Source organism: Delphinus delphis, chromosome 3, assembly GCF_949987515.2.
Source record: "Delphinus delphis chromosome 3, mDelDel1.2, whole genome shotgun sequence".
In the NCBI taxonomy this organism is placed as follows: Eukaryota; Metazoa; Chordata; class Mammalia; order Artiodactyla; family Delphinidae; genus Delphinus; species Delphinus delphis.
In genome coordinates, this window is record NC_082685.1 from 37,380,906 (window position 1) to 37,441,853 (window position 60,948).

General features: G+C 42.1%; 1 protein-coding gene across 1 annotated transcript; it reads left to right on the forward strand.

Moving 5' to 3' along the window:
* The first annotated feature begins 49,656 nt into the window (after positions 1-49,656).
* Positions 49,657-59,041, forward strand: IL12B (interleukin 12B). Its single transcript, XM_060006826.1, has 6 exons — positions 49,657-49,744; positions 53,153-53,428; positions 53,993-54,110; positions 55,734-55,951; positions 57,413-57,570; positions 58,910-59,041. The coding sequence occupies exons 1-6, from the start codon at positions 49,657-49,659 to the stop codon at positions 59,039-59,041; spliced, it is 990 nt and encodes a 329-aa protein (XP_059862809.1).
* The last annotated feature ends 1,907 nt before the right edge of the window (positions 59,042-60,948 follow it).

The following is a 60,948-nucleotide window of genomic DNA, read 5'->3' on the forward strand; positions in this document are numbered from 1 at the left end:
GGAGTGCGTGCTTTCAATAGGGCAGGGAAGGCCTTTCTGAGGAAGTGGCATATAAGCTGAGATGAACTGTAGGAAGAACTGGCAGAAGAATGTTCTAGGCAGAAAAAGGAACATGTGGACAAAGGTGGGAAAGAGGCTGGTGTGTTCTATAATCCGTCAGAAGGCCTGGGAGATTGAGGCGGAGGGTGGATTTTATTCTAGATGCCCCTCACAAAGTGTCTTTGCAGACGTATATTTTCTCATTTCATCAAACAGCCTGGTCAGGCCAGTCGAGCAAGTGTTATCATCCATGTTTTACAGAACACTGTACATCGTTTCTGGGAACTTGGGGTCAGAGGTGGTCCCAAGACTTTGAACTTGTGTCAAGTGCTCTTTCTACTCAACCTCCCTGCTGAGGCCCCAGCTGGCCCTTCGCTGCCCCTATCGTCGCTTAACTATAATGTACCCCTGTCTCCCCAGCACCTCCTCCTCCTCTCACCTCAGAATTTACCTCTTCGGCTGCCTTAACACCTTAATTTCTAGGGGAATCGGATAAACACATCTGTTCTTATCTGCTAATGGGGAATAAAGCCCTGTAGAAACCTAGAGTGAACTTGTTTTTCTATCCCTGTGAAAACCTACGACAGTCTTCCTTTCTTCCAGTCATAAGATCAGCCTCCAGCTATTAGCATTCCCTTTCTGCCAAAGTGGCCATCATTATATGATTCATGGCCTGTTCCCAGAGGAGCCTGTCGGAGTTTGAGCCTTGGGCCTTTGGTTAACAGGTAGCAGCTGACAGACGCCAATAATCCAAGCATTGTTCAGATCAGCTAATTCCTTGTCTGTGAATGTGATCGCATCCACCCTCAGAAATCATCCCCAGGAGATGGGGCAGCAGGGCTGTGGGTTCCTCATCATGTCACACAAGCTGTCCAAGTCCCAAACACTGCCTTCCTCTCCACCTCAGCCTGTCCTGCTTCCTACCTTGACCTTGGGGCCCAGACGCACCAGACGTTTCTCACCATGAACTCTGAGCACACACCACGTGCTTTCACACCTGCGTGCCCCTCGCTCTGCTTGTGACACCCTCCCCACCTTCTTTACCGGCTCCCACCTTGGCCTGAATACAACCCAGATACTGCACCTTGCTGAGCCTTACACTCCCGTTCTCCGTGCTTCCAATCTTAATGAACAGCATTCTTTGAGTACCTGTCATACACCACACACTCTGTTAAGCTCGTTACACGGATCATCCCAATATGAGAGCATTTTAAAGAGGCAGATTCTCTCATCCTACTATTTTACCACTGAAGAAACTGAATCATAGTAACGCACTCACGGCTGAGCAGAAAGTGCTGCAGGTGGGATACAACCCAGGCAGACTGCGTTCAGGATCTGCATCATCACCATCTCCTGTGCTCACCATCACAACTAACACCTATTGGACACTTACAGTATACCTCCATAGCTCTAAGACATTGGCGTACACCTTCTCATTGAACTTTCATGAGTCCTATAAAATTTAGTCACTACAAGGTAGGTGTTATTATGTCCATTTTAAAGGTGAGAAAACTGAGGCCTAGAGTGTTTTCATTATTTAGCTAAACCACACATAGAGCAGAATGCATGGAATACACCACCACGCCCTGAAACTGCCCAGATTAGCTGAGGCTGCTAGCGATCTACCCAACACCCCTTCTCCTCCTCTTTTGTAATATCAAAGACTGTATTGTCAGAGATAACAATCCAATTTAAGAAAAAAAATAAGATAAACGAAACCTCTCCCAGACCCCTCTGCAGATAGGGTAGCTCAGGAAATGTAAGTCAATACCTTGGTGTGGGGCTTCCAGGAAATCATTCAAAGAGGGTATACTCTGCTATTATGTACCATTTGCATTTGGCCCTTTCTCCTTCTTCCTGTTTGAGACACGAAGACTGGATCTCCAACAGCCATCTTTTGACCATGAAGCAATCCTACGGGAAAAAAAAAAAAGGATCAGAAGAAAAGAAGGAACCTGGGATCATGGTGACACCACGTTGACAGAGCAACCAGACCAGCCTTGGGCCATCCAGCTCCAAATTTCACGGAATGTGGAAGAAACAAAAGACTTGTTTAAACCCTGTTGCTTTGATTCTCGGTGACTTGAAGCCAAATGCAATTCCTAACTCACTCACTTTGCTATGTGGCTGACCAACCATCCCACTGAGCTGTGTGGTCCTCAAGAGTGAACTCAAAGTACCGCTTGCCTCTGTACCGATGTCAGGAGCACAGCACCTGGGTCACTGTATTGACCTCGACCAACTCTGACTTTCTTGCCATGGAGGCAAAAGAGATGAAGTTAGGAAACAGACATTTCTGATTCCATAGCACAGAATGAAGGGAAGGTTGAAGGAAAGTGTGAAGAGAAGTTGGCTCCAGCATGTGAAGCACAGACACTGGGGAGAACTGACCCAGCCTCCAACCTGCTCAGGTGTGGGAGAGCAATGCCATCTGAGTGCCAGGCGCTCCACTTGCTCCTCTGCTTCAAGCAGTGATGGTGCCATTTCCATGCCTGGGAAACCCAGGGCCAGGAGCCAATTTAAACCTGGTAAGTGAAGTCAGGAGAGTACCTGAACCAGAGCTGGCTGTCAGCTTGTGCAAAATAGCCAGCCTCTCCAAGTACTGCAATTTGAGGAATTATCTTACATCTCCACCCTCTCCTCACCACACCTGAAATCCAACCACAAGACTGTTGATGCCAATGAGGTATAAGGCTTGCCATGCCAATGCCCCTAAGACAATGAGTGCACTGGCTGTTGGGAAAGTCAACCTCTGGGAACCTCAGTTTTCTCATCTGTACAGTGGAAATAATACTGCCTACCTCTGTTTCCATATGGGGAGTTGGTAAGAGGATCAAATATCATGATGAACAGGAAAGCCCTTTTGTAAACAGTAAAACATTATACAAACCCAAGATAGTGCACGTATTCATTTTTCTGGGGCCTCAGCTTCCACAATTATGGAAAATTCCTTCCAGATCCCTCATTCTCTATATATATTTTTTTAATAATTTTTTTATTTATTTATTTATGGCTGTGTTGGGTCTTCGTTTCTGTGCGAGGGCTTTCTCTAGTTGTGGCAAGCAGTGGCCACTCTTCATTGCGGTGCATGGGCCTCTCACTATCGCGGCCTCTCGTTGCGGAGCACAAGCTCCAGACGCGCAGGCTCAGTAATTGTGGCTCACGGGCCCAGTTGCTCCGTGGCATGTGGGATCTTCCCAGACCAGGGCTCGAACCCGTGTCCCCTGCATTGGCAGGCGGATTCTCAACCACTGCGCCACCAGGGAAGCCCCCTCATTCTATATTTATTACAACGTTTTCTACACTCAAGTGTATACAGCATAAAAAAGTTGTTGAGTGAGTAAATCCTAAGAGTTCTCATCACAAGGAGAAATTTTTATCCTTTACTCTTTTCTTCTTTTCTTTTTATTGTATCTGTATGAGAAGATAGATGTTAGCTGAACCTATTGTGGTAATCATTTCACAATCTATGTAAATCGAACTATCATGCTGTGCACCTTAAACTTACACAGTGCTGTATGCCAACTGTTTCTCAATAAAACTGGGGAAAAATGACTTTAACATTGTCATGGTTCCCCCACCCCTGCCACCTCCCACCCACTATGGGGCCACCACATAATACGGAAACCAGAGTCTTTTGTCCAATCATTAGGCTCTGGCCATTTTATTGATGCCATAATTGCAGGGAAACAAAGCTGGGTCACATGTCAGTTCCTGTCCAGCCCTGTGCTGGATGCTGTTCCCAGGGTGTAGTTGCAGGGATTCTGGGTATAGAAGTGTGAATTCCCACCATTTGTCAGTCCCCCAGGTCAACATCAGAAGGGAGGTGCTTTAATCCAATTATGGCATTAAGTCATGGGAAGAGTTGCCCATTAGCTAATTTGCCCACAGTAGTGATTAGCTAATCTGATTAGCTTATTACCACCACCCACTTCTACCAACAGAAAGCAGAGCCTGAAGAGAATAGAAAAAGGATATGCTAGTTTTGATGGGAGGCAAAAAAAATTAAACATTGGAACTCAAAATGACCTAAGAGATGATCTAGTCAGGATGCTGTAAACTGAAAAACTCTGGCTTTATTTATCCTGTTCACTGCTGTAATGGTGTGTTTTTCTCACACCTGAATGCCTTTATATGCACTTTTCATTATCACTCTCCTCTCCCTGTTATCCTTTTCCTGACTGCCACCCACAGCCATGTTATCTGCTTGGCCCATGGAGTGGCCCTGCCAGGGCTAGTGTCCAGCCTTTTGGTACCTATCCTGGTGCCCTTTGGTTAGGGCTAAGCATCTATAAGTATACAGGCACCTAAAGAAGAAGGGGATGGAAAAAGGAGTGGAAGAATTGGACAGACAATACAATCTCTCCAAATCTTAGAAACCTCTGAATATCTCTTATAAAATGGAGTTAATACTGCCTATCCTTAAAAAAATCTGATCAGAGAAGGCATGTGAATTGCCTGGGATACAGTATGTCCTCATTGAATGTTTCTTTCCTTTTCTTCCCAGAAGACTCAAGATGCTTTCCAACACTCTTGCCTTGTGACTCTACATCCCTTACCTAAAGAAGTAGGTAAGGAACACATGTGATTATGGTGCTTCAGAAGGGTGAACGGAGGCAGAGAATCAGGAAGTGATCTGCCCCTTATCACTCAAGGCAGGCACTTCCACTACAACTGTCACCCAGTTACCCAGCCAACTCCTAATAGCGGTAGGAGCTATGCCGCCAATGCTACCCATGACCTGGGTGCTGCATGGTGTCAATACTACTGCTTTTGGCCACTGATTCCACACAAGTGAACCAGCCAATGGCAGAGACCAGTAACAACAAACAAGCTAAGAGGTTTCTCACTAGTTTCTTTTCCCTGCTTTATTCTTTTGAAGAACAATGCCTATTCTTGTCTTTTGGGTTGTCCCCTGGGTCAGCTCACTGTCAGCCCATGGAGCCCAACCCAGCCAGTCATCTCAGCAACCTAGCTAAAACTTCAGTCAACAGGGGCAAAATGATTCTCTGACATCATGGAAAGCCACCACCAAGGGGCTGGGCACTGTCTGGCCTCATGAGCTGGGTGCCCAAAAGGACTGCCCAGCTCCAATTAGCTGGTCCACTGGTGAGACTCCTGTGCCCTGGGCCAGTCTCCTAATCTGTTTGTTCGTGACTATTAACCCGACTTTCAATGACACCATTAACTTGACTTTCAATGACTAAGTCAACCAGATCACAATAGAAACCAGGGGGGTCCAGCCCTGGCTGAAATCTTGGCATTTTGGTCACTAGTAAGCAGTGACCTTACAGCTGAACCCCACCTCCTCTTTCTCTCTCTCCTCGTGGTATTATCTTTCTTTGGATTTTCCATGGAGTTTCATTGCTTAGCAGCTGGCTCCCTGGGTTTTATCATCTTACACTAACTTCCTCTTTGTCTAAGTCCTACTCTCCCTGTGCCTCTGCCTCCCTCCACATTCCTCTTTCTTCCTCCTTCTCCTCCTCCCTGTCTCCTTTCTGTAAACATTCCTGGAAATGCTTGTGCTCCTGATGAGAACTGAAGAAATCTGTCGAAGAGAGAGAGCTAGGAGAATTTACTAGTTAAAAGCAGAAGCTCTGGGGACTTTCCTGGCAGTCCAGTGGTTAAGACTCCATGGTCCCACCACAGAGGACATGGGTTAGATCCCTGTTCAGAGAACTGGGATCCCACATGCCACGCTGCGTGGCAAAAAAAAAAAAAGCAGACTCTTTGGTATCAGCTTTGAGTTTGAAGCCAAGATTTGCCACTTAGCAACTGTGTAAGTTTGGCCATATGATCTAGCCACCCTGAACCTCAGTTTCCTCATCTTGACAACAGGTGTAACAATACTCATTTCATGGGGTCAAGGGTAACACTGTGTTATGTAAACTGTTTTGTTAGCAACTTGCCTAGCATATGGTATACTCTAAATAAAATTTAAATTAACACAGTCTTTGTTCTGTATTGTGGTTTAAGTCAATAAGGTTCCAGCTGGGTTCCTTGAAGGTCTGAGGCTCTAACACTTGCCAGGGATGGAGAGGTGTGTGGTGGATGGCAACAGGTTGAGCCCTACTTACTCTCCCACTTTCAAAACAGATCCTATTTTTTCTCTTTTTCATGTTGGGTCTCTGAAGAATATTCTGAAAAAAGGATTCCATTGCCGTGAGAAAAATTCTGGAACTGGCTTAAACTGATTTTCCACCTGTCCTTTTCCTAGTATTTTCCTCTTTGTGTTCATTCCAAAGACACTTAGAACCTCCTAAATCATTGTTCCACTCCCCGTTGCTTCCTTGAACTTGAACCTCCCTCTGTCCATGAAAAATTGTAACTGACATTTCTATTCTGTAAAGAAGATATCGAGGAGTTTAGCCCACCCAGCAGACTTTCTTGGGAGTTTGTTTCACAGGCCTATCTCATAGTGAAAGACAGTTATTAGGTGCTTGGTTTCATTTGAAAAAAGCTGATTGCCCATTTTCTTTACCATTTGAGAAATGTGGTTACACCCTGAATTTCACACGAGAGCCTGTAGTTGTGAATTAAATCTGAAAAAGTGCTCTCCATACTAGGCAATGTTGTTTCACTACCTTAAAAAAATTCTCTAAAAAAAAAAAAAAAACATGACCTTACTGAGAACAGCCCAGAAAGAAAAGTCACCTTTATGATCTGTAATTCCCTCCATGTTCCCCTGGAGGTAGAGGCCCGGGTAACCTGATGCTCACAAACGCATTCAGGCTTCCAGGAGGTTCTAGGCTTCTGGCACATAAGCTCAGAGGTCTCCTTCTCCCACCTTATCCGTTTTGCATGCCCCCATTTGCATCCCTTGCGTTTTGCCAAGAGAGGTAGGATGTTGCGGGTGCCTACAGAGGAAAGAATCCTACGTGGTTACTCGCCCCAGTGGTGAGCCCACGTGAAGATGCATGTGGTTGAGATGAACCACTCTAGGATTAATGTTCACTAAAGATCATGTGTACAGACAGCACTGTGTGAGGACCCAGGAAACCAAGAGGCACATTTGATTGAAAGTTCAATGGTAGCAAAGTTCATGACAATATCATATATCAGTGTAGTCCCAGGGCCTAACACACTGCTGACACATAACAGACACTCAAGAAAGAGCCACTGAATGATGAATGAATGAATGAATAAGAAAAAACAGCTTAGGAAAGAGCCATTCTCCCTTACCTCCCTTGCCTATTCCACAGTAGTTCACAGTGAGACTGATGGCCTCTCTGCTTCCCCTCCAATCCGTCTTTCCATGCTGCAGCAAGAGTGAGTCATCTGAAATATAAATAAAGTCTTGTAACTCCTGTGCTTCAAACCCTCCACCTAGGACTTAAAATATAACCAAAATCTTTGCCTTGGTCTACCAAGCCTGTGTGGTATGGTTCCTGGCTAGCTCAGTGACCTCATCTCCTTTCCTCCTATCCCCTTAATCTCTGAGCCACTCTGACCTATTGCCTGTTGCCTGGACAAACCAAGCTCAATCCTGCCTCAGGGCCTTTGTACTTGCTATTTCACTAGCCTGAAACACTCTTCCTCTAGATTTTTAAATGAAAAGGTATTTTCTTGTCATTCAAACCTCATGTCAAATGATACTCCTCAGAGTGGCCTTTCTTGAGCACTCAACCTAAAGTAGCCATCTGTTGGGGCTTCCCTGGTGGCGCAGTGGTTAAGAATCTGCCTGCCAATTCAGGGGACATGGGTTTGATCCCTGGTCCAGGAAGATCCCATGTGCCGCAGAGCAACTAAGCCCATGTGCCACAACTACTGAGCCTGCGCTCTAGAGCCCACAAGCCACAACTACTGAGCCCGTGTGCCACAACTACTGAAGCCCACTCGCCTAGAGCCCGTGCTCCACAACAAAGAATAGCCCCCGCTCACCACAGCTAGAGAAAGCCTGCGTGCAGCAACAAAGACCCAACGCAGAAAAAAATAAATAAATAAATATTTTTAAAATTTTAAAAATAAAAAATAAAGTAGCCACCTGTTCATTCTCTATCACATCACCATTTTCTTTTTCTTCGTAACAATAAGCACTTGGAAATAGTTTCACTCATTTCTTTGTTTTCACAATTATTGTCAGTCTTGTGCTCTAAAATGCAAGCTCCTTCTATTGTGTGCACCACTGATAACTCTCCAATGCCTGGAACAGAATTGCACCTGCAGGTCTTGATGGATATTTTGAATGAATTAATAAATGCAGCCTTGGCATCCTGAGGGTTCTGGGCAACACCAAGTGAATTCTCCCAGGGGGCCAATAATTCAGAAACAGAAGATAGATGCCTCCAATAGAAGGGCCAAGAAGGAAGAAATTTAAATGATAATAGCTAACATTTGTAGAGCACTTACTATATGTCAGATATTTTTCCAAACCCTCAATATTTATCTTTTATAATTCTCACAACCATCCTTGGAGGTAGGTCAAATTATTCCTATTTTATAGATAAGTAACTGGTACAAAGAGAGTAAAAAACATATCCTCTGACAAAGGTGGAAAATGGAAGATCAAAGAAGCAAACCAAGCTATGAACCACTATGCTACAATGCTTTTCTCAAACTGTCTTACTCAGAGCATACATGGGTAAACAGCCACCCTTGGGGAGAGACTGTAGGAGACAAGTAGAAATATGGAGCAAGTCATAACATCACTAATCATTAGAGAAATGCAAATCAAAACCACAGTGAGGTATCACTTCACACTGGTCAGAATAGCCATCACCAATATGTCTACAAATTTGATTATGCTGTAGAGGGTGTGGAGAAAAGGGAACCTTCCTACACTGTTGGGAATGTAAATTGGTGCAGCCACTATGGAAAACAGTATGGAGATTCCCCTTCCTGGGCATATATCCAGAAAAGATGAAACCTATAATTCTAAAAGATACATGCACCCCAATGTTCATAGCAGCATTATTTACAAATAGCCAAGATATGGAAACAACCTATGTGTCCATCAACAGATGAATGGATAAAGAAGATGTGGTATGTATACACAATGGAATACTACTTAGCCATTTAAAAGAATGAAATAATGCCATTTGCAGCAACATGGATGCACCTAGAGATTATCATACTAAGGGAAGTAAGTCAGAGAAAGCCAAATATCATATGCTATCACTTATATGCGGAATCTAAAAAAAAATGATACAAATGAACTTATTTATAAAACAGAAACAGACTCACGGACATAGAAAACAAACTTATGGTTACCAAAGGGGAAAAGCAGGGGAGGAATAAATTAGGAGCTTGGGATTAACAGATACACACCATTATATTAAAAATAGATAAACAATAAGATCCTACCATATAGCACAGGGAACTATATTGAATATCTTGTAATAATCTATAATGGAAGAGAATCTGAAAAAGAATGTACACATATATATGTGTGTGTGTGTGTGTGTGTGTGTGTATATATATATATATATATATATATATATATATATATAATTGAATCACTTGCTGTACACCAGAAACTAACACAACATTCTAAATCAACTATACTTCAATTCAAAAAAAAGAATTTGCAATGAAAAAGAAAGAAAAATGAAATATGGAGTAAGGCAGGTATTGATATCAAAGTAAACACAGATGTACCTCCAGGCTGGCAAAGTCTAAAGCCATGAGTAAACCTAATGAATGGTCTCATGTTGATAGAAAATGCTCTGGAGTCTGCCATTTAGCCCTTTGACCAAAAACATGCCTGGTAAAACTGCATGTCCACAGTTGTAGCAGTACCTGGGCAGTCTCTCTGCCACCACCCAGGCTTGTGTGGCCTATAGGCTGACAGCCTACAGACATGTTTTGCTTAATCCTCATGGTATGGCCTAAATAAACATTTTTAAAAATTATACCTGTGGCCAACCTTTAAAATCAGGATACTTCACATTTAAGTTCAGATTTCTGGCTTCCATCAAAACATCACAAGAACTGGTAACACTAATCTTGGTTTTGCACCTGGCACGGTCAGCCAGAACTGAGTCACAGCTGTCCTTCTGGAAAGGAGCATGTGCATCCAGTTCACCACGGTCCCCATCACTCCCTAGTTTGTCTTTAATACTGAGCCGTATATTTCTGCCTACGTGTATTCACTTAAATGAGCCGTGTATACTCTAAGCGTTTGAATTAATGATCCCTGGTGGGCATTTAACACCACACCCTGCACTGCTGGGACAGCTGTGACTGGCCTCCCAGCCTCCAGTCTTTACCGCTCCACAGACATGCTTCCCAGTGCCACAAGATCCCACATAACAGTTAGGGAAGGGATCAGCCACATAGCCATAATTCAAAACCAAGTTCATCCCTGGCACTGTGTTGCTGTCCTCCCCTCCCCACACTTTCCTCACCTTTAAAATGGGAGAATAATAACACCCACCTTGGATGGCCAAAAAGCGTTTTAAATACTAACAAATTCCATGGCACATAATGCCATTCTGGGCATCATTTTTTTTTTTTTTTTTTTTTTTGCAGTACACGGGCCTCTCACTGCTGTGGCCTCTCCCGTTGCAGAGCACAGGCTCTGCGGCCATGGCTCACGGGCCCAGGCGCTCCGTGGCATGTGGGATCTTCCCGGACCGGGGCACGAACCCATGTCCCCTGCATCGGCAGGCAGACTCTCAACCACTGTGCCACCAGGGAAGCCCGCATCATATATTATTTATCTCTGTCTCTATTGTTCTTTTACCCAGCACTTTATTGAAAATAATAAGAGACACAAAGAAGCAAGAAAAAAAAAATACCCTCCTGTCAAGAGATAAAATATGCAACAGAACCAGACCCAGAAATAACCTAGATGTTAGAAGCATCAGACAGGGACATTATAACTACTCTAATGAATATGTTAAAGGACTTAGCATTAAAAAGGTGGACGAGGGCTTCCCTGGTGGCGCAGTGGTTGAGAGTCTGCCTGCCGATGCAGGGGACATGGGTTCGTGCCCCCGTCCAGGAAGATCCCACATGCCGCGGAGCGGCTGGGCCCGTGAGCCATGGCCGCTGAGCCTGCATGTCCGGAGCCTGTGCTCTGCAACGGGAGAGGCCACAACAGTGAGAGGCCCGCGTACCACAAAAAATAAATAAATAAAATAAATAAAAAGGTGGACGAAATGTATGGATCATGGGGAATTTCAGCAAAGAGATGGAAGCTATTAAAAAAGTGTCAGATGGAAATGCTAAACATGAAAACACAACATCAGAGATGAAGAACTGCCCAGGCAGTCTTCTCAATAAATGGGACACAGCAGAAGAAAGGATAAGTGAATTTGAAGATAGAGGTTATTTTTACAAATATGAAAAGAGAAGAACAATCAGTGGGAAAACACCCAGGAGCTGTGAGACCATATCAAATTGCCCAACATAAATGAAACTGAGTGCCAGAAGAAGAGAGAGAATGGGGCAGATGAAGTATGTGAACACATCATGGCCAATAAGAGAAACAGACAAATCAACAATTATAGTTGGAGATTTCAACTTTTTTCTTGTCAATAACTGATAGAAAAATTAGACAAAAATTATTAAATATATAGATAACTTGAACAATACTATCAAGCAACTTGACCTAATGTATAGAATACTTCATCTCAGAGAATTTACTTTCTTTTCAAATGTTCATGAAATATTCAAAAGTAGACCATATTCTGGGGCATAAAACTAATCTCAATAAATTTAAAAGGATTAAAAATACAGAAAGGTATATTTTCTGATGACAATGGTGGTCAACTATAAATCAGCAACAGAATGACACCAAGAAAATTCTTAAATATGTGGGTAATAAACAGAACACTTCTAAATAATCTACAGGTCAAAGAGGAAATAACAAGGGAAATTAAACATATGTTTAAATTAAAATGATAAGAAATCTTAAAAATTTGTAGGATCCAGCTAAAGCAGTGTTTAAAGAGGAATTGATGGTATTAAATGCTCACACTAGAAAAGAAGAAAGGTCTAAAATCAATTATCTAAGTTTCCACCTTATGAAACTAAAAAATTAAGAGCAAATTAAACCCAAAGTAAATAAAAGGAAGGAGATAATAAAGATAAGAGCAGAAAACATTGAAATAGAAAACAGAAATTAGTAAGCAAAACAATGAAACCAAAAGCTGGTGCTTTGGAAAGATCAATAAAATTGGTAAACCTCTATATATACAGATCAAGAAAAAAGGACAGAGACCCAAATTACCAATGTTATGAATAAAAGAAGGACTGTCACAGCAGATCTATCAGATGTTAGGAAGGATAATGTTATTTCATGAACAACTTCCTGACAATAAATTTGATAACATAGATAAAATAAACAAATTCCTTACTAAGACTCATTCAAGAAGAAAGGGAAAACTTGGGTGGCCTTATATCTATTAAAGAGATTGTATTCGTAGTTAAAGTCCTTCCCACAAAGAAAAACTCCAGTTTTACTAGGGAATTCTACCTAACATTTAAAGAAGATACAGTATCAATTCTACATGAACTCTTTCAAAAAATAAAAGAGGAAAAAACACTTTCCAACTTGTTTTACCAGGTTGGCATTACCCTGACATTAACCACACAACCCAGCAATTCTATTCTGAGGAATTTACCCAAGGGAAATGAAAACATACGTCCTCCCAAAGATTTATACAGGAATGTTTATTGTATCTTTATTCCTAATAGCCCCAAACTGGAAAAAACACAAACGTCCATCAGTTGGTGAGTGGATAAACAAATTGTGGCATATAGTGGAATACTACTCAGCAATAAAAAGGAACAAACCAGTGATTCATTCAGAAACATGGATGAATCTCAAAAGCAATATTCTAAGTGAATAAAAAGACAGAAAAGACTACATACTGTATGATTCCATTTAAAAGACAGTCTAGAAAAGGCAAAAGTATAGGGACAGAAAACAGATAAGTGGTTTCTAGGGGCTGGGAATGGGGAGAGGGGGTTAACTACAAAGAGGCATGAAGAAACTTCTTGGGATGATAGAAATGTTCTATCTTTTGATTGTGATAGCAGTTACTCAGCTGTATATATTTGTCAAAGCTCATCAAACTGTACACTTTAAAAGAGTGATTTTTATCATATCTAAATTATACCTCAGCAAATTTTAAATCTCTTTAAGAATGTTACCATTAGGGGAGACTGGGTAAAAAAGTACACAGGATTTTTCTGTAGCATTTTGTACAGATGCATGTGAATCTACAACTATAGCAAAATAAAAATTTTTTAAATAATAAAAATTTTTAAATTATAAGAGACTTTAAAATCTCTTTAAGAGAAGGATGGAGCAGAAAACGTTACTTCTATTCATTAAAATAAGAAGAAAAATGTTTACACTATAAATCAGGGCTCAGAAAGAATGTAGATTACACCCCTAGGTAAAGAGTTCAAGGTAATTTACCCAAAGTCATATTCGTGTGAGAGAGGGTGATGGCTTCTCCCCCTGAGCTTGCTCAAGTTGCCATCAGAAAGCCACTGCCAGTTATGATTCAAAACGTTCCCGAAGATTAGAAGGAATCCTGCAATCCTCAACAACAAACTTCAGCTTGTGATCTTACCAAAAAAGCTCATGGTGACAGTCGTGCCAAGAATCAAAGTCAAACAGCAACCATTCCAAATCTCCCAGCCGTACTTTCCACCAGTAGAGAAGGCCAAGACAGGACAAGTGACCTTTGCCTAATGAGAGACTGGTGAGCCACAAAAATACTTCCCCAAAAGTCCACGGGGGCATGAAGTGCTAGAGCTGTCCACAGCAGTTGGTGAAGTTCCTCTTTTGGGTTCCACATCTGCCTGGCAGACTTCCTCCATTTGGTCTGGCAGACCAGGTTCCAATAACCACAGGTTGGCATCACTATGGACCAAGCAGGGGATGAGGCATTCTGGGAGGAAGCAAAGGGGCAAACGGTCAAGGAGGGTCTGAACTTTGGTTTGGGGACAAGGCCCTCCATGCAGTCCTCTAGAAGCTGGAACTTGACTTTCATCAGAGGACTTGAGGTTCATCCTGGCTTGGTTGTTGTGGGACCTTGTGAAAATTCTTTAACCTCAGAATTCTCAACACTGATCGTCATAATACTTCATAAGAGAGATATTAAGATGTAATGAGGTCATGGTTATTCAAATGTTGGATTTCTTTTTTTCCCTAAGCCAGTGTTTCCCAAGGTGTAGCACCAAGGGGGTACATCAGAAAATTTGGGGTTATAATAGACTTTTTCATTTTAATACTTATAAACTTAATTTAAAGGGTATTAGAAAACTAGAACTAGCCCATCTACCTTGCTAAGATGAAATTAAGTTTAAAATGGAATCCAAGGGACTTCCCTGGTGGCACAGTGGTTAAGAATCCGCCTGCCAATGCAGGGGACACGAGTTCCGGCCCTGGCCCGGGAAGGTCCCACATGCTGTGGAGCAACTAAGCCCGTGCGCCACAACCACTGAGCCTGCGCTCTAGAGCCCGCAAGCCACAACTACTGAGCCCACGTGCCACAACTACTGAAGCCCGTGCACCTAGAGCCCATGCTCCACAACAAGAGAAGCCACCGCAATGAGAAGCCCACGTACCTCAGCGAAGAGTAGCCCCCACTCACCGCAACTACAGAAAGCCCACGCACAGCCATGAAGACCCAACGCAGGCAAAATTAAATAAATAAATTTATAAAAATAAAAAAATAAAATAAAAATGGAATCCAAGTGAAACGTATGTTAGAAATATATTAGGTTAATAATTTTTTAAATGTAGATATAGCAGAAATTATAAAGATGATTAAAATTTGAGAAATAATACTGCCAGGGCTGTGAATCTCATCCTTGGGTCTCCTGGAAGGAGCACTCGAGGCCTTTTACATTATATAACACAGTACTCTCTTTGTAAGAAACCAGGGACACGTTGTTTTTGGTCACAGGATCAGATGCAGTTGTACTTCTCCCAAGGATTTGCTTTGGTTTATCTCATGAACATTGCAAACTGTGTAATCAATTAGGTTTCCCTGTTTGCACTGACAAGAAAGCTTAAAGCCTAAATTGGGGACCAGTTATCACATAATGTATGGGATTGTATCATATTCATTGTTTATGAGCCTCACTCCTAACTCTTATGGTCATTTATTTTTTCAGTTCTCTTCTACGTTTAACTTATTGTCTTCCTATATTTTCATATCCTTTAAACCACCTTAAATCTTATTTGAAATAAAAGAGGAGATAAATTGTTAAATGTCCTAAGTTCTTTTTCTTTTCTTTACTTAAAGATGGCATAAGCAAAGTTTGTCCTTAAACTCCAGGGATTGTTCTTTCTGCATCTCTTGGTGTCCCTAGGTTAATATAGATTCAAGCGTGCTTTGATAAGAGTGAGACAATCAGCATTCAGTTTCATTTTGAAATCAGCCCTTGTCAAAAGCCATCCTTGTCAGTATTACACCCCTGAGGTACAGAGAGTTATGACTGACTTCACACCTGGGTAACCCCATGGACCTTAAGTAAAATGGGAAATAGGTGCTGTGGTGGAATTGGGTTTCCTCCTTTTCCCTCAAAAGCCAAGCTTTTGCTGACAAAAAAACAAAAAACGAAAAACGCAAGCTAAAATGATACCAAATTCGGCGTCAGAGCACTCATAATACCCACAGCAATGGAAAGCTACTTTATTCATAGTTTATACACTGAGTTTCCTAAACTAGCAGACTTTTCCTGCCTGCATCTCCCTGTACCTACCAGTGTTTTCTCCAGTGTGAGAAATTTTGGATCAACTTCTCATATTTTTCAGTGTCTTCACTACATTATATTTTCTGAGCCTCATCTTCTTCTCTATGAAATAAAGATAATCTCTTATTCTACCTATTTCAACATGAAGTTACAATAAAACAAAATACAGTATTCGCCGGGACTCTCTTAGTTGCATGTGACAAAAATTCAACTCAGACTAGCTAAGGGCAAAAGATAGATGGGGGGTCGGGGGGTGGAGTGGGGGAGGAGATTATTTAGAAATTATTCATATGAAGATTGAATAACCACATCAGTGCTTAATGGTGGATCTCAGAGACCTCTGGAATCAGAAACTTAAATTCCACCAAGACCCTCTCTGTGTGTCTCATGTGTTTCATTCTGTAGGTCGACTTTATTCTTTCTTGAACTATATTCATAGCTTCCGTATCTCAAATCTCACAATACACAAACCCACAGAGGAACTGAGACTTACTTTCTCTAGTCCCAAATTCAAAAATCCTACAAATGGATCTAACTGGCTAATCTTGGGTCAGCTACCCACCACTGAACTCATCAACTATGGCTGTAAGTTTGGGTATTAGGACTGGCTCATATCAGATTAAGTGCCTATCTGTGAACCATTAAACATTATCTAGGACAAAGATCTTTAAAAAGATGAAGCTCCCACTCAAGTCACATTTTTTAAATTAGTGTAGAGAAAGAAGAGAAGAGACTATGGAGAAAGATAGACTGTTACAGGCAGAAAAAAAAATAAGAGAGAATTACTACAGAGTGTTTAGGAAATCAGGATTATGAGACAAACATATGGTTTTCAAGTCACCCAGGAATTCAAGACTCATATCAAGTGCCACCTACTCCAAGAAACCTCTCCTGATAATTACTGCCCATTATGAGACCCTTCCCTCACTGGCCTACCCATTATGTTTATGTGAAATATAACTTCCACTAATTATATTTAATTTCTCATTTGAGTATATACTACATTAAATTACCTTCTAGCACATTGACTATTTTAAATTTTGTCTTCTCTGCTTGATTATTCCCTGGTGATAGAAATTGGCTGTTTCTTGCTGATGCAGTCATAATGATTGGTGTTAACTTATTATTGCTCCCAGGAAATACATTTGCATTTTAACTGGGGTCTGCCACATGCAAAGTCTGAACCCAAAGGAGTAATTATAATGTTGGGAATGTTACACATACAACAGGACACCTTTGGCAGTCTAACTTAGGCCCAAATGCTGTCAAATCAAATATAACCACCACCATATTACTACATTTATCATCATCATGTTGTCATCATCAATTTTGGTTTGTTGATAAACTTAACGGCACTTATACATCCAGGGCGTACTATCTGGAAATGGGGAGGGGTGGGCAGCGCTGCATTATGGTTAAGATCATGGCCTCTGGGGCCAAGCAGACCTGAATTTGGTTTAAGTTCTGCCACTTAGTTGTGTGACTAAAGTCAAATTACTTCACACTGCTGAACATCGGTTCCTCACTATAAAGTGCGTACAACAATAGTACCTACCTCAAGGAGCTGTTTTCAGAATTATAATAAATGAGATAAGATGTCTAAAGCCCCTGGTACCTGGGAGTGTACCTGGTACATAGAAAGTGCTCAATAAATGGTAGCATTTAGTTAAAGTTCTAATTCAAATAATGTGTCCCATTCCCGCATAAACATATATATTCATCAAGATACACCACACACACACATACACACACACACAAAAGATATATGACACAACTTTTAGTTGGAGAATGCAATAATTGCATCTAAACTCTATGTGGAAGGGGCTACAGAATCACAATAGTATATTCAAGTATATTCCTACATAAACTCTAAAATCTTCTGCCAGGACATAGGACTGCAATTATCCTATAAAACTTTATTAAATTTATTAAAGTTGTTTAATTCAGACTTCCTACTAAGTCCCACACACAGACATATATAATAACACAACTATTCCTGCCCCCATCCCCTGGAGGGTAGCATGGACTCACAGCATACTTTATATGGACAAGAAACTAACCTTTTCTTGGTCACGCTACTGAAATTCTGAGGTGGTTTTTTTATTGTAGCATAACCTATCCTTACCTGACTAATGAAAGACTTCTTAATTTTTTCCCCAGTGTGCACTTAAAACTGCCCTTCCAGAACTTCCTCTCCCCATGCTTCAGATCTTTACTTGCTGCTTTCTCCATTGAAAAACACCTCTCCTATATCCCATGCCTTCAGGGACAATGAATTCTATGTGAATTCCTGCTGACTTGTTAAAGCTACAGAAGCATAAAAATGTTATCCTTTCCAAGAAACATACTTATAATTCAACTAGAGCCAAATGCAACAAAATGCCTTATCCCAAAGGAGTGAATTTTTAATAGCATGGAAGTCCAAAGAGAAAGAAATTTAAACATGTTAAGACATTTCTGACTATCATATTAAAAATGTCTCATTATAATTTTATACTTCATAAGGAACTTGTATATTCAGTATCTCAGGGCAACATTATTATCCCCATTATACAAATAAAGGAACTGGCGCTAAGAAAGTTTCATTTGATTGCTCAAGTTCACATGGCTGATAAATGATAGATTCAGAAATATTTAATCCAGATCTACTCCAAGCACAGAGTCCATTCAATCAATGAATAATTGTATATTATCTACTATATTCCAGACACTGTTCTAGACTTTGGCGATACAGCAATAAATAAAACAGAAAAAAAAAAATCTCGCATCTCAGAGAGCTTACATTCTAGAGAGGGGAGATGAGGAGAGCCAAACAAAACAAAACAAAAAAACAGATAATTTGGTGTCAGTTGGCAAAAGGCATAATGAAGAAAAATAAACAATGGTAAAGAGGACAGAGTATGCTAAAGGGTGCTATCTTATATAGGTAGTCACAGAAGGCCTTTATGAAAAGGTACATTTCAACAGAGACCCGAATGAAGGAAAGCAGCAAGCCAGGCATCTATTTGTAGTATAGGCTTTCCAGATATGGGTGGCAGCAAGTGCAAAGGCCCTGAGACAAGAGTGTATCTGATGTTTCCAAGGAACAGCAGGAGGGCCAATCTGGGATGAATACAGGAGTGAGTAAACAATAGGAGATGAAACCAATGAGGAAGTAGAAGGCAGATCACGGAGGGACAAGTGGGCCAATACAAGGATTCTGGCTTTCTCCTGAATGAAATAAGAAGCCTTTGGAATACTTTGAACATACGGGAGACTGGGCACTCTGATAGGAACTGGTGATGTAACAATAGATAACCAATAATAATTAATTAATTTGGGGGCACCAATTAAGATCAAGCTTATAGGGAAACTTACAATCTTAAGACCCTTATATTAAGAAAGAAGAAAGGTCTGTCATACAGAGTGAAGTAAGTCAGAAAGAAAAAGACAAATACCGTATGCTAACACATATACATGGAATTTAAGGGAAAAAAAAATGTCATGAAGTACCTAGAGGTAAGACAGGAATAAAGACACAGACCTACTGGAGAACGGACTTGAGGATATGGGGAGGGGGAAGGGTGAGCTGTGACAGGGCGAGAGAGAGGCATGGACATATATACACTAACAAACATAAGGTAGATAGCTAGTGGGAAGCAGCCGCATGGCACAGGGATATCGGCTCGGTGCTTTGTGACTGCTTGGAGGGGTGGGATAGGGAGGGTGGGAGGGAGGGAGACGCAAAAGGGAAGAGATATGGGAACATATGTATATGTATAACTGATTCACTTTGTTATAAAGCAGAAACTAACACACCATTGTAAAGCAATTATACCCCAATAAAGATGTTTAAAAAAAAAGAAAGACTGAAAAAAGTCAATGATCTATGCTTCCATCTCAAGAAGTTAGACATGAAATAACAAATTAAACCCAAAGAAAGTGTGGGAGGAAAAAAATGGTAAGAGTAGAAAGTAATTGAATAAAAAACTTATCCCTAGTGAGACAAATTGAGATCAAAGAGAAGACAAAAATAATCAATATCAGAAATGAAAAGGGCATCACTCTAGATATTTTAGACATTAAAAAGATCATAAGGGACAATATATTGAAACATATTTCTAAATTCCAAATTTTTGAATAATCAAATTCCTAAAAAAATATAAATTATCAGAACTGACACAAGAAGAAAGAGAAAATTAAAATAATACTATAACCATAAAATAAATTAATTACATAATTTAAAACCTTCCCAAAAGAAAACTGTAGGCCCAGATAGCATTACTGATGAGTTTTACCAAACATATAAAGAAGAAATCATGTCAGACTTTACAATAAATAAAATGGAACCCTCATCAACTGGTTTTGAGGCCACCATAGCCTTGACACTAAAAACTGAGGAGGGTATTCTGAGGAAGGAAAATTACAGACTAATCTTACCCATGAACACTGATACATCAAAGCCAGCAATATGTAAAGAACAATGTATCACAATCAAGTAGAGTTTATTCCAGGAATGTAAAGTTGAGTTGACATTTGTAAACCTATACATGTAATTTACCATATTAAAAGAGTAAGCAGAAAAATCATGATTATCTCAAGAAAGAAGGGAAAAATGTTGAGTACTTTGAAGAGGAGAAAAATGTTCATTCATCATATTTTTCATATGGGTAATGTCGCCTATGTCATTTCTAATTTTATTTATTTGAGTCCTCATTGTTTTTCTTGGTAAATCTAGCTAACAGTTTTATCTATTTTATCTTTTCAAAAACACAGCTCTTAGTTTCATTTATCTTTTCTATTGTCTTTTTAGTCTCTCACTTATTTCCACTCAGATCTTTGTTATTTCATTCCTTCTGCAAACTTTGGGCTTAGTTTGCTCTTCTTTTTCTAGTTTCTTAAGGTGTAAAGTAAGATTATTTCTTTGAGATCTTTCTTGTTACTTAATGTAGGTGTCTATCACTATATACCTCCATCTTAGAGCTTTAGCAAAAGCAACAAAAGAAGAAATAGATAAATTGAACTTTATCAAAATTTAAAACTTTTGTGCCTTGAAGGACAGCATCAAGAAAGTAAAAAGACATTCCCTGGTGGCGCAGTGGTTAAGAACTCGCCTGCCAATGCAGGGGACGCGGGTTCGAGCCCTGGTCCGGGAAGATCCCACATGCCGCGGAGCAACTAAGCCCGTGCGCCACAACTACTGAGCTTGTGCTCTAGAGCCCGCGAGCCACAACTACTGAAGCCTGTGCGCCTAGAGCCCATGCTCTGCAACAAGAGAAGCCCCCGCTCACCGCAACTAGAGAAAGCCTGTGTGTAGCAACAAAGACCCAAAGCAGCCAAAAATAAAATATAAATAAATAAGAAAGTAAAAAGACAACCCACAGAATGAGAAAAATATTCACAGATCACATACCTGATAAGGAATTAGTACCTAGAATACATAAAGAACACATATATCTACATAATAGAAAGACAAATAATCCAATTAACAAATGGGCAAAGGATCTGAATAGACATTTCTACAAGAAAGGTATTAAATGGCCAATAAACACATGAAAAGACACTCCATATCATTAGTCATGGGGAAATCCAAATCAAAACCACAATGAGATAACACATCACATCCACTAAAGATGGCCAGAATCAAAAAGTTGGGTAGGGGCTTCCCTGGTGGAGCAGTGGTTGAGAGTCCGCCTGCCGATGCAGGGGATGTGGGTTCGTGCCCCAGTCTGGGAAGATTCCACATGCCGCGGAGCGGCTGGGCCCGTGAGCCATGGCTGCTGAGCCTGCGCGTCCGGAGCCTGTGCTCCGCAATGGGAGAGGCCACAACAGTGAGAGGCCGCGTACCACAAAAAAAAAAAAAGTCGGGTGAACAACAAGTGTTGGTAAGACTGTAGAGAAATTGGAACCCTCATATACGGCTGACGGGGATGTAAAAGGGTATAGCCACTTTGGAAAACAGTCTGGCAGTTCCTCAAATGATCAAGCATCGAGTTACCATATGACCCAGCAATTGCAACCCTAGGTAACAACCCCAAGAGATATTAAAACATATGTCCACACAGAAACTTGCATACAAATGTCATAGCAGAATTATTCAAAGCAGCAAAAAGGTGGAAACAACCCAAATATCCATCAACAGACAAATGGATAAACCAAATGTGATGCAATCATACAATGGAATATTATTTGTGCATAAGAAGGAATGAAGCACTGACATATGCTATATATGGATGAAGCTTGTAAACAAAAGAAGAAAAGAAGCTAGTCACAAAACACCACATATTATATGTTTCCATTTGTATGAAATGTCCAGAATTGAAACCTATAGAAACAGAAAGTAGATGAGTGGTTGCATAGGGAAGCAACCAGGTTATTAGGAGCATAACAGCTAAAGAATATGGGGTTCATCTCAAGTTGATGAAAAGGTTCTAAACTTGACTATGGAAATGGCTGCACATACGTGAATGTACTAAAAATCATTTAATTGTACACTTTAAATGGGAGAATTGTATGGTATGTGAATTACAGTTCAATAGAGCTATGTCTTATAAAAGGAGAAAACGTTAGATTTCAAGGACTGAGTACAAAAAGGAATGTAAGGTATCTCATTAATTTTTTTTTTGGCTGTGTCGGGTCTTCGTTGCTGTGCACAGGCTTTCTCTAGTTGCGGCAAGAGGGGGTTACTCTTCGTTGCAGTGCACGGGCTTCTCATTGTGGTGGTTCCTCTTGTAGAGCACGGGCTCTAGGCGTGTGGGTTTCAGTAGTTGTGGCACACGGGCTCAGTAGTCGTGGCTCACGGGCTCTAGAGGGCAGGCTCAGTAGTTGTGGCCCACGGGCTTAGTTACTCTGCAGCACGTGGGATCTTCCCAGACCAGGGCTCGACCCCGTGTCCCCTGCATTGGCAAGTGGATTCTTAACCACTGTGCCACCAAGAAAGTCCCTCATTAATTAGTTTTAACATTGATTATATTTTGAGACGATAATGTTCCAAGTTGATAAAATATATTATTAAAATTAATTTCACTTGTTTCTTTTCACTTTTTTTAAACATGACTACTTGAAAATTCAAAATGACATATGTGACCCACATTATATTTCTATTGGATGGTGCTGTTTTAGAGATCTTACTTAAAAGACAAACTCTCTGAGCCTCAATTTCCTCATTCTTTATGAAGCAGTTATAATAGTACTGACCTCACAGGGCTGTGGCAGGGATTAAATGAGATAATGGTTTTAGAGAATTTAGCATGTGAACCTTAGCTCTTATTTTAAATGCTGGGTCTTTTTATCAAGGAAGCCCCTGGGTATTACCGCATACAGCCATCATATCAAAAACCTCTAGCAGAAACTTTGAATTTATTTTACTATCGTAAACTTATTTTTAGAACTAAAAGGGATCTTAGAAACTACCGCATCCAAGAATTGCCAATTGTTATCTTGCAGATTTATTGTTTAGACCACACCATGGTTTTTAGAAATTGGATCTGAATATCTTTATTGTGAGACTGTGCTCTCCACTTGGCCACAGGCCCAACCACTCCCAATTCCCTCGGCAGAGCCTTACCTTTGGGTCACCTCTTTGGTGCTGAAGGCATCTGAGTTTGGACTTCGTCTTCAACTGGTCCAAGCCCCTCACTTATCTGCTGAAGAAACGGCAGCCCATGGAGGAGGACACTCGGCGGGTAGGTGCAGAACCAGGACTATAATTCAGTCTGCAGAGAGCCAGGCCAGCACCTCCTCCATACACACCAACGTGTGGAAGATCCTGACTGAGGGGGCAGGAACACAAGATGTCCAGCTGTTGTTAGAACATGCAACCCTTGGAGGCCCTGGTGGGACTGTGAGTTGTTCTTTAGTTTATCACTGGAGCAAATCAATCATTACTGTAGGCTATGATAACTTTACTGGAAACCAGTGGGTCATTCTGGTGGGAAGAGAGAGAAGATGGTACCTGGAAATCAATACTTCCAAATAGCCTGGTCTAAGATGCCCCAAATCCAGCCCTCAGTAAATCTGCCAACTAGCCCTCCCTGCACCATTATTTCCTTCCTCACATTTGTTTAGCAAATCAACAAAACTTAACAAAGCTCAATCATTTGATTCCCAGAGTAAACCCACTGAGAAAAAGGTGACCTGGAATAATTATTTCCATTTTATTTTTGAGGAGACTGGACCGACAAGAGGTCAGAAATTGTAGCATGAAGCAAGGACCCAAAGATTTCCCAAAGTTCACTCCATGCATATTTTGTTTTTACCATATCCAAATGCCACCTGCACTATTCCATTTTGTGGGTTTTTTTTTTTAAATGGGCACTTACTAATTTTCTTAAGTCAATTGATACTGAGAAGAAATTTTACTTCATTACCTGAAATAGAAAACCATCACTTGCCAAAAATAGATTAATAAATACAATGTAAAATTCTAATCAGAAACCGTTGCCTGGAGAGTTTTTAAAAGTCCCAATGCCCAGGCCGTACCCCGGACCTATTAAAACAGAATTCCAGCGGAGGGAGGAGGAGAAGACCAGGCAAAAGTAATTTTTTTTTTTTTTTTTTTTTTGGCGGTACGCGGGCCTCTCACTGTTGTGGCCTCTCCCATTGCGGAGCACAGGTTCCGGACACTCAGGCTCAGCGGCCGTGGCTCACGGGCCCAGCCGCTCCGCGGCATGTGGGATCTTCCCGGACCGGGACACGAACCCATGTTCCCTGCATCGGCAGGCGTACTCTCAACCACTGCGCCACCAGGGAAGCCCCCAAAAGTAATTTTTAAAGCTCTTTTCAAGAAATAGCAGTGTGAGCCAAGGATGAGACCCTCTAGAATTGATACTTCTGCCTTCTAAAACCTCTGCACCTGAGGCCCACTCTCTGTTAAAGAGATCAACAAGTGGTGGAGAGGCATTAAAGACACATCTAGCCCCAAACTGAGACCTCCTCCTCGATGCCTTCAGAAAAACTATGAAATGGAAAAACGTTCTCATTTGTGAGTTGTAACTGTTTAATGGGTTGTTCCCTTACAGTCTAAAATTACCTCACATAGCACTTGCCCTTTGGAAAACACGGGACTGGTGGTCTGGTTTCTATTTCTGCGCACGTTCCACTCCCACTTCCCAGCCAAAGACTCCATCAAGGTAATTCTGGAGAACCCCTACTCACCTCTGTGTGTTCTCCAGGAGGGACTCCAAATGACTGCACTTACATCACACTTTCAGGCCCATCTTTCTATTTCAAAATGAATCCGTCCAGCAGTTCACATTAGAAAATCTTAAGGCAAAACCACATCTCTGTCTTCTTTCATTTCCTCCCAAGAAGCCCCTCATTTTCACCCAGGAATATCTGGCCCTGGAGATGGTTTAAGTCAGCTGTGCCCTTTTGGATCTTAAACGGAAGTATCAGCAGGAGAGATGGTGCAGAAAGTCACAAGACTTGCAGAGGGCCTCCTGCTATTCAGTTTCTTTTCCTCCCTTCATCTCTGAGCACACACAAGTACTCAATGACAGCCTGTCCTGATCAAGGGATGAGTCTAGAATGAAAGCTGGACTTTTGAGTGGAGACTCCTGATCTCCAAGACGTTTCCTCTTCTGGCCTGGGCAGCACCCCTAGAACTGGGTACCTGGCTGCACAGACTCAGGTTTGCAGAGCTGCCCCCAGAGGACAGCATGGCCTCAAGAGCAGGCAGCTTCGTTCACAGACAGAAAATTGAACAAAGCTCTGATCTCCCTCACTGCCTAAATTTAAAACTCAAATGCTGACACACTACCACCAGCTGAAACCTTCTCTCCTGTTTCCCTTAGAGCCTATGATCCAGCCTCCAGGTCTCCTCCCTGATTCTCTATCCCAAAGCTGCAAAGCTCCTGCTATGTCCGTAAGTCTAAAATGTCCTTCTGCTCCATCCCCACCTGGCCAAAGCCCACCCACCCTCAAGGCTGATTGCAAATGTCACCTCCTCCATGAAGCCTGAGATGACTTCTCCAGCCAAATAATAATAATAATAGAATTAATAATAATAATATTAATAGCTAGCATTTATCAAGCGCTTGCTATTGGCAGGCACTAAGCTAAGAGCTCACATGTTTGATCTTGACCAAATCATACACTAGACAGTATCTCATTATCCCTGCCCTGCCATTTTCTATCTCTGTGACATCTGTCAAGTTACTTTTTCTCTCTATGCCTCATTTTCCTCAGACATCAGTGGGGATTATAATGTATCTTCCTCATAAGGCTGTTGTAACAATAAAATAAATTAATGCACATAAAGCATGACACATGGTTTTTACTCAGTAAGTAGCATTAGTTCTTGTAAGAACATTACAAGAAGTAAATAATAATGCGTTAGTATTATCCGCATTTTACAGGTGAGGAAACCAAGGCACAGAGAGTTTAGGGTAAACAGCCCACGTTCAGTGAAGAGCAAGAATTTTACTTCTCTGTCTGGTCCTAAATTGGGCTTTGCTCATAGTGCTCAACTGTTCTTGTCAATTATTTGCATACCTGTCTGCTGTCATCTTTCCAGCTTCATTGTTTCACTTTTCCTCCTGTGGACACTAAACTCCAGGGTAGAACAAATGGGTGTCTCCTGGACACTGGGCCCCTGCATTTTCCTAGCCCTCCCCGACTGACCCTCTTCTCCTGTAACAGTACAGCCTCTCCTTCAAATCTACTGTGACTCCTCCTCCTTCATGTAATCTTGCCTTCAACCTCCCAAGTGGGCGTGGTCTCTCCACCCCTTCTGTTCCCCTAGCGGTTCATTTGGACTGTGAGCCTTCTCTCATCCTGTCCTGTTTAATAGACATCTGAGCCCTTGGCTTATTTCCACCGCTAAACTGTAAACTCCTTATGAAAAGGGATTAGGGACTTCCCTGGTGGTGCAGTGGTTAAGACTCCGTGATCCCAATGCAGGGGGCTGGCCAGGGTTTGATCCCTGGTCACGGAACTAGATCTCACGTGCATGCCACAACTAAGAGTTCACATGCCACAACTAAGGAGCCAGTTAGCCGCAACTAAGGAGCTCACCTGCCGCAACTAAGACCCAGCACAACCAAATAAATAAATTAAATAAATATTTTTTTAAAAAGAAAAAGAAAAGGGATTTACTTTCAACCAAACAATACACTAGGAATTCAATAAAAGTTTGATGGATGAAGGAATGGCTGAATAAATAAATAAATAAATGCACTTGTTTTCATGTTTCCTTGGAGAGGATCCCTAGCTTCCTGGATGTGTTTGGTACCTGCATTGCATAGAAAACACTTTTGTCCTGAGCATTTTGAAGGAGATAATTGTTCATTCATCGTATTTTTCATGTGGACCAAGGAGATATCAAGAGAAGTTGTATTCACTATGATTCCTAGTGTAGAATTCTGAGCTGTATTATACCTCGGCAAGTTTTATGCACCCTTTCCAGAGGTTACAATCAGTCAGTACAGTCAAATTCCACCCGTACACATGTTTGTTGTACTGATTACAATATTGTTTTTAAGACTGAATTGAGGTATAGCCACTTTGGAAGACAGTTTGACAGTTTCTCATAAAACTAAACATACTCTTGGGCTTCCCTGGTGGCGCAGTGGTTGAGAATCTGCCTGCCAATGCAGGGGACGCAGGTTCGAGCCCTGGTCTGGGAAGATCCCACATGCCGCGGAGCAACTAGGCCCGTGAGCCACAAGTACTGAGCCTGCGCGTCTGGAGCCTGTGCTCCGCAACAAGAGAGGCCACGATAGTGAGAGGCCCGCGCACCGTGATGAAGAGTGGCACCCGCTCGCCGCAACTGGAGAAAGCCCTCACACAGAAACAAAGACCCAACGCAGCCAAAAATAAAATATAAATAAATTAATTAATTTTTTTTAAAAAAAAAGAGTAGCTCCTGCTCTCCACAACTAGAGGAAGCCTGCACGCAGCGGCGAAGACCCAACGCAGCCAAAAATAAAATATAAATAAACATACTCTTACTATACAAGCCAGCAATCATGCTCCTTGGTATCTACCCAAAGGAGTTGAAAACTTATGTCCACACAAAAACCTGCACATGGTTTTTATAAAGTTTATAGCAGCTTTATTCATAGTTGCCAAAGATGTCTTTCAGTAGATTAATAGATAAACTATGGTATATCCAGACAATGGAATATTATTCAGCACTAAAAAGCAATGAACTATCAAATCATGAAAAGACACAAAGGAACTTTAAATGCATATTTACAAAGTGAAAGAAGCCAGCCTGAAAAGGCTACATACTGTATGATTTCAACTACATAACATTCTGGTAAAAGCAAAATTATGAAGACAGTAAAAAGATCAGTGGCTGCCAGGAGTTGAGGAGGGGAGGGATGAATAGGTAGAGTGCAGAGGATTTTTAGGACAGTGAAAACACTCCACATGATACCACAATGATGGATACATGTTATTACAGATTTGTCTAAACCGACAGAACATACAATGCCAAGAGTGAACTCTAATGTAAATTATGGGCTCTGAATGATAATGACATGTCAACGTAGGTTCATCAGTTTTAACAAAGGTACCACTCTGATGGGGATGCTGATAATGGGGGAAGCTGTGCATGTGTGGGGGGCAGGGGGTTTATGTGAAATCTCTGTACATTCCCCTCAATTTTGCTGTAAACCTTAAACTGATATTAAAAATGAAGTCTAAATTTTGAAAAATTGAATTTGAATGCATTTAGATGTGACATGACTGTCCTAGTATTCTGATGTCTCCAGGACCATCCAGAACCATATACACGGCATCCTTCACTTGTTTACTGTTTTTTTGTTTTGTTTTGTTTTTTTGCGGTACGCGGGCCTCTCACTGTTGTGGCCTCTCCTGTTGCGGAGCACAGGCTCCGGATGCGCAGGCTTAGCGGCCATGGCTCACAGGCCCAGCTGCTCCGTGGCATGTGGGATCTTCCCGGACCGGGGCACGAACCCATGTCCCCTGCATCGGCAGGCGGACTCTCAACCACTGCACCACCAGGGAAGCCCTGTTTACCTTTTCTACCTGGCTCCTAAAAGCCCTAGATTTTGTCATCCTGCAAGTTTAGGCTAATAAGGGGTCTTTACTTCAAGCCTTAACTCCAAAAAGTTCCAATAGAACAATGAGATCATCTCAACAAAGACAGAATACAATATTCAGGACTTCCCTGGTGGTCCAATGGTTAAGAATCGGTCCTGCAATGCAGGGGATGCCGGTTCGATCCCTGGTCTGGGAAATAAGATCCCACATGCCGCAGAGCAACTAAGCCTGCGCACTAAAACTACTGAGCCTGCGCACTCTGGAGCCCGTGTGCCACAACTAGAGAGGAGCCCACGCACCGCAACGAATGATCTTGCGTGGGGCAACTAAGACCCGGCTCAGACAAAAAATAAATAAATATTTTAAAATAAATAAATACAATAGTCAAGTGGATATTGAAGAAAATGAGATATGAGCATCTGGAACTGTAATCAAGGACTATCTTGGTGTGTTTGTTAGTTTTATGACCAAGTACCCTGAGAGCTCTTGCAACTTTCAGAAGTGCCTGAGTATTCACTGGGAAATATTTTTATAAGTTATTAATCAACAGCACCAATTCTGTGCTCAATATTGTTCTAAAGATTGAAGGACTTACAAGAGAAAGAGAAAATAGACTTCTTGACTCAAAGAACCTTATAATCTATTTATCTAGTCCTGGATGACAAGAGTCTCAAAAAAAAAAACAAAGAAAAAAAAAACAAGTACTGAATGTCTGTTGTAAGCCAGGTCCTGTTCATAGAGCATATGAATCCTCTTTGTTCAGTATCTCCTCCAATCTTCACAACAGCCCTTTGTGGTAGGTACTAGAAAAACCATCCCCATTGTAACATGAGGAAAGTACAGCACAGAAAGATCACGTACCCTTCCCAACGCCATATAAACAATAAATGGTAGTCGGTGTTTAAGCATCTGGGCTCTTAGAGACCATTACATTTAACTATGCCCTATATTCCACCTCAAAAGGTAGCACGAGCTTACTTTAAATGTAATATGTAGTGAGGAAAGGTGGCTCCAGTCCAGGTCATCCATGTTCGAAGGGATATATTGCTATTTTCCATCCCCACTCCCAGCCTCCAATAAAGCCATGCTTTTTTAATTTTGTTAACTGACCACTGGAACCACTCTCCATGTGGCAAACCGTGACAAGTCAGTGGATCCAGGAGGGAACCCAGATGACTACACCTTGCAAAGAGAACTTGGACCCTTCAATATGCCAACAAGTGCAAAATTTCCAAGGCTAGGGATTTCCCCCAGGGAAGTATCTCTCTCTCTCTCTGATCATCTACCAGATAGAAGGAGATGGCCTAAGCCAACCTAAGAGCGCTTCTTCATTCAGAGTGGATTTTCTCATGCCTAAAGTGTTGACCAATGAGGACACATTTCACCTCTGAGTGATACTGTGGATTCTCCAGCTGATTTCCTGGGTCCAGCCATCACAAGGATGATATAAGGTTATCTCCATGCAAACTGGTTTCATCAGTGTCTCAACCAGCCTGGAAAATTTGCATAAATGATGTCATGCAGAAAGAGAAAGTTAAACTGCCTTAAAGTCAACTGGTTCTACTGGCTACTGTTCATTCATTGAAACAACACAGTGCTTATACTGCATCAAGGTTCTGGAGCATTCCAAATACAGGTCTGCTCATCTGCTCACTAATCCTCACACTTTCTCTCAGTCACCAAGAATGGCATCCATCTAAAGAAACAGATGAGGGTTTCCCTGGTGGCGCAGTGGTTGAGAGTCCGCCTGCCGATGCAGGGGGCGCGGGCTTGTGCCCCGGTGGGAGGATCCCGCATGCCGCGGAGCGGCTGGGCCCGTGAGCCATGGCCGCTGAGCCTGCGCATCCGGAGCCTGTGCTCCGCAACTGGAGAGGCCGCAGCAGTGGGAGGCCCGCGTACCGGAAAAAAAAAAAAAAAAAAGAAACAGATGAGAGCAACCAAAGGAATGTGTTGGTAGAGCTAGGTGTTGAATTCCTTTTCTGCATGTTCTATAATCATCTTCTGGCCGGATGTTCCTGATTACGAGGGGCAACGCCCCAAGGCTTAGCCAGTTTAACTGCGGGTTCTGACAACAACCAACCCTTCAGAATCCTGGCATTCATTGCTTCATCAGGGGCTCCCAAATCTCTATTGCACATTGCATACTCATTTCCTCTGTTCAACAGCACATGCTTTCATGCTGTTGCTGAAGATCTGTACTCATTTCTCACCTTTCCCCTCCTCTCCTCTATCCAAAGCAGCCAGGCTGGCTTAGCACTCTGGGGCCACCCCTATTGATTTATGCGCAAATAGGACACAATTTCCAGAAAGGTGGTGATTTTCCTTCCTGGAATTCTCACACATAATGTTACTATGTGCTCAAATATGGATTTGAGAAAGGATTTAGTGGCAAAGGAATATCTTCGTTCCATAGTCTGAAAGTAATATGCCTATTTCTGTGGTCCCCCAACTGTATACCAAGTCACCCCAAGGCACCATATAAATTCACGGAAGTGCTAGGAGCTACCTGAAATTCCCTAAGGGAAACGTGAAATACTCAGCATCTGTTGAACACTGCACCAATTTAGGGTTGTTCAATGTCAACATTACATCATGCTGCATTCCTTTCAATGATGGCATAGCTTTGCAAAATCATGTTTTCTGCAGTAACTGTGATAAAAAAAAAAAAACCAAGTCCCATAAGGAAGTCTGTGGAACAGGAAATGAAGGTGGCAGCGTCCAATCTAATTCCAAAGTTTGAGTTGTTGTCCAGTGCCCAACAGGCATGTGCATCCCATTAGTAACCAGGTGATTTAACAATGCAATAAAAATAGGATTATTTTCTTTCAATTTATGAGTATCATTTTTTCAAATGACTGCTAAAAAGTTGTTAGGACATAAAGACATTACATTGTTTGGAACTAACTACTTAATAAATGGAACCATTATGTATTTCTTTTGGCCTAAGGGCACCATGAAAAAAATCACTGGGGTACTAAGGTACCCACTGGGGTACTCTGGTCCAGTCAATAATGCTTTGCAGCTCTCAGGGACCTCATTTGTACCTGATCTTGGTTTGGATGCTGGGGCTGCTTCAGTTCAGTGGCTTTTCTACCTTTTGGTGCTCAAGGTGCCAGTACACAAGGTCTTTGTGATATAGCATCTAGCCCAGGCCTGTCTCAGCCTTGCTGGGCGTCCCTCCTCTCTGTCCTCCATGCTCTGCTCACATTGACCTCCTTTCAGTTCCTCACACACAGCAAGCCCGTTCCCATGATGGAGACGTCTTGCTGGCACGTCTTGCTGCCTCTTATCCTGGTTTACACTCAGGTCCCATCTTAAATTCCACCTCATCAGAAAGGCCTCCCCTGACCTTTTTTTTTTTTTTTTTTTTTGGCCACACTGTGCGGCATGTGGGATCCTAGTTCCCTAATACGGGATTGAACCCGTGCCCCCAAGATTTGAAGCACGAAGTCTTAAACACTGGACCACAAGCCTCCCCTGACCTATTACAGTGAGGTCTCCCTGTTATCCTGTCTCACCCACAGTTCATTTCCCTCATATGATTTTATCCTCTGCATATACATGTTTACCTCTGTGGGGACACAGTCTGTCTGCTCACAGCTGTGTCCACTGAACTTAGCACAGTGACTTAGCACGTAACTGTCATTCAAGAAATCGCTGTGGACATAAAAATGTGTAGTGGGGACGGCGGGGAAAATGGCGGAAAAGTAAGACGCGGAGTTCACCTTCCTCCCCACAGATACATCAGAAATACATCTACACGTGGAACAACTCCTACAGAACACCTACTGAACGCTGGCAGAAGACCTCAGACCTCCCAATAGGCAAGAAACTCCCCCCCGTACCCGGGTAGGGCAAAAGAAAAAAGAATAAACAGAGACAAAAGAATAGGGACGGGACCTGCACCAGTGGGAGGGAGCTGTGAAGGAGGAAAGCTTTCCACACACTAGAAGCCCCTTCGCGGGCGGAGACTGCGGGAAGCGGAGGGGGGAGCTTCGGCGCCGCGGAGGAGAGCACAGCAACAGGGGTGCAGAGGGCAAAGCGGAGATATTCCCACACAGAGGATCGGTGCCGACCAGCACTCACCGGTCCGAGAGGCTTGTCTGCTCACCCGCCGGGGCGGGCGGGGCTGGGAGCTGAGGCTCAGGCTTCGGTCGGAGCGCAGGGAGAGGACTGGGGTTGGCGGCGTGAACACAGCCTGAAGGGGGTTTGTGCACCACGGCTAGCCGGGAGGGAGTCCGGGGAAAAGTCTGGACCTGCTGAAGAGCCAAGAGACTTTTTCTTCCCTCTTTGTTTCCTGGTGTGCGAGGAGAGGGGATTAAGAGCGCTGCTTAAAGGAGCTCCAGAGACGGGCACGAGCCGCGGCTAACAACGCGGACCCCAGAGACGGGCATGAGACACTAAGGCTGCTGCTGCTGGCACCAAGAAGCCTGTGTGCGAGCACAGGTCACTCTCCACACCTCCCTTCCGGGCAGCCTGTGCAGCCCGCCACTGCCAGGGTCCCGTGATCCAGGGACAACTTACCCGGGAGAACGCACAGCGCGCCTCAGGCTGATGCAACGTCACGCCGGCCTCTGCCGCCGCAGGCCCGCCCCGCACTCCGTGCCCCTCCCTCCCCTCGGCCTCAGTGAGCCAGAGCCCCCGAAGCAGCGGCTCCTTTAACCCCGTCCTGTCTGAAGAACAGACGCCCTCCGGCGAAGAACAGACACCCTCTGGAGACCTACACGCAGAGTCAGGGCCAAATCCAAAGCTGAGCCCCGGGAGCTATGCAAACAAAGAAGAGAAGGGGAAATCTCTCCCAGCAGCCTCAGGAGCAGCGGATTAAATCTCCACAATCAACTTGATGTACCCTGCATCTGTGGAATACCTGAATAGACAACAAATCATTCCAAATTGAGGAGGTGGACTTTGAGAGCAAGATTTATTATTTTTTCCCCTTTTCCTCTTTTTGTGAGTGTGTATGTGTATGCTTCGGTGTGAGATTTTGTCTGTATAGCTTTGCTTTCACCGTTTATCCTAGGGTTCTATCCATCCTTTTTTTTTTTTCTACTTTTTAAAAAATTTTTTTCTTAATAATTATTTTTTATTTTAATAACTTTATTTTATCTTACTTTATTTTATTTTATCCTCTTTCTTTATTTCTACTTTTTCTCCCTTTTATTCTGAGCCATGTGGATGAAAGGCTCTTGGTGCTGCAGCCAGGAGTCAGTGCTGTGCCTCTGAGGTGGGAGAGCCAACTTCAGGACACTGGTCCACAAGAGACCTCCCAGCTCCATGTAATATCAAATGGCGAAAATCTCCCAGGGATCTCCATCTCAAAACCAACAACCAGCTTCACTCAACGACCAGCAAGCTACAGTGCTGGTCCCTATGCCAAACAACTAGCAAGACAGGAACACAATCCCACCCATTAGCAGAGAGGCTGCCTAAAATCATAGTAAGTCCACAGACACCCCAAAACACACCACCAGACGTGGACATGCCCACCAGAAAGACAAGATCCAGCCTCATCCACCAGAACACAGGCACTAGTCCCCTCCACCAGGAAGCCTACACAACCCACTGAACCAACTTTAGCCACTGGGGACAGACACCAAAAACAACGGGAACTACGAACATGCAGTCTGCAAAAAGGAGACCCCAAACACAGTAAGATAAGCAAAATAAGAAGACAGAAAAACACACAGCAGATGAAGGAGCAAGATAAAAACCCACCAGACCTCACAAATGAAGAGGAAATAGGCAGTCTACCTGAAAAAGAATTCAGAATAATGAGAGTAAAGATGATCCAAAATCTTGGAAACAGAATAGAGAAAATGCAAGAAACATTTAACAAGGACATAGAAGAACTAAAGATGAAACAAGCAATGATGAACAACACAATAAATGAAGTTAAACATACTCTAAAAGGGATCAATAGCAGAATAACTGAGGCAGAAGAACGGATAAGTGACCTGGAAGATAAAATAGTGGAAATAACTACTGCAGAGCAGAATAAAGAAAAAAGAATGAAAAGAACTGAGGACAGTCTCAGAAGCCTCTGGGACAACATTAAATGCACCAACATTCGAATCACAGGGGTTCCAGAAGAAGAAGAGAAAAAGAAAGGGACTGAGAAAATATTTGAAGAGATTATAGTTGAAAACTTCCCTAATATGGGAAAGGAAATAGTTAATCAAGTCCAGGAAGCACAGAGAGTCCCATACAGGGTAAATCCAAGGAGAAACACGCCAAGACACATATTAATCAAACTGTCAAAAATTAAATACAAAGAAAACATATTAAAGGCAGCAAGGGAAAAACAACAAATAACACACAAGGGAATCCCCATAAGGTTAACAGCTGATCTTTCAGCAGAAACTCTGCAAGCCAGAAGGGAGTGGCAGGACATATTTAAAGTGATGAAGGAGAAAAATCTACAACCAAGATTAATCAACCCAGCAAGGATCTCATTCAGATTTGATGGAGAAATTAAAACCTTTACAGACAAGCAAAAGCTGAGAGAGTTCAGCACCACCAAACCAGCTTTACAACAAATGCTAAAGGACCTTCTCTAGGCAAGAAACACAAAAGAAGGAAAACACCTACAATAACAAACCCAAAACAATTAAGAAAATGGGAATAGGAACATACATACCGATAATTACCTTAAATGTAAATGGATTAAATGCTCCCACCAAAAGACACAGACTGGCTGAATGGATACAAAAATAAGACCCATATATATGCTGTCTACAAGAGACCTACTTCAGACCTAGAGACACATACAGACTGAAAGTTAAGGGATGGAAAAAGATATTCCATGCAAATGGAAACCAAAAGAAAGCTGGAGTAGCAATTCTCATATCAGACAAAATAGACTTTAAAATAAAGACTATTAGAAGAGACAAGGACACTACATAATGATCAAGGGATCGATCCAAGAAGAAGATATAACAATTGTAAATATTTATGCACCCAACATAGGAGCACCTCAATACATAAGGCAAATACTAACAGCCATAAAAGGGGAAATTGACAGTAACACATTCATAGTAGGGGACTTTAACACCCCACTTTCACCAATGAACAGATCATCCAAAATGAAAATAAATAAGGAAACACAAGCTTTAAATGATACATTAAACAAGAGGGGCTTAATTGATATTTATAGGACATTCCATCCAAAAACAACAGAATACACATTTTTCTCAAGTGCTCATGGAACATTCTCCAGCACAGATCATACCTTGGGTCACAAATCAAGCCTTGGTAAATTTAAGAAAATTGAAATTGCATCAAGTATCTTTTCCGACCACAACGCTATGAGACTAGATATCAATTACAGGAAAAGATCTGTAAAAACTACAAACACATGGAGGCTAAACAATACACTACTTAATAACGAAGGGATCGCTGAAGAAATCAAAGAGGAAATCAAAAAATACCTAGAAACAAATGACAATGGAGACACGATGACCCAAAACCCATGGGATGCAGCAAAAGCAGTTCTAAGAGGGAAGTTTATAGCAATACAATCCTACCTTAAGAAACAGGAAACATCTCGAATAAACAACCTAACCTTGCACTTAAAGCAATTAGAGAAAGAAGAACAAAAAAGCCCCAAAGTTAGCAGAAGGAAAGAAATCATAAAGGTCAGATCAGAAATAAATGAAAAAGAAATGAAGGAAAAGATAGCAAAAATCAATAAAACTAAAAGCTGGTTCTTTGAGAAGATAAACAAAATTGATAAACCATTAGCCAGACTCATCAAGAAAAAAAGGGAGAAGACTCAAATCAACAGAATTAGAAATGAAAAAGGAGAAGTAACAACTGACACTGCAGAAATACAAAGGATCATGAGAGATTACTACAAGCAACTCTATGCCAATAAAATGGACAACCTGGAAGAAATGGACATATTCTTAGAAATGCACAACCTGCCAAGACTGAATCAGGAAGAAATAGAAAATATGAATAGACCCATTACAAGCACTGAAATTGAAACTGTGATTAAAAATCTTCCAACAAACAAAAGCCCAGGACCAGATGGCTTCACAGGCAAATTCTATCAAACATTTAGAGAAGAGCTAACACCTATCCTTCTCAAACTCTTCCAAAATATAGCAGAGGGAGGAACACTCCCAAATTCATTCTACGAGGCCACAATCACCCTGATACCAAAACCATACAAGGATGTCACAAAGAAAGAAAACTACAGGCCAATATCACTGATGAACATAGATGCAAAAATTCTCAACAAAAACTAGCAAACAGAATCCAACAGCACATTAAGAGGATCATACACCATGATCAGGCAGGGTTTATTCCAGGAATGTAAGGATTCTTCAATATATGCAAATCAATCAATGTGATACACCAAATTAACAAATTGAAGGAGAAAAACCATATGATCATCTCCATAGATGCAGAGAAAGCTTTCGACAAAATTCAACACCCATTTATGATAAAAACCCTGCAGAAAGTGGCATAGAGGGAACTTTCCTCAACATAATAAAGGCCATATATGACAAACCCACAGCCAACATCGTCCTCAATGGTGAAAAACTGAAAGCATTTCCACTAAGATCAGGAACAAGACAAGGTTGCCCACTCTCACCACTCTTAGTCAACATAGTTTTGGAATTTTTAGCCACAGCAATCAGAGAAGAAAAGGAAATAAAAGGAATCCAAATAGGAAAAGAAGAAGTAAAGCTGTCACTGTTTGCAGATGACATGATACTATACATAGAGAATCCTAAAGATGCTACCAGAAAACTACTAGAGCTAATCAATGAATCTGGTAAAGTAGCAGGATACAAAATTAATGCACAGAAATCTCTGGCATTCCTATACACTAATGATGAAAAATCTGAAAGTGAAATCAAGAAAACACTCCCATTTACCATTGCAACAAAAAGAATAAAATATCTAGGAATAAACCTACCTAAGGAGACAAAAGACCTGTATGCAGAAAATTATAAGACACTGATGAAAGAAATTAAAGATGACACAAATAGATGGAGAGATATACCATGTTCTTGGATAGGAAGAATCAACATCGTGAAAATGATTCTACTACCCAAAGCAATCTACAGATTCAGTGCAATCCCTATCAAACTACCACTGGCATTTTTCACAGAACTATAACAAAAAAATTCACAATTTGTATGGAAACACAAAAGACCCCGAATAGCCAAAGCAATCTTGAGAACGAAAAACAGAGCTGGAGGAATCAGGCTCCCTGATTTCAGACTATACTACAAAGCTACAGTAATCAAGACAGTATGGTACTGGCACAAAAACAGAAAGATAGATCAATGGAACAGGATAGAAAGCCCAGAGATAAACCGACGCACATATGGTCACCTTATCTTCGATAACGGAGGCAGGAATGTACAGTGGAGAAAGGACAGCCTCTTCAATAAGTGGTGCTGGGAAAACTGGACAGGTACATTTAAAAGTATGAGATTAGAACACTCCCTAACACCATACACAAAAATAAGCTCAAAATTGATTAAAGACCTAAATGTAAGGCCAGAAACTATCAAACTCTTAGAGGAAAACATAGGCAGAACACTCTATGACATAAATCACAGCAAGATCCTTTTTGACCCACCTCCTAGAGAAATGGAAATAAAAACAAAAATAAACAAATGGGACCTAATGAAACTTAAAAGCTTTTGCACAGCAAAGGAAACCATAAACAAAACCGAAAGACAACCTTCAGAATGGGAGAAAATATTTGCAAATGAAGCAACTGACAAAGGATTAATCTCCAAAATTTACAAGCAGCTCATGCAGCTCAATAACGAAAAAACAAACAATCCAATCCAAAAATGGGCAGAAGACCTAAATAGACATTTCTCCAAAGAAGATATACAGAGTGCTAACAAACACATGAAAGAATGTTCAACATCATTAATCATTAGAGAAATGCAAATCAAAACTACAATGAGATATCATCTCACACCAGTCAGAATGGCCATCATCAAAAAATCTAGAAACAATAAATGCTGGAGAGGGTGTGGAGAAAAGGGAACACTCCTGCACTGCTGGTGGGAATGTGAATTGGTACAGCCACTATGGAGAACAGTATAGAGGTTCCTTAAAAAGCTAAAAATAGAACTACCATATGACCTAGCAATCCCACTACTGGGCATATACCCTGAGAAAACCATAATTCAAAAAGAGTCATGTACCAAAACGTTCATTGCAGCTCTATTTACAATAGCCCGGAGATGGAAACAACCTAAGTGCCCATCATCAGATGAATGGATAAAGAAGATGTGGCACATATATACAATGGAATATTACTCAGCCATAAAAAGAAACGAAATTGAGCTATTTGTAATGAGGTGGACAGACCTAGAGTCTGTCATACAGAGTGAAGTAAGTCAGAAAGAGAAAGACAAATACCATATGCTAACACATATATATGGAATTTAAGGGGAAAAAATGTCATGAAGAACCTAGGGGTAAGACAGGAATAAAGACACAGACCTACTGGAGAACGGACTTGAGGATATGGGGAGGGGGAAGGGTGAGGTGTGACAAAGCGAGAGAGAGGCATGGACATATATACACTACCAAATGTAAAATAGATAGCTAGTGGGAAGCAGCCGCATAGCACAGGGAGATCAGCTCGGTGCTTTGTGACCTCCTGGAGGGGTGGGATAGGGAGGGTGGGAGGGAGGGAGACGCAAGAGGGAAGAGATATGGAACATATGTATATGTATAACTGATTCACTTTGTTATAAAGCAGAAACTAACACACCATTGTAAAGCAATTATACCCCAATAAAGATGTTAAAAAAAAAAAAAGAGTTACCATCTATTGATCCACCTTGTACGCAAAACATAATTCGATCCTGATAGCTCCTCTGAGGTAGGTACTATGAGCATTGCCATCTTCCTCAGATGAGGACACAGAGGCTTAGAGAGTTGAAGGAATTTGCCCAAGATCATCCAGCTAGTAGAACAGAGCTGAGGCCAAAACACAAGACTGTTCAACTCTAGGGTCTGTTTGCTGTGCTGCTTCTTGCTATACTTGAGGATGCTGTTTTTCCTTTTTGCTAAATTTCTCTGGCCTCTCAATGCCTACAGAGTGGTGTTTCATCACCACTGGTGCTTACACCACAAACATGATAATGCCTTACGCATAAATTCATTTGGTTACTAATCACCCACTCAGTGCCTTGCCACATTTTTGTCTTGGCATCATATAACTTTCATGCCTTATCAAGTCTACCCAACATGAGCATAACCTATTGGTGGCAGTGCCCAAGTCTTACAATTCTATCTCCCAAGGCCTAAAAGAACATGTTTCACCTGGTAAAAAAAACATAAATAAAATTAAGTTTCTGTCTATTTGTTTGTTACATATTCAAGTACAATGACTAAGAGACTATCCCCAAATGTGAAGGGTAAGTTTAGCACAGCCTCACTTGGCTGTGGTATAAACAATTTCACACTGGGGAGTCCAGGAGGCACCTCAAGAAAGTAAACACATTTAATAACCTTTGTACTATTTGATTTTTTTAAACCAGAAGCATGAGTTATTTTTTTAAAGCACCGTCAAAAATAAAGATAGATAAATAGAATTTTTAAACCCAAACATTGGCGAGAAAATGACAGGGCAAGAGACTAGGGTCAATAGTTATCTTCCTGAGCAGACTTCCAGAGCAAGATATAATAACAGCCTAGAAGAATATAAATTCCTGTGAATAGAGAAATGAATGTAGCCTCAAATGGGAATTTCAAATCAACAGTCACAATGGAAGATGCACCAAATCACAGGCCCTGATTTTTAGTCATGTTACTTCTTGGTTAGAGGATTCTGTGTGCACCAGGATGAGTAGCAACAGGAATATGCTTTATTAAATGGTGGTTTAACAATTCATCCTACAAATGCAGGGGTGGCCAGCTGATATGCTATAATTGTCTTTTGGTTTGAGTTGATGTAGAAAGGGACCATCAGACCGTAGATGGTAGGGCTTTGCCCCAGATGCCTGCCCTCTCCACCTTTGTCCCATTTTGCCTTGTTCTACCTTGTCTCTGATAACTGCAAGACCAGACCAACTGTCCCCACACCTTTCTAGCATAAGCATTTAAACACCTCAGCAATTCTACAGCCCAGGACACACCCACTTCCTTCCAGTTGTCCACACACCCATTCCTTTCACTGGGATTAACATAAAATTGCACTTAGAGAGGAAGAGAAAAAGATTTCCATATTCAAATTGAAAAATCAATTTCAGAGTGGAATATTTGACTTACTTTGCAGTCAGTCCAGTAGAGCAGGTCAAAGATGCCCACTTGGATGATGAACTTCAGAAGTGACTACATCTGACACCTGCTGCCTTCAAAGCACAGGCCAGGGAGAGAAGGATGACACTATAGAAATGTGATCAGAGTCATTGCTGAAGGGGAGGTGGCTGGTGAAGACATCTTAGTCTCTGTAAAAAGGAAGCTGACTTTAGGGATCTTTTACAAAGCACTAAAACAAAAAATAGGCATTTGAAGGACACTTGAAATAATTGAATGAGATTACTTCAGGCAGTCTTCTGCCTCTAGGAAGCAGCATACCTAGGACAGATGCCTCTCCATCACTACCCATAAAGCATAGCACTTCACAGTGACTTGGCAAATTTCATCCCAGGAGAAGGTTATAATCCAGGAGCACATTCAATTATATTTGACATACGGATCATGTTCTAACCCAGGTCTGTCTGGCTGTAGAAGGCAAATTCCTAACCACTAAACATTCTGCCTTTTTTGTATATTTCATTCATCTCTTTTTTCAATGACATTTTTCCAACTAGAAAAGTAATACAAGTTCATTGTGGAGATATTGGCATATTTAGGAAATCACAAAGAAGAAGACAAAAATCACATACAGTTGTTACCACTCAGATATATAAATATACGGTTAAATTTTTGTCTATAAAATCTTCCAGTCTTTTTTCTGCAAGAGCACACATTTCTGAGATGGCAGGTGGGAATTACTGACAATGCCTTTAAACTCCAAGTGTCCCTTCAAAAGCAGCTGACCATTTGGGGGAAGAAGACTTGGTCCTCATGAGCCACAAAATGGCCATATTTCTTCACTTCATTGGCAGCACTAACCAGTCGGGCTCACCTATGAGACACATTTGACTCTTGCTGCACTGCCATTTCCACCTCACTGGAGTATCCACTCCTGTGGGATCTGGATCCTTTAACAGCTCAGGGGCAAACCTGACTTGGCTAACACTTTCATTGTACGCCCATTGTACGCCCATCCTCTTTCTCAGTGATTGACTCAAGGGGACCAAGCAGACAAGGAGAAGGCCATGGGAGCTTCTGGGACAAATTCTTTGCTCCTAAGAGAGACACACCAGAAAAGACAGTCTTTTATTATCCCAGATGCTGTCCTGTGTGGATTAATGCCTGGAATTGAAGAGCCATTTTAGGAGCCTGAGAGAAGCCGGCTGGGGAACAAAGCCTGAAGCGATAGAATATTCTAGATGACCTGTAGGAAGACATAGGAGGCCGCCGGACACAAAACAGACTGTCACAAGGAAAGAGCAATTTGCTGAAGAATATGTACAGTATGATCCCATTTAGATAAGGAAGGAAGGGCGGGAGGGAGGTAGGGAGGAAGAGGAAAGAAAGGCATAGAAAAGAACCAAGAGTAGACCCTGGAGTAATATACACCAAAGTGTTGGCACTGGTGACCTCTGGGAGCCACGTGAATCAGGGCCTCAACTTTTTATTCTACCTTTATTTGTATGGTTTGAAGTTTTTACAATAGCATGCATACATGTATTGCTTGTGTAATTTTCTAAAAATATTTCAATTTTAAAAAGTATATGTGGCTTCCCCTTTATTTGAAACTTTAGAAGTTCGGAGCATTCTTCTAGGAAAAAAAAGGTTTGTGGTCAAAAAATTCTTCAAGTTATTTTCAGTTTCTAGGGGGATCCTCTCTATCTTACAGCTCAGCACTCCTGCTGTTTGTCAGCAGAGCTTCCTTTCCCACAGGAAAAGCCACAGGGAGATCATGAGCTTTGGTTCAGTTTGCCTGGGGTCAGTGTCTGAATGGTGAAGTGGGACAGGGCGATAAACCTCTTCTGTGAAATCAGGACATGGGCATTTGGCTAACATCACCAGAGTGCTGGCTGGCCTTGTAGGGTATCCAGAGATGAGTAATGCATGGGATGTATCTCCAGGCACTACAGCACAAGGGTTGTGTAACATGTCTCAAAGTGTGGACCACAGTCCCCATGTCAGAATCACCTGCAAACTTGTTAAAATGCAAATTCCTGCACCCCACTCCAGATCTACTGAGTCACCATCTCTGAGGGTGGGTCCCCCAAACCTGAATTTTTTTCTTATCTGTAGATAAAGTATGAGAACTACTTTCCTCAGAGGGTGAAGTGGCCTCATCAGAATAGGTAGTCAATCCTCTGGGGCAGAGGTGGCGCAAGTACAGGTTCTTCTTCCTCATCCTGGCTACCTGGATGCTCAGAGCCAAAGTAATGGCCCAACTGTAGTCATGTGGTTTCACGGCATGAGGACGATTAGGAGCCCTAATCCTCGTTCCTCACGTGAATTCCCTGACTTCTTTCGTTCCTCTTGCCATCTTCGATGTCCCCTAGTGAGTTACCTGGGACAAGCAGGGTAAATGAATAAATGAGTAAGAGCAGTGCTTTATTAATCACTCAGCCAGATGCTGTGCTAAGTGCATTGCATCATACCTCATTTAATCTTCACAACAAACCTAAGACCAGGTACTATTATTAATCACACTTTACATATGTTGGAACTGAGGCATAGAGAAGTTAGGTAATTTTTAGAGCAGGTGCTGGAATCCAGGTCTCTAATTCCAAAGCCTATGTTCTTAAACACCTACTACTTGCCTACTTGGCATTGGTGAACAATGGTGGGCCCACACTTTTCATATAAGACTCACCCTGGGGCTGCAATCTCAGTGGAAAAGCGGGGGCCAAGGCTAACCTTGAAGTTTTTTTTGCATAACTAGCATGCTATTTTCACTTAGATTTTATGTTTCAGATCAATTTTTTAAAATTTTGAAGATGCTTTTATGAGCACATTTTTTCAATGTTTTGTCTTATTTTACATATGTATATATTTACGGAGGGTCACAAAAGGGCTCATCTGTAGTGGTGCTACCATTGTAAATGAATTAGTGGAACTATTTCATGTCAAATTCATTTAAAATTTTCTGTTCAGTAACCGTTGATGATTTGCAGGGGGAAATGAAAGCATTTTTACAGAAAGAACCCCCCCCCAACTTGGTACATATTTTGATACATATTTAATAGTCTGTGTATCATATAACAACAACAGCAACAACAAAAAGTCAAACTGTGAAAAGGTCCCATCACCTCCTAGCTATACTCCTCAGGGACGCCCACTGTAAAAAGCGCATGCGCTTGCTCGCTCACGCGCGCGCGCGCTCTCTCTCTCTCTCTCTCTCTCTCTCACACACACACACACACACACACACACACACACACACACACACACACAGGATCATACCACCAACATGCAATGCAACCTACTTTGTTCACATAATCAAATATCTTAGATATATGACATTTGCTTTCTTGTTTAACTTGAGAAGAACTTCCGTTCCCCCTTCAAGCCTAGAGGGCAGAGGAGACAGGAGAAGGCCCTCTGAGCTGGAGGTAACGTCTCCGCCCAAGCCAGCGCTCAAGGCCGGATAACCAGTGGGACTGCCAGCTAAGCGGGCCCCCGCCCTCCCACGGCCCGGACAAATGGCGGGAGGGAGGAAGTGTGCAGCTGGGAAGCTCCGCCGCTCTCGCCCGGGTTCCCCGTTTTCCCCGACTGAGACTGCGAGGAAAGTTAGTGCGGAAATCTGCACCCACCTTAAACCCGGCCGGTCCCAGGAACTTCCCCCGCCGCTGGGACCAAAGGCCGGGATGGAGAAGTCACCAGAGGGCGCGCTCCCGGACCCGGGTCGCCACGCGGGGACCGCCTCGCTGCAGCGCCCTCTGTCGGCAGCGTACGTATTTGAGTGCGGCCCGCATCTTTCTGCCTGTAGTACTTGGTGTAGGTGTTCGTGTTAATGTTCCTGTTCGTGTGCAGATGGGTGTCGGGGTGTCTAACGCCGGTGTACGCCTTTGCACTCCTCTTAGCAATGTCAAATTCAGCTGGAAATTTCTAGATAGTTCTGCTAACTCTGTGCATCTGTGTAGAGCTCCTAGGGACATAGATTTGTGTGAAAATGAGTGTGAAGATATAGTCTGGGTGCCCAAAGTGGTGTGCCTTGAGTGTGGCATCAGTTGTATATATGCCTGTGGATATTTCACTTTCTGCTCCCATCCATCTATGAGTGAGTACCTATGAGCATAGGCAGTATTCCTACAGATTTGAATGTTATTAGTAATACACACATTTATCATCTTCCGAAGGCTGTGTCTGTATGAATATGCATGTGTGTGTGTGGCGCATGAAGCACAAGGGGTGGTAAAAGTGTGTTTCTGAAATCCAGATGTTACAGGAGTAATGTGGGGGGAGGATGCTCCGGACATACTAAATCTTTTGCACTTCATCTCATCCTCTTTAACCTCAGGAGAACCATAGATTTTGCTTTTGGACCCTCTAGCATACAACTGCTGGATCCTGTCCTGAACTCATCCTCCTGTGTGACCTCTCCTTGGCCTTCTTTCTCCTCTAGTCTGTGGAGCCCAGGGAGGCTGCCTGTTACTGTCTCTAACCACCTTGGCCATGATGTCAACCCAAAGAAGTGACCATCCCATCTCCTTCCTTTTTCCCCACCCAAAAGTCATTTCCTCTTAGTTCATTACCTGGGATTTTGATGCCTGTGTTTCCTCTGCCTTATTGATACACACAGAGAAAAAAAAAAGGAACTTCTTGAAATTCCCCAGAAGGTTGTGAGAGTTGTTTTCAGTGTTGCAACTTGGAACAAGTCAGTTTCTAGTTTAAGTTTCCATCAGAAAGCTTGGTAGGAGTAGGGTATATAAGCTCCAATAGTAGCAGCAGCAGAAGAAACAAATGGTTTCAGACCCAGGGAACACTGCAGCCTGACCAGAAGCAAGGTAAGCACTTGCCCAAGCCCTCTCACCCCTTCCACAGGCCCACAGGCTGTCCAAGGGTAGACACCATTCATGCGCTACCCCTGTACCAGGCATTGTGGAGTGGGTGAATTCCTAGAAGCATTCCTGGTGACTTACCTGCTGGGACACTAGTGAAAAGTCAGTGCTTTGGGGATTAATATACAAAGTATTCATTTTAAAAGTCAACTAATAATCATTGTATATTAAGGTCTGTGAACAAATGCACATTTTATAGAAAGGTTTGTCTTGTTTTAAAGTGGTATGTATATAAAAGTGTGTTCCTCAATATTAATGCTCATAAGTTAAAGGATTGTATAAAGTGAGTGGTGCTTCCCTTATTATTGTAAACTTTTTAAAAGCCTTTTATTCAGTAAGTAATAATGAATCCAATAAGTAAATGAATTCATTCTTATACCTCATAATTGAATGTTATAAGCATAGTTGGTCCCATATTTGTCGTGGGCTTGTGACAGTCAACTGGATTGACAGTTAAGTTATCCAGATCTTTTGGATTAACTAATCACTTAAAAACTGGAAAGCAACACCAATGTTTAAAACTACTTTCTGAAGTTTAAAATCTGTGAGAAGGAAAAAAAAAAGATAATCTTTACTGTGTCTTATAGTTGCCTAGGTAAATCGTGTGCAATAATTTTCAGGTTAAAAAAATAATGATCAGTTTAAAATATCATTTTAACAAAGAGATTACTAAACCTGAGCTGATGGCCCACTTTTTTCAATAAGGAATTTCAAGGTATTAGAAAGAATTTGGGCAGCCTCTTAGAGTTCATTTTACTGGAGTCTGAAATTTTACTATTTCTGTCCATTCATTCTTCTAATAATTAATGAAATCCCTCTGAGCTAGACTCTCCCTGCTAGACTCCAGGGACATAGTGTGGAATAAGACAGACATGATCACTGCCGTCAGAGAGCTCAGTGTGGTGGGGAAGACAAACATGAAAGAAGTAACTATATGATTGCAATTGTGTTATGTAAGCGCTGTCAAAGGAGGAATGGGGCTTTGAGAGGAAACAGCCAGGAGTCCTGACTTCATCAGGGCACCATGCTGGATACTTTATGTGAATTCTTTCATTACCTCTTCATCACAGCAGCGTTCCCATTTTACAGATTAAGAGTATGAGGCTCAAAGACATCAAGTGACTTGTCCAGAGTCACACACCTAACAAGTGGCAGAGCTGGGATACCAACACAGCACTGCCTGTCTCTAGAAATGGGACCCTTTGCATATGCTACACAAGCCTTCTGTGACTATGTCTTTTTATTTTTAAATAATAATTCTCTTTTCTAATTAAAAGGAAATGAACAAAATAAAACTTAAAAAAGAGATGCCTAGTCAAGTGTCACTGGCATGCCCATGTTGGCACCAGAGTTAGGGAGCCTTAACATACCACAGGACCTGGGGTCCCTGCGTCCCTCATACAAGGGTTTCAAGAGTTTAGAAAACCTATGAAATTACATTTTAAAACGTTTAATCCTTAAAACTCTCAAATTTAGCAGGCCGAGAAAATGTGATCTGTGGGATACAACCAAACAACCCGTTGAGATGGGTATTATGTCCATTTTACAGCTGAGGAGACTGAGGCTTAGAAAGTAATTTGGCCATTATCATATGATTAGTGAGTGGTCAAACCGGAATCCAAGCCCTTGGTATCAGATGATCTAGAAAACAGCAGGGTAACTGCATGCTGCCCCTTTTTGGTTTCCCCTGGGTTTGATTAAGAAAGTGACCCACCACCATCTCTACCTTCTGCCAGTGTCCTGTGGTTTAAAATGTAGGTGATACAAAAATGGGAGCTGTTTCTTAGAACCATCACCAGGGCTCCCTTGACCCTAAAGTGTTGTTCACCTGAAATTCTCAGATGCATCTGAGGCCCAGAGGGGAAGTGCTGGGCACTTAGCCAAAGGGAAAACCACAGTGTTAAGAGAGCATAAAGGATTCACCAGGAGGTGCCAGGAATCTCTACCATTTCCATTCCCAGAGTGCTGACATCTGAGTTGTATAGGCCTGTGCAACTGCAGTACCTCTGTGGGCATTTCCCTACAGCCAGGCATGACTTTTTTGTTTATCCATCACAGACAACACAGAGAGAAATCAAATTTTTCCTTTATCTCTTCTGCTGGGTACAAGCTAACACATTTGGTTGGCTTCTATAATATGTCATCTCATTGCATTCTCCCAACAACCCTTTGAGATGGGTATTATACCCATTTTGTAGATGAGGAGACTGAGGCTCAGAGAGTAATTTGGCTGATCTCACACAACTAATGAGTGGTGCAACCAGAATTCAGGTCCATGCTGCTGGACTCCAAGCCTACAAATGTACTAACTGGTGCTCCATGGCAACTAGAACTTTGCTACAGTCATAACTTGGACTAAATTGATAGATGTGCCCTTGAAAGTTGCATGCTGCAGTGACAAGAGTGCTGACAAGAGTGTACGGGAAGGCCTGACTTCTGCTCCTGACTCTGCCACTCACAACCTTTATGATATAAGGGAATAAAATACGTGGCAAAGTTGCCCTAGGATTAGCAGCAGTTCTGACAAAGCCATGATTTGTCAATATTCTGTTACCCCAACCAAGGGATGCTTATTTTTAAGGTATTTCACAGAAAACTGTGAAAAGATTCTTGTTCTTCATATAGCCCAGTGGTTTCTGAAACCATGTTCCTACAGAACGTCGGTGTTCTCCAAGATGGAAGGAGGTGAATCAGACTGAAAATAAATAATAATCATCTCCACCTAATTCACAGGTGGGGTGTAATTGTCAGTCTGAAGATTTTCATAAACCCTGGATACTAATCTAGACTGAGTTTCATTATAAGTGAAACTGATTTAGCACAAAAGTATGCATTTCATTTTCATGTTGAATATATCAATATTCTATGGTCTTCTTCCAAAGAAGGGGCTCTGAACCTTGAACATGGATTAAACCAATGGATCTGAAAGAGTAGTCCTCAGACCAGCAATATCAGCTTCCCCTGGAAACATACAGGAATGCAGACTCTCAGGCCCCACCAGACCTGCTGAATCAGACATTCTAGGGTCAGGGTGGGAATGGGGGCCAGCAATCTGTGCTTTAGCAAGGCTTCCAGGTTATTCTGACATATGCTCAAGTTTGAGAACTACTGGTTACCTTATGTGGGAGGAAATAATCTTTGTGTTTGGAACAGTTACAGTCTTAAGCAGGGAGAGAAAGGAAACCTCACCAACAAGGGCTGGACTCACTGCCAGAACTTGAAAGATCACTTCAGTATTACTCCCTATGCCCCCCAACCCAAGTCCTTTAGTCCTGGGTGTCACCGCATATACTGCCTTGTGCTGCTGTAATACGGGTATGTAGCTCATCTCCCCTACTGGAGGGTAGGCATTTAACACACTGACTTAAGAAATATTTGTTGAATGAAAGTATTTGCTCCTAAAAGTCGGGGTCCAGGTAAAAATCATTTTTCCTCTCAGCTGCTCTAGCTCAGTGCCCTTTACACAGGAAGTACCAAGTAAATAATGACTGAATGTTGATCTAGACAAGTCACATTCCTTCTCTGAGCCTTAGGTTTCTCATCTTAAAAATAAGAGCATCATATCAGATAGCTGGCCATAAGGTCTTTCAGCTGCAGATCGTCTGCGCTTCTCTATTTGGAGATGTTCTTACCCAGAGACTGGCAGAGGGCTCCTGGAATTCACTGAGTATTAACCTGACAGTGTAGAGAAGAAAGAGGAAGATAAAGATTAAAGACAATGTACATAGAATGTGAATATGGTTTCCAAAGGTGATTGCATAACTACTGACATTCTCTCTTCTCTTATCCCTCCTCTTCTTTCTCTTTTCCTCTGTCTCCTCCTCTGTTTCTCCCCCTCCTGCAGATGTACCCTCAGCAGTTGGTTGTCTCCTGGTTTTCCCTGGTTTTGCTGGCATCTCCCATCATGTCTATATGGGAACTGGAGAAAAATGGTAACCAGCCTTTCCTGATTCTCTATGAAGGCCCCAGGATCTAAGACAGGACTGTTAGGCAGCCCCTGCTGGGAAATCAGACTGAAATGGGCGGGCCTTGGGTCTTCCTAGTGAAAGCCATCACTCTGGGATAACACAGGCCCTATGTCCTTGTTCTACCTTTGAGGGTATCTATTATTGTATGGCTTGAGGGTATCTATACTGTTTGGCTTTCATGTTAGATGCCAGAGAAGAAGATTTTTATGGACTATGGTGGGAAAAGAGATATGGATTTTGCCAGTATTACTAAAAACCAGCTGTATCATATGATTAAGATTCCAAAGTGAAAGATTAGAAAAGTATAAGAACTATGTTCTAACATCTTCCACTCCACCACGCAATATTACCCCCTCAGTTGGCACCGAGATGACTTACCTCTGACCAAGCACTTTGGGGAAAGCATGGAATTTAGACCCACACTGACTTGGGTTCAAGGCTGATTCTGCCACTTATTGGTTATGTGACCTTGAGCTGGGTCACCTCTGAGCCTGAGTTCCTTCGACTGTAAACTGAGGATTACGAAGTGATATCTACTACATAGATTATTAAATGTACTAGTGAATGCAGAAGACAACTCAACAGATAATGAAGTGATAGTAAATGTTAATTAGTATTATTGTTTTGGTTATTTAAAATAATGTCTCTGGTGATTCAGGAGAACCTGTTGACTTTCCCAGTGATCAATAAAAATTATTAGTAGAATAATAGATAGGTATTATTAGAATAAGGTGCTCCCTCTATCCTTCTAGTATCTCACACACGGTAAGTATGTATTAACTGATTGTTAGTTGTTCCTGAAAGACGCTCAGATATTTCTCATTGAAGCCAACATAATAATGTTGGCAATTACTGTCTTTAATAATAAAATAATAATAATAGTTGATATTTATTGAGGCCAGCATCTCATTTAATTCTCACCACAACCATAAGAGATAGGGACTGTGTGTACCCCATTTTAAAGATATTAAAAATAGAGGCCACAGAGATTAACTAACTTACCCAATTTCACATACCTGGTAAGGGTAGAACAGGAACTTGATCCCAATTCTGTCTCACTTCAACGCTTATGAACTTAAGTATTTGAAGAAGGTTTTACCAGAATGACATGAGCAATCGTTTCCTCTGTCCTTGGACAGCTGAGCAAGAGGAAATAGGCATACATTTAAAATGAAGACATTGCAGCTGATGATGAGAAATGATCTTTCAATAGTGAGGAGAATACAACACTAAACTGGGTCCCTGAAAGAAATTTGGGGCTCTTCCTCCATTCTTAAGAATTTCTGGAAGATGACAGTCCAGCCATCCCTGCTCTGCCCCAGGAGGTTCTGAGTGTTTTAGACCCTCCCTTGAATAAGGACAAAGCCCTGAGCCAGATGATTATGCCAGATTCCTTCCAACCTTGGGATTTTTAGTGAGCTCAGGAGCTTTGGCCCTTTCATAGTACACCCTTAGTTACTTCTGATTTAGTAAACCACAGAAATTCCAGAAAGTCAATATGAGAAACACTGAGAGGGCGTGCAGCTTTGGAGACAAGATGAGATGCAGCTAAGCATTAGGTTCTAGATGTGCCTCATCAGGCTGCCGCCTGCAGCTGTTTCCCCTGCCCTTGGGCAAGGGTCTTCGGCTTCTGAATCTTAGTTGTGACAGGAAAATAGCCTTGCTGGTCAGTCACCAGTGGGACACAGAGAAACCAGAGAAAGCCAAAGGTGCCACATGGTTTTATGTCAGCACAGCTGACCATTTTCCAAGAGTTGGGGCCCAGATGCTTTTTACCTCTTGTCTCTGTTACCCATTCAGTAGTTTTAAAGCCCTTTGATGTCAAGTGGGAAGTTTATATTACACAACAGCTTTACATTTGGACGCCAATCTCAAGAGCTAGCAGTTACAGCTCATTTAAGGGCAGTGTCAAGCTCTTATATAAATTAGCTTATGTGATCCACATCTCCACCTTCTGGATCAAGTACTAATATGTTGCTTATTTTAAAGATAATGACCCTGAAGCTTAGAGTAATTGAATGCCTTGCCCAAGGCCACAGGCCAGTGTAAGAGACAGCTGAATCCTAACTCAGACCTGTGTGGTTCCAACATCCAGGCTTTTCACCGCTGTGGCTCTCAAACTAGAGTGGGTTTCAGAATCTTCTGGAGAGGTTAAAAACAGGTCACTGGGCCCGTCTCAAAGTTCTTGATTCAGCGACTGAGAATTTGCAATGCTAACAGAGTCTCACGTGATGCTGGTAGTAGTTGGATGATCATGCTTTGAGAAGTACTGCATTAAACAATTCTATTTAATTAATAATTGGTGCATGAATGAATGAATGAAGATTTGATGTGAAATACTCTTTGAAATACTATATTAGGCCATTCCTCAAGTGCCAGTTTAGATACTGGTATTAAAGGTTCAATGCAGGGAATTCCCTGGTGGTCCAGTGGTTAGGACTCTGCACTCTCACTAGCAAGGGCCGGGGTTCGATCCCTCGTCAGGGAACTAAGATCCTGCATGCTGCACGGTGCAGCCAAAAAAAAAGATCCAATGCAAAGCTGCAGAGACAGAAGTTCTGAGATATAACTCTTGTGCTTCTCACTTGATGTAACCTTGCTTAACCTCTTGGTCTCAGTACCCTTCTCTATAAAACGGAAAGATTAAGATCTACTGAACTGCCTCTAAGAAGGTAAAATAGCTTTTAAAAACACAGAGAGAATGAAAATCTCCATTGGTGAGTTTCACGCAGTTGGAAATAAATCCTTCAATCCCCGTGGAAAATTGGAAGGCATTTTCTCATGCAGTTGTCTGACCTTTGGTGTGTGAATAACAATAACAACCAATGCTGAGTGATAGGTTCTGTGCTAAGTGTTTTACACGCTTTTTTCATTTAATCCTCACAGCCAAACCTACAAGGCAGATACTATTATTATTGTCATTTTACAGACAAAGAAACTGAGGCTCATGGTAATTAAGTATCTTTCTCCAAATTCCCCAGCCAGCTATTGGGGACAGGATCTCAGTCCTGGTCAGTCTTTCTCAACACTTATTCTCTCTGAATGTGAACTGTGCTGGAAGTTTCTTGCATCCACCAGGCCTTCGGGAAAGAATATTGTACTGTTTGCATTTTTCAGTATATCAAGGTTTTCCTCATCTGCCAGCTAATCAGAGGTTAATTATTCACGGCAGCCTGGCAGTTAATGAGCTTATGGCAGCTATTAAACTCTTTGCTTCTCTCTTCCACAACCTTGAACTCAAGTGGTGCCCAAAAACCTGAGATCATCTTACCAAGCATTTGCTGTTATGAGCAAGGTTGTGCTGCTTTAGCCATCCAGATACCGAGTAATCCAAAAATCACAGTCTGGTTCTCCAATCCCTGTGCTCTCCAGTTTACGTTGTAGAATTGGATTGGTATCCTGACGCCCCTGGAGAAATGGTGGTTCTCACCTGTGATACCCCTGAAGAAGATGGCATCACCTGGACCTCAGACCAGAGCGATGAGGTCTTGGGTTCTGGCAAAACCTTGACCATCCAAATCAAAGAGTTTGGAGATGCTGGGCAGTACACCTGTCACAAAGGAGGCGAGGTTCTGAGCCATTCGCTCCTGCTGCTTCACAAAAAAGAAGACGGAATCTGGTCCACTGATATCTTAAAGGACCAGAAAGGTAATTCCATTCCCTTGGGTAGCATCAATTTTCTCTTTTGCTCCATAAGAGATAAAAAAGTTAAAAATTTAAAAGGCAAGACATGGTTAGTATAGTTAATGAAGTAATACCAAGTGTCTTACTGAAACCACCCGAAACCTACATTTTCCTTTGCTGTACACTTTGGGTTATCAACCATCAAAATCTCCTGTTGAGAGAGTTTCATGGGAAGTCTAGATGCTTTTCCTGAGGTTCTTTTTAAATAACAGTGATATTATTGGATGGCTAATGGGAGTTAGTTAATGTGCATAGTGTGTAACTCAGCACTGGGCTGATAGCCTTGAAAAATATTAATACCCCCCTCCGATATGTTGGGTGTGTGGCATACAGAATCAGCATCCTATTGGGACATTCCCAGTCCTCGCTGACTGTCTGCCTGGGGAACAGCAGATTTTCCAAGGAAATAAATGGAAGATCTTCACTCTTGTACCATTTGGTGGCCTGTGATTCATCGCAATAAAAATCTTTGCAATTTAAAAGAAAGAAAACCCCTAAATATTGAATTCTTGTTCTTTTCAAATCCAGAGCCCAAAAATAAGAGCTTTATAAAATGTGAGGCAAAGAATTATTCCGGACATTTCACCTGCTGGTGGCTGACAGCAATCAGTACTGATTTGAAATTCAGTGTCCAAAGCAGCACAGGGTAAGTGAAACCATTCGGGTTTCTCAGCATTTTGCTAGAACTTTCTCGATAAGAAAATAAGGGCAACCTAGCAATGGCCCATCAGTTAATGATAAGGGAGAAAATAAAGCCAATCCTATATTTTTAACCCCCCATCCACACACACACACCCTTGTCTAAATTAGGGAGAGAACATGGAGATTTAAGCTAATTGCCTGAACAAATGTATGCATTAGAACAGGATATTATTGGGGCCTGGGAAGAGCCTCTGCTGTGTTTGAACCCACTCATCCAAATTGCCTGGCAATGCCTCATTAAGGCTCATAGCACCACGGCAGGGGTGGGGATGGCGGTGATAAAAGGGGAAATTGAAGCTGTGAAGGACTTGCCGAAATTGCACCTCCAGTCGAAAATAGAAACAAGAGCTCTAGGCATAGATCTTGCAAGCCCTGAGGCTGACTCCAAAACTCTGTGAGGCCTCTAGAAATTTTCCCAGGGCCACTTCAATTCCTTTTTCTTCTGCTGACACCACCAATCTGAAGTTCACTGTTTGTCCTATGCAGCTGGGCTTACCCCGAGAAACCAATTCCCTTAGTACAGAACCTACATTAACCCGCTGTGTGACTTCCTTCCCTCTCATCAAAGTTCCCAAACAGTGTAGGAAAACAGAGTAAACCCTAGGTGATCATCCTGACCTGGCCACTATTTAACTGAGTAAATTAACCTTTGGGGTCTTACTATTCTATCTTTAACATGAAAATGCTTACTAAAGAAATGCTTATACAAGTGCAGAGAGACATAGATGCAAGAGTTCATTGTGGTGGTCTTGGTGATCAGCAGGGCAAATGTTAAGTAAAGTGTGGTACATTATACCCCAGCTTAATGTGCAGTCCTCAAAGTGAATAACCCAATCCATGTGGTCTGTCATGGAGCACCCCCCATAATATGTTCAGAAGGGGGAAAGATGGTTGCAGAATTATGTACACCAAATTTTATATATATATATATATATATAATTTGATATTATTTCATAAAAATAAAATCTATGTGTGTATATATAGATAAATATGTGTGTATGCATATATATTGATACATGTGGATATATGATTGCTTTGAATATTCACAGAATAATGTCTGGAGGGCTACAACAAGCCAGGAATAGTATTTATATCTAAGGAGTGACATTAGGGTTAAAAAGGGGATTAGGGTTAAAAGAGACATACACATTTCATTTATACACCATCTTTATCTTTTTAATTTTTTAAAATTGGTATGTATTGATTTTGTCATTAAAATCCAGAAAATGAGTTAAAAATTTTAATAAGGAGATTTAACCAGGAGCTTTGGATCTAAAAGTTTTCAGATTTATTTAAGCCAGAGGCAAACAATTGTATTGGGTTGGCCAAAAAGTTCATTAGGGTTTTTCTGTAAGATCTTATGGAAAAACCTGAACGAACTTTTTGGCCAACCCAATTATTACCTCTCAAAGCAACGCTTGTTCTCATGGGGAGGGCAGCTTCTTACCCCCTTGAGAGAAATCAAACCAGTTGGAGAAATTTTGTCCTCAGACAGCTGTCTGGTTACAACAGGTAGGGACGTGCCTGCAATCATGTGACACAGGATAATATCTGTCTTTGATTTCAGCTCCTCTGACCCCCGAGGGGTGACGTGTGGAGCAGCGACGCTCTCAGCAGAGAGGGTCAGAGTGGACCACAGGGAGTATAAGAAGTACACAGTGGGGTGTCAGGAGGGCAGCGCCTGCCCAGCCGCCGAGGAGAGCCTGCCCATTGAGGTCGTGGTGGAAGCTGTTCATAAGCTCAAGTATGAAAACTACACCAGCAGCTTCTTCATCAGGGACATCAGTGAGTTTGCTTGATTATATGTGCTTAATAAAGATAGATGCCGGTTCATCACATGTTAACAATGCTCCATGCACTGGGGTTAGGGGTTTATACGCATTCTCTCTTTTATTCTGCATCCCGCCCCGAAAAATAATTATAATGTAGATACAATTGTCTGCATTTTAAGGAAGAGGAAATTGAGTCCTAGCTAGGTTAAACAACTTGCCCCAGAACTCACACATAGCAATTCAGACCTGGATCTGCCCCGCTAGAAAAAGCAGGCTCTTGGCTACACTTCTATTCTGCTGCTCAGGCACCTTCCATGATGAATTCAAGAGCAGCCCCTCAAGCATAACATTCATATGCAGAACCAGGGCTTCCCCTACTAACTGCAATTATTCCCAACCAATCTTTCTGTAGCATTTGAAAAAGAGATTTCTTTATTGGAATATAAACCCCTCCAAAATGGATGTCTGTTTTTTTCAGTTGGAAGATGGAGATTTTTGCCATTTGTCATTTCCTTTACCATTTATCCAGTGAACATGCATCATGAAATAAAAAGTGATAGAATCACAGAACCTGCTCTAGCATTTGTGGGGAGATTGCCTTTGGTGGAAAGGAGAGGGTGGGGTCTTGTTCACATAGGGTACCAAGGAAGGTCTCTATGAGGAGGTGGCATTTAGCTGAGTCCTAAAGGAAAGAAAATGCCACTGTGTTGAGAAGAGGAAAGAATATTTGTGGAGCATCTGCTAGGAGTCTTGGTCTTTGTGTGGAGAGGTGCTAGATCCAGAGAGCCCAAGCCCATTCCATGGACTCTCTCCCCTCCCCCTCCCCTCCTAGAAAAATGTACATTACTCGAGGACAGAGTCTTTCTGACACTCACTGTTGTGCTTTCCATGCACAGTCCAGTGGCTGTCACATAATGGGGGCTTTTTATTGAATGAATGAGTGACCGAGCATAGAGACAATTTGGCTGTAACTGCCACAGGACTAGTCGGTGTCAGATTCCACGAAAGGGCTAAAGAAAGAGCACTAAGTGGAAAATCTCTCATCTGGTCCCCAGCAAGAGGCTCAGCCCAATTCCGAGTTTGGTGCAGAGGGGAATTGATTACAGAGAGGGTGGTCCTTCACTGCAAGCCCAGACGTGAGTGTCTTGTCTCTAAGAACTTTCCTCTGAGCACCACGCAGAGGTGGTTCCACCACCAGGGCCCCTGTGACTGCGCAGGGATGAGAAGGATTCTGAGCCTCTCTCAGGTTCAGCGATAGAGGAGGCAGCAGTTGGTGACAGCTGCCTTGTACAGGCACCAGCGTGAGCGCCAGCCGCAGGGGTGTCTCATGTCTGCCAACCAGGTGCTCAGAGAAGTTAAGTAACTATGATATGGACTCAGAGCTGGTCAAAGGCGAAAGGGGGACCAGAAGCCAGAACTATGTTACCCCAAAGCCCCATTAGCAAAATAAAGGGTGTTTCTCTCTCTTCCACAGTCAAACCAGACCCACCCAAGAACCTGCAGCTGAAGCCATTAAAGAATTCCCAGCATGTGGAGGTCAGCTGGGAGTACCCTGACACCTGGAGCACCCCACATTCCTACTTCTCCCTGACATTTTGTGTTCAGGTCCAGGGCAAGAACAAGAGAGAAAGGGTAAGATGTGATTCAGGTGCTGTCTATTCTGTAGTCAGGTTTATGTAGGCCCACATCAAGGAGATTAATGATGATAATAGCAGCGAATGTTTATTTGGCACTTTCTATGTGCCTGAAACAGTGCTAAGGGTTTTCCCTGCGTATCTCACTTAATTCTCACAGTAACCCTAGAAAGGCAGGCAGTGTTACTCGTACCACTTCACTAGTGAAGATTTTGAAGCTCAGAGAAGTTAAGTGACTTGCCCAAGGTCACCCAGCTAGAAAGTGGCACAACCAGGACACAAAGGCCATGCACCTAACACCCTACTGCCACCAGTATGGTTGAACATTATCTTGCTCTCAGAATTGGTCCTGATATAGGAAATCTGGGCTCTAGGAGCCTAAAAATGTTTCAAATTGACAAATATAATGGGTGATAGAACATTCATGCTGTGTCTCATCCAAAATAGATAATTCCCGGCTGTCCCATATATTGTGAAATTATCTTATTGAACAGAATGTTGGCTAAGACAATGGCTTTCAAACTTTCTTGCCTGAGCATCATAATCCCAAGGTTCTAGAGGCCCTCTTATAGAGCCTGAGACTCCTTGGGCCAGTTTTAGAAATCACTAAACAAAGGCCTTATTCGGCACAGTGTTTAGCACGTGGTAGAAATTCAGTGATTCAGGTACTCCCTGAGAATTTTTTTGTGGAAGGGAAGGGCTATTCTGGAGTAGATTTTACCTAAAAATTATTTAAAATCTTGATATGTACTTCCCAATATAAGATCTATATTATTAATAGGTAGTATTTATAGAGCACTTTGAGCATGGTTAAATACCTTGCTACTTTAACTTTTACAACTCTATGAGGGAGTAAGTATTATTATCCCTCTCTTACAAATGAGGAATTGAGAAACAGAGAGTCTAAGATATTCTCCTGTGTCCACATAGCTAATAAATAGCAATGCCTGGGCTTGAACACAGATTTTATTCTGATAAAAGGATCAGGATATGGAATTTCAGAATATCCAGGGGACAGCAAATCTGTCTCAGTCCCACCACTGACCTAGCACTGCGGTGTGTGCACATGGGGCCTTCATGCAAGGCAACTGTGCTAGAAAGATGAAAACTGGACCAAACAATTTCTCCCTCAGGGCTTTGGACTTATAAAGTAGAAAAGCCGCATCTGTGTTCAGAGCTGCTGTCAGTAGGTGGCACAAGTTCTACACACACCCCTATGAACTGCGAGTGTGGTGCCCTGAGACCAAGGTGTGGCTGTTTTGGGAGATTGTACTTTGCCAAAATATGCCCAGCCCACCTTGTGATTGCGTTGCCAAAAATTTCCCTCTCCTTTGCAGAAAGATAAACTCTTCACGGACAAAACCTCAGCCAAGGTCACGTGCCACAAAAATGCCAACATCCGCGTGCAAGCCCGGGACCGCTACTACAGCTCATACTGGAGCGAATGGGCATCTGTATCCTGCAGTTAGGTGAGCAAGCCTGCGAAGCCCAGCCCAGCCCTGCACACTCAGTTGTACCCAGGTGCAGGACAATGGTGGGGACTGTGTGGGACAGGAAAGAGGGGGTGGGATGCCCAACACGCAGTCACCAGAGGCAGAAACATACATTTGTTCATTAACAGATACTTATTGATGCCCATAGTATTCCAAGCAGTATGCTGGGCACAGGGACACTGCAGTAAAGAAAGCAGGCACAGGTCCTGCCCTTCCGGAAGGGAAGGCAGTGGGAGAGAGAAGTAGCCAAGAGTCAGAGCATAGGTGTCCTGCAAGCTGTTTCCAGGAATTAGAATCTTATCTGGAGACCACTGGGGGCCACTGAAGGGCTTTAAGAAAGGAAATGACATGATCAGATATTCTTTTAAGAAAACTCTCGAGGGCTTCCCTGGTGGCGCAGTGGTTGAGAGTCCGCCTGCCAATGCAGGCGACACGGGTTCGTGCCCCAGTCCGGGAAGATCCCACATGCCGCGGAGGGGCTGGGCCCGTGAGCCATGGCCGCTGAGCCTGCGCGTCCGGAGCCTGTGCTCCGCAACGGGAGAGGCCGCAGCAGTGAGAGGCCCGCGTACCACAAAAAAATAAATAAATAAATAAGAAAACTCTCGAGACTTCCCTGGTGGTCCAACGGTTAAGACTCCGTGCTCCCAATGCAGGGGGTACGGGTTCGATCCCTGGTTGGGGAACTAAGATCCCACATGCCTCAATGCACGGCCAAAAAAAAAAAAAAGAAAGAAAAGAAAAGAAAACTCTCAAGATAGCCTCTGGTAAGCATGGTATCAGCAAAATCCTAGGCCACATAAGAAAGGGCTGGACCCTTCTGACGAGGAACCCCCAAAATCCAACTGCCCCAGATAATGTGTTGTGTGAAATAAGAAGGGTTTGCTACTGAATTTCAAATCCTCATAGACACTCGCCATTCTTTTTCAGGTTTTAACCTCAGGATGAAACTTTGGAAGAAAAGTGGAAGACATTATGCTAAATTTTTAAAAGGTGCAATGGAACAGGACCCTCCCCCTAAAGATATTTTCTACCAATTTGCTTTTTTTTTTTTTTACGATTATAAAGATATCTTTGCTGTATTTTTATATTTAAATGCTAAATGCCCACCGAAACAATCAGCTAATTTATTTATACAGTTTACAGCTAGCAGGTCACAGCTGACTTTTATGTTATTTACCTATTTAAGTAATTTATGTATTTATTAATTTATTACTGTTATTTAACATTTGTGTGCCAAGATATATGTTTCATATACTCATGACCTGATTTATAAGGAATGGGCCCTATTATGCAAAATGTGAATTTATGTGTTATTTATACTGACAACTTTTCAATCGAGGCTGCAAGTGCATCAGTTTTATGGCAACCAGTAAGAACACAGTGTTCTGATGCCAGTGCCATAATATATTTGTAATGGATTAGAACACAAGAGATAGTTAAATAGACATGGAGATACAAACTCTTTGAGGAGGTCCTGGAGAGCAGATATTAGTTCCCGTGTCCATGAAGACTTCCTTGAAGTAGTGGTGATAATTCAGAGCTGTTTGCACCTCTAAACAAGTTTAGTCTTTGGATGCCTGAAATTAGAAAGAGCTAAAAATGATGATTGGAATTGAAATTCAGCTTCACCCTTCCTGGCAGCCCCTGCCCCCTTCTATCTGTAAGATGAAGGAGAATGACGTGGAGATATCGTAAGTGTCTGGAAAGTAAAAAGATCTTATGATTCAAGAGAGAAGACAAGTGTAGTTATGGCTAAGGACAAAATTGTCAGAATTGCCAGTTGTTCCTTAATAGGCACACAAAGAAGCAGACAGATGCGGAGAAAACAGCCATGAATCTCTTACTTGTTAGCATGAGGGAACACGACAAGCGGATATGACTAG

Coding starts and splice junctions, on each gene's coding strand:
- IL12B (XM_060006826.1), top strand. CDS start 49,657: ATGTACCCTCAGCAGTTGGTTGTCTCCTGGTTTTCCCTGGTTTTGCTG. Junction 53,429..53,992: donor TATCTTAAAGGACCAGAAAG/GTAATTCCATTC, acceptor TTTCAAATCCAG/AGCCCAAAAATAAGAGCTTT. Junction 57,571..58,909: donor GCAAGAACAAGAGAGAAAGG/GTAAGATGTGAT, acceptor TCTCCTTTGCAG/AAAGATAAACTCTTCACGGA.